Source organism: Sipha flava, unplaced genomic scaffold (genome assembly GCF_003268045.1).
Source record: "Sipha flava isolate LNK unplaced genomic scaffold, YSA_version1 39_pilon_pilon, whole genome shotgun sequence".
Lineage (NCBI taxonomy): Eukaryota > Metazoa > Arthropoda > Insecta > Hemiptera > Aphididae > Sipha > Sipha flava.
Window position 1 is genome coordinate 558,790 of NW_020273107.1, and position 66,451 is coordinate 625,240.

The following is a 66,451-nucleotide window of genomic DNA, read 5'->3' on the forward strand; positions in this document are numbered from 1 at the left end:
AAAATATTATAGTATACATTGATGAAACAATCAACAAATTTGCCAAAATGAAAAAAAGAAATATGGAATTTGTTATTTGACTACTTACCAACCTTATGTTTTCTACTTAGATATTTGTTAAATTAAGTTACCTATCTTAATTGTTTTTTTAAGTTTTTAAAAAATAATTAAAAGGTACTATTGCAACTATGATTATTTGTTGTTGTTTTTAAACAGGATTCAGACTGAAGGTACAATTTTAATATAGAAACTATTTGTGTTGTTATTATTAATACTTATTTTATATACAGTACGTTTTAAATATATTTATTAAATAAATACTTAATTCAATTTGGTACTTGTATTTTTATTTATTCACTCGAATGAGCAACAGGAAAATGAGCTGTAGGTAATGAACAGTAAATTATTTTTAAGTTTGTATTGAAGAAAAATTAGTTTCCCCCTACCCCATGACCTAAACTCAAATACGTGCTTGCTTAGAGGTTGAAATGCGTTTTTCGATGGCAGATAACGAAAATATTCATCTGCCCACGAGGAATATCACGAATAACGTACCCTCTCACAAAATCTCGTTCACCTATGACACAACGATAATGTTATTAGTAAGGAACGGATATGTAAATCCTTTTTTTTTTAATATTTATAAATTATCTTCCTTCTATTTTAGATAGCCCAGTAAATATTTTAATGTTTGCAGATGATGTTAAACTTTACTGTCAAATTAAATCCTCTGATGACCATAACTTTTTGCAATCTAACTTAAATTAACGGGTTCCATGGAGTGAACGTAACTATCTTTCTTTCAATTATGATTAATGTAAAATTATAACTTGCACACGTAGTAAAAGTGCTTTATTTCATAATTATTTCATTAATGAATATCCTCTGGAAAAATGTTTTTCAATTAAACATTTGGGTATTTATTTTGAATCTAATCTATCATTTAAATTAAATCATAATATGATAATCAATAAATCCTATAGAACGTTAGGATTTATAAATAGAAATACCAAAGACTTTAGAATCCATTATGTCTAAAAAACTTGTATTGCTCACTAGTAAGATCAAATCTTGAATATTGTTTTTTAATTTGGTCTAATCATTATTCTACTGATATTAATGATCTAAATAATATTCAATTTGATTTTTTAAAAAGATTGTTTACATAATTCCCTATAAAATTTCAAGAGATTCTTTTCACTTGGTTCAAGATTGTTCAAGATTATATAAATATTGATTCTCTTCAAATTAGGCGCGATTTAATGGATATAATATTAATTTATGATATTTTAAATGATTTCATAATCTGTGCAGATATTCTAAATTTAATTGGTTTCAGAATACCAAATAGAAACACAAGAAATTTAGATTTGTTCTATATACCCAAATTTAATACTAACAGTGGCAAAAATTAATTTTTTTCCAGAACTCTTTTAATTGCTAATAAAACCTATGCGGTTCAAGATTTTTTTGTTTTATCTCGCCAGATCTTTAAAGATAATACTCTGCTATTTTTGGAACATGAAGCTTAATTTTTATTCTCTATTTTTACTATTTTGTTATATTTGTTGTTGTTTGTGTTATCTTAAAAAAATTTGTATTATTATGTTATTTCATTGTTCATTACTCATAGATATTTTTAATTTTTATAATTCTTTTTACTTTGTGTCATTTTAACTTTGTTTTTTTTCACATACATTTTTTTGTTTTGTTAAAGGGTTTACACCTGTTGCATATTCAAATAAATAAATAAATGCACATTTTTATTAAAACAACATATTAAAGATTCGATAAGAAATGTTCATAATTTATCAAATAGAATATTCCTATTAAAATGATGCTACTTTTATTTTACATAATTTTACATATTTCACTAATTTGTAAATATTTTTAAACATATTTTACATTACATCATTCATACGTTTTCTTCATACGAAAATACAAGAAATTATTTCAAAACTAGATCCAGAAACTTCTATCGCTATTGAAAAACTCAAAATATTATGCAAAATGAAACATAAAAAAATAATTTAATTTTCATCTAAATCTATCTAAATGGAAATATTTTTCAGATGTAATTAATATAGCATTTTCATCTTCAATTTTTAAATTCATAGATTTAGGAAAAATTTCATTTAAATTTTCGAATGTATAATTATTTTTAGATATATAATATTTTTTATTTTCTTTAAATATTATACCTTCAACAAAGTTCAATGTTTTAAATATAATATTTGGATTTTTTTCAATGAAAAAAATTTGTAAATGGTTTATTACAATCCCATTCAATACCTAAATATTTTGATTATTCTTAATTAAACTGATTTTTTTTTTTTAATTTTGTTAACATTTATGTGTTATTTTATTTATCTGTAAAAACCATAATCTACGTATGGCACTTTTATAATGATTTCATAATTATCGCTCAAATGTAGGTTTTCTTCTTATTCGTCGCATTGGCCTGCAGAAGACTTATTTATATAAAACATATAACCAAAGTTTCTAATTTTAAATCATCTACATTAAGTATAATTCAAATTATTTTAAACTTGGATATGTATTTCAAAATAGTATGTATTTCGTTTGCAAAAATGTAATTTAATAACATTTTAAAATTATCCAACTCATATTTATAAACATCTACAAATTTAAATTAAATCAAATCATATTTTATCTGCAGTAAATTTATTAAATTAAAATAATTGAATAGCTGGTTGAAAAAAAGAAGTTTGTTTAATGTTTAAATATACTATTGAACATAAATATAGTAATAAAAAAATTGTTGATTTTATAGCAGCAAAGTCTGATTTTAAATAAAATTTGATTATAACACCACGTCCAAACACCAACCGTTTTGGATCCAAAGATTTGAACACAGCAAGGAAGGAGGACACGAATTGTACAGCTCAACTGAAAGCGAATCTTGTAAAGCAGTATCAAGCTCAAAAACAATGAACACTAAAATCGCTGACGGGCAAAATCTAAAAAACATTAAAATGGAGGAATGGAAAAAGAGGAGGGAAGAAGGGTGGAACAAGTGGATACAAGATTATGACCCAATATGGAAGAAGGGCATTGATGATATATTTCAACATAAAACAAATCTTTTAAAGCAGTATCCAAAAATAACAATGAACACTTTAATCGCCGACAACAAAAAATTACAAAACAGTAAAACAGAAAAATGGAAAAAGAGGAGGGAAGAAGGTTGGAGCAAGTGGTTAAAAGATTATGACCCGATAAAGAAAATGGACACGAATTGTATACCTCAAATGAAACCGATACAATTAAAGTGTCCAGATCCAAAACCAAAAAAACAAAAAAAAACAATGAACCTAAATGAGACAAAAACAATAAACACAAATAACGCTGACAGTCAAAAACCAGAAAAAAAGGTTCTGAAAAGTAAACGTGAATGCAAAAAGCATTATGAATCATATTGGCAAATGACAAGGAAGGAACACATGAATTGGTTGGCTCAACCGAAAGAGATTAGATTAAAGCCGTGGCCAGATCCAGAACTCGTACGAGAATTGCCAATAAAAATCGAACATCATACTTTGCACGGTAAAATTCCTCCGAGAATAGAATACTTGGCCAGACCAAAAGTTTATAAGCCGCGGCCGGAGCCGCCTGCAATAACTCCTACTATCAACGGTTATTCCAAGAAAAGAATGGAGGAACTAGCCAAACCGAAGTCATTAGTAGGGTACATACACGCGAGGTGCTTGGACACCGAAGAAAAAGAAATCAGATACTTCAATCCGAACCGGTACCACTCGAAAATTACTCCAAACGAAGCCATGAAGTTCCGAGAGGAATGGACCGAGAAAAACTCAAAACCAAAAGTACGAATTATTGAATTTCCAGAAAGAGACAAAAGAAGGTTGTCGTTCCAACAAGCGAATGAATTGACGGAAAGACTGACCAAAGTGTCAGATGAGAAAAAAGAAATGATGGCACAAAAACCGTATGTTCCTAAAAGAGAACCTCGGCCTCCGGGAAAGCATATAGTACCCTTAAATCTTCCGTGGATTGATCGGCTGTCCAAGCCTAGAAAACTGTTGTCGGTAACAATAATGGACATGGAATACGACCCATACAAGATAAGTAAACGCACTTTGAGGGCCAAAGCAACAAAACGGATAATCGAATTGGCCCGCCCAAAAGTGGTTAACACTAATTCCCAGATACAGTTCAAGGAAAATCCATATGCGGTGAATCCAAGAGCTTTGGTGTACAAAGCAACCAAACGTATAAAGCGGCTGGCACAGCCCCGCATACGGAATTAAATGATTAGTCGTAAACCTTTGGCTGTACAATATACTGTGTTTTATTAGGTATCTTATTATCAGACACGGACTGACTGGCATTTATTATGTTGTCTCACCGCCCAACAAACGGAAAACGTTTCAAATTTGCGATTAGCAATTAGTGATGTTTTAGCTTTAGTATTAGAATTAACTGGCCTATGATCAAACTTTAAGGGATAAACATTATCTGTGTTCTGTTAGCCGGTTATTTCGGAATTGGGTCCCGAATTTAATATTGGGTCACGAATTATTTTTGGTACTACACTAGTTGGGCCTTGAATTATTTAGGTATTCACTAGTTCCTTAATATTTTTTGATAAATACTACACTATACTAACATTTTTCTTCCCATTTTAATGATCTATTTATGATCTATTTAGACCACAGATATGGCTAAAAATATTTTTTATAGTTTTTTTTTTTTTTTTGACTTTTAGTTTCTTTTCCATTAATTTTTATTTATATTATAAAATGATTTTAACATTTTTAATATTTTTTCATTTACCTATACGGCTATAATTATATTATATAATATGTATATACAAAGACAGTCCTAAGTCTGTTAAAGTAGGAAGTAAAATGTTAGTATAATGTAGAACTTGCCAAAAAATATTCAGAAACTAGTTTCATACCTAAAATAATTCAGGATCCAACTAGTGTAATACCTATAAAAATCCGGGACCCAACTAGTACACTACCAGCGATTAGCCCCTAGTACTTGGGACCCAACTCGGATGCTCCGACGTACAACATAGCAAATATGCGTTCAGTGATTCAAATGTAGTGAAGTTAGCTTTAATATTAGAGTAAACTGACCTATAATCAAACTTTAAGGGAAGAACATATACTGTATTTTTTTGGTTTTTTAGGTTCTTCATATACTTTTGTATATTATAATTATTATACTACTCAACGTTGTGTTTCAGGTGCGCAATTACAAATACAAATGCTAAATATAATAAATATGACGAGTAGATTATACAATTTAATATTTTCTCGATTTCAATTGATGTATTTGCCATTACGATAAAACTGTTTAGTGAATCTTTAATTGAAAATTTAGTGAAATATTTTCTTCTATTTAAATCCGTGAAGTTCTTAAATCTTAAAGTTGGAAAAAAAGAGCATGAAGAACATACAATACCAAAGCGTTTTTATAATCTGAAAAAATAATTATTTTTTAACTAAAAACACTAAAAAGTCTAAAATGAGCTTATTTACATTCAAAGGAAAATCAAAAACATTTTTCAGGAAATAGTGATTGATGAAGAATAAATATTCTACCAATAATTAATAATTATATAGGTATTAGAATAGTATTGTTCAAGCATTTAAAGTTTAAGTAGAAGATGATGCAATATGAAATGGTTTAGTTAATTTCAGCATACATAGAATTCCACTATTCTATACATTAAATGCAAATACATAATAAATTCAAAATTTGTTTTCTATAGATCAAAATGTTCATAAAAATATTGTGTTTATGATTGTATAATAATGGAAACATGTCTACCTATATAGGTTGTTTTTAAAACAAAAAAAGATAGCAAGAAGATAGAAAATTATCTTTTCTGAGATGCAATAATTATCATATTTACTTTAAATTGAATGTGACAAAAGTATACATAAACATAGAAAATTAAGACAATATAATATAGTGGTTAACTATACATATAAAAAAAAAACAACTGTGTAAAATATAAAATAGCTCGTTATAATATTAAAGTCGAAACTAATTTTCTGGTGCATTATTCATATTCATCATGCTTTCTAATATTTTTCAACAGCTAGGGTCCTTTATATGCTCATCTTTTATTTGTACCAGCTTAACATATGATTTTTCATGACTACTTAATAAATCAGTATACTTCTCATGTATCCGTTTGAAATCAATATCAATCTTAAAAATATATTATTAAATTAAAATATGATTTAATTAGGTAGGTACAACATAGTACACTACAGCAAATTAGATTTTCAAAACTTTATCACTGTCACTACAAATTAAAACTTAACCATTTTCCTATTTTTAATTGATTATTATTATTTTTTTTTAAGATTTCGTATGTTCTATTAATTAGTATAATTTATACATTTTACTAATAATCATATACCAACCAAAGTTTAATATTAAAGCTATTTTTTGTATATAAAAAAAAAATTAAAGGATTCCTACAATATATTTTTAGTTAGGTAAGAAGGTAACTATTACATACTATATAATATCATTATTATGTTTGTAATCTTAATAAAAATATGTTTTTTTTTTTACTCTTTTAAAATATTAATATCAATTTACTTACAAGTTTATACCCTAATGGTTGCATATACTGAGGCCATGTCTTATGGATTTCTGAATATGAAAAATTAATTGTTTTAAGATGATTCAAACGATAACCAATAGTTTTTGCCCAAATCATTTCAATATCTGGCTAAGTTAACTCTTCATGTTTCAAATTGGCATTAAGAATTTCCGCATCTTCTTCAATTACTAATAAAACAGGAATTAAATAATTAAGTTAAATTAAATGCATATAAAACATAATATAGTTACTTATTTTCATATTTATGTTTCCAGAAATCCTAGAGGGCGGCTTACTATTTTCCTGCACATATGACACTTTTGAAGACATCAATCCATGACTTTTTAAGCTTCTTTATTTTTTAAAGTACTTTGCATAAAGTTTTACTTTTGGACACATTTTCAATTCACTTCTTTCAAAGTATATTTCCTATCAAAAAAAATGTTATAATATTTAATATATGCGATGTACTTTTATTTCTGTAGTAAAGGTTCTAAATATTATATCTGACATCTGATTAGCCAAGGCAGTAGACCTGGGAAGTTGTTTTTCAAACAAATTGACTATTATCAAATCAACCAAGAGATTTCTACATGCTTCATTTGTTTTTATTTGATTCATAGTAACTAATGAACTAACCTTCTTTTTAAAATTTCATCAAGAGAAAACTCTGGTAATGGTTCTGATAATCCTGCTAATAATGAACTTGATGGTGGGGGGGGTGTAAATGAAGTCGTAAGGGGATTTGAATTTGAATCATTCCACTTGGTGTCTTGCTACTGTTTTACATAATACTCAAATTGTATATGAATACCAAGAGGATACTTCTGCAGTAGTTTTTTAATTTGCCTACTATTTATATACAGAAAAGCTTCTTTGTCCATATATTCATCTTTATCTATTCATCTATTTATCTATTTAAATCACATCATTTATATTTTAGTTGAAGGTATAATTTTATTCTTAGAAAAAAGTATGAATAAATATTTAAATTGAGACATGTAGCACAAAATACAAAAAAAAAAAAATAATTCAAAATCAGTCAATATTCATGAATTTATTTTGTTTAATCACTGCATATGATTTAGGCTATTGATGTAATTAATTTATACTCACTAAGACAAGTTTGAAATAAATTTGCCAAATTCCAACTATTAAGCAAATTTCGGATACTGTTTTTGTCATCTTCTGACAATGGTGTTTGATTATTAGATGTGACTGCAGGTTGTAGGTCTATGAACTCATTGCTTAATCTACTATCATTTAAGACTAAATGGAACACTGACCTCAGAAAATGAGTTGCAATCACCAAGCAAACTATTGTTAAAATTCATTTTCAATCTTAAACAATTAATATATGTATGAATATGCATAGGCGTAAACTGGGGTACGAGGGGGGGGGGAATTGATCTCCCTAGAAAAAATTAGGAGGGGCAGTGCCCCTTCTGGTATTTAAAATACCTTGTTTTAAAATAAGTACAAAATAACTGGTTATAGCTATTACTATAACATTTTTTTTTTAAATCTTAAATTTTCGCTTATCTAACACAATGTTAGAAAATGAATAATTTTATATAATAATATGGTAAGTAGTAAAGCGGCATTTAACCTCGGACACCATTTTTGTTAGATATGTAATTATATTTTTGCCCCCCCCCCCCCTAATAAATTTCCAAGTTACGCCTATGTGAATATGAGTTAAAATAATAAATTTGTTTTATGTATACAGATACATAGGTATGAAATTAAACAAAATATAAATAATAACAAATGTGTTATGATAAAAAAATTATGCAAATAAAATATGACTTAAAATTATGCAATTTTGTACATACTACCGAGACATAAAATCAAAAAGTTTAGTTATATTAAGTGGCTTTATACATCTAAAGATTTGTTTTATTTTATTTTTTGAAGTAAATATAAAATAAAAGATTTCTTTAAAAATACCTACTGTTTTAGTCTAATTATGAGCCTTCCATTGGAGACTTGATTACAGGGCGGAGTGGGACTTCATTTCGGGTTTGGAAAATAAATTTTACCGTCTCATTAGTTCGTCAGCTGATAACTTCACTCAAATGAGCAACAGGAACATGAGCTGCTGTAGGTAATGAACCAGGGGCGTACCCAGGAATTTTTTAGGGGGGTCTAACATTTTTATTTTATCTTTTCTCTACTTATAATTATAGTTAAAAATAGATAAAATAAATAACTATAAAAAAAATTATAGTTTAATTCAATACCAACAAATTACTGTTAATAACTATAGTAATAGTCACAATAATTATACACACATCACAATCTGCACAAAGGTTTACTAAATTGGTAGGTACTATAATTTGAAATCAATTTTTATTTGGTAGTAAAATGTTATAAAAAAATACATTATTTAATTAACAATAATAAATAATATTAAAAAAAGCAGTATAAATTTAACATGTTTTATACATTATATTCTAAAATCTATAAATTTTGTATATTGAAAATAATGGTAAATTAAAATACACTATATACTATCTACTATTAAACCATAGAGTATATAGAAATTTCAATGAAGGAATTCAAACCCGAAACCTCTCTTGGGTAAGCTCCTGTAATGAACTGTAAATTATTTTTAACTTTGTATTGGAGAAAAATTAGTTTCATCCCCCCCCTCATGACCACAACACAAAAACGCCCTTGTACGAAACGCTTATGAAAATTAAATAAACGTCTCGTGGCACGCTCTAATCCCCATTAGACTACCGATAAAACGCGATGCAGTTTGCAGTGTAAAACTAAATCTTTTGATCCATTTGCTCAGTAACTACAGATCAGATTTGATTTCAGTACACGTTTGCGTGTACACTTTCGATCGTAAACCGTGGTACAGTTATTTCGATATCGTCGAGGTACGTCCAGTCGGCAGCAACGTGGGCATGAGTTACGACCAAGGATTAAAATAATAGCTTATTATTTTCACCAAGATCGCTCAACAAATTATCCGAAATGCGTCTGAACCGTAAAGAACGAGGTAACATGACGACTCCCGTTCGGCTGCCGCGATAATATTAAAATCGGTCGACATTGCAAAAGCCGGACATATCCGTACCGACAAGTTGAACGCCGACCGCGATGACCTTTCGTCCTCCATCGGCGGCGACCTGTATTGCAGCTGATCGTGGGCGTGGACGCGATCGCGCTGTCGGCGTTTAAATCGGAATCCCGACGGACGCGGGGCACGTAATAGAATTGAATCTTCGTTCTAAATCAGTAGTCTGTACCTTGTGCCGACCGGCAACCCGTGAACCCGCTGCCTCCGGTTACCACGGTACTCGTAATTACCGCGCCGTCGAGACCGCCGCGTAGGTTGTACAGACTGGTCGGCGACGCTTCAACTCGCCAACGACTGCTAACGCTTTGTTTCAACGCCGTACAGTGTAGCAACTACGACATCGACGTACGCGCATTGCTGAACGGTTCCCAGAGTCGCACAGTCATCGTCGCGTTTCCATTGTCTTTGGACGGTAGTAGCGTTCCTTTGCCACATAACCTCGAAATCGGTTCTGACATGGCGTCTACCACGTTTCGCTTGTTCACCTGCCGGCAATTCCAACACTGCTTCGCTTCTAAGCACTCGTTCGCCGGAGGATTCTCTTCCGTTCTATCGTATTCCACTAAATCGAAACCACCGACCGGCAAAATGAGCTTGCCAAGAGTTTTCTTCGACATGACCGCCGACGGCGAACAGTTGGGCCGCATCACGATCGAGGTGAGTAAATCTCGGCCCCTCCGTTTTGAAAATATGATCTCGTTTCCTCGACTCCCGTTATTTATTGTTTACGTCTGTATCCGGACTCATCATCCGTGGTCATGTCGTTGATCTGAAATTTCATTGAATTATTTTATGTTTTGTACTCGTTAAATGTCTAAATTATAATATTAATATTTTTCATTGTCCAAAAAATCTCGATAAACCATATGGGAATTAGATTTTTCATATCAGTTGTATTGTGGGTCGTTTTTTAAATATTTGTTGTTTACCACCTATGCGCCTCATATTACACCGAATTCGAACATCGTTTTCCATCTACATTAACCTTTTGTATTATAAATATTATTACCACTTGGCAATTGTTAATACACCTATCTATCTTTTTCCTTTTTCAAGTATTTTTTTCTAAACATTTTTCATCATTTTATGTTTTCTTGATTTTATTATGATGTCGTTTTCTACTTAATATAAAAAAAATATTTTTTTAAATAAAAATTAATTGCTGTTTTTGGATTTTTGTTTTTTAAATTTTTACGTGTTTTCTGTAGATAATATTATTAACTTCTTAAATAACTGAAAAAGTAAATTTGCTGTTGCAATAACAATTGCTATTTACAGAACTTCTATTCATAGGTTATTTTTAATTTTTCAATTTCATCTGTTGTGTTAAATGGCTTAAGACTCTTAGTTATCTTGAGTAGATTATTATAGCATGTGGTCAAAATTTTATTTTTTTTTACTAAAATTATTTAATTATTAGTCATTGTTGCAATAAGTTGGATCAAAAATTATATTATTTAATTAATTTATTAGATGATTTCGAAATATTAAAAATGCATTTACTTACTAGTACCTATTTAATTTTTATTAAGAATGTTAATGATTTAGATTTGGGTAAATATTTTATGAGACTTAAGTTATATTACCTTTACCGCCCACAATCTTTACAATGAAATTTATGTTATTATGCTGCAGTTGTAGGTGTTTATTAAAAATGCTCTTGAACCATCATGATATATTTCAATTAACCGCTTGTTTGTTACAGACAATTTATTATTATGTACATTATACTACTATGTATGTATAATATACATTGTATAATATGTATTATTAGTACTAGTTACTATTAAGCTCTAATGAAAAATAAAGTAGTCTTATCCGAATTGAAAACATGTCAGAGAGGTTTGGGCTATCAGTTAGGACCTATTAGTATCAAGCCACATTTTTGCTACAATGAAATCAACTATGTTCTGGTTTAAAATTGTTTTTATGAAAGTTATCTCTTATGTAAATTGTTTTACTTCATTTTCTTTGTTGTGACCTCTTTTTTTTTTTTTTTTTGTAAAATTAGTACATTAACAATTTCCCCTAACTTTTAATACTATCACATCGTTTGTCAATGTGTTTCAATAATTACATGTCAATTATTGGTGTACTGCATTAATGTTAGTAATATTGTTTTTCTTGTATATTACATTTACTTGCTAGTTAATAGTAGTTTAACATTCACAGCATAAGATCCAAAATCTATGTATCTTATTAATTATTCATAAATTAATTATATAAATTCATCCAAATTTAAAAAATAATCGTTCTTCAATTTCCTCCTAATAGAAAATTATGAATTATTCATATTTAACTAAAATATTGCATTTGTAAAGTAAATTGCATTTATTATTTTGACAAAACAACTTTATGTTCTACTAATTAAAACACTATACAAAGAACTAAGTATTATTTGTTCATTCATTTTTTTTTTTTTTTTGTCTGAAAATAAGAAAAATAAATTTAAGTTTTAAATCGATGTAAATCATTTTTGTCCATCAACTTAGCTAACAAGATTTTTAAATCTAAATATTCTTTATTGAGTTTTAACAAATTATATTTTGTATTACACTTGTAATTGTGCAGCAATGTAATTTAAAGATAATATATAATAAATAATATATTAATATATTATATACTTCCTTTTTAAATATTTATTATTAAATTAAAATTTATTGCTCTATAAATTGTGTATTTTAACTAATTATCTATTTTACATTTTAGATATTCCATAATAACTAATATTAACTAAGTTATAAATATATCAATTATAATTAAATTTTAAATTTTTAGCTGCGCAGTGACGTTGTACCAAAAACTGCTGAAAATTTCCGTGCTCTGTGTACTGGAGAAAAAGGTTTCGGTTACAAGGGAAGCATTTTTCACCGTGTTATTCCAAACTTTATGTGCCAAGGTGGTGATTTCACGAACCATAATGGCACTGGAGGAAAATCTATATACGGAAATAAATTCGAAGATGAAAACTTTATACTGAAGCATACTGGACCTGGTAAGTTGCTAATATATATTAATGTATAAACATGTAGGGATTTATTTAACAAATTTCTTAAAACAAAAAATTTATTTATATTAATATTTATAAATTTATCTTATATAATTGAGTTAATTTAATGTTCAAGGCCAATACTGTAAACACTTATGTTTTTTCCTCCTTTGGTTTAAATATCATATTTATCATGATTTTATAAGTTATAAATTGAAAGTTTACATCCATTTCATGATTATTGATTCAACTAACAACCCGTGTAATAATAATAAATAGTATATAAAAATAAACTACAATATTAATAACTATGATAAATAATGTTCAATTCTTAATGTTCTAGGTGTCCTTTCTATGGCCAATGCTGGTGCCAATACTAATGGAAGTCAATTTTTCATCACAACTGTAAAGACATCGTGGTTGGATACTAAACACGTAGTATTTGGCAATATTGTTGATGGCATGGACGTTGTCAAAAAGATTGAATCCTATGGTACTCAGAGTGGTAAGACAAACAAGAAGATTGCCATTGCCAATTGTGGACAACTGAGTTAATTTGCTTTTCCAGTTAAAAATCATACTTAAATTAAACATTTGGAACAATAATTAATATTAAATATGGTCTACTTAATTAATGTGATGCATTTTTATATGGTAATTCTGGATAAACAATTAATTTTATTTAATTGGTAATACATTAAAATAGTTAATATTCTTTATATATTTTTTTTAACCTTAAGTTTTTGTTCTTATTCCTATCCTATTTTTATCATTTTTTATTTTTTTTACCAGAAGCAATTATAATTGTGTTGATTTTGAATCAATTTGTAACTAGTTGGCAGTAAATATTTTCAAATCTAGGTATTTATCAATAAGCCAAGGTAAAACTGTATAACATAAATCACACTGATAATTTCACACAATCTATAAACTTGAATATACAATCAGGATATTTTAATATGAGTTCATTTATTGTAAGATATTTTTTTTTCTAAATTATACTTGTGATGAATTAATAATAAAAGTGGATTTTGCTTAATTTTATTACTTTTTAGTAATTTTTTGATTTGTGAGCATTTATTTGTATCATTTTTTTCTTTATTACAATATTTAATATTGATCCCTATTAACTAATTAATTTATTCATAATATGAATATATAATATACATTATCTATATAATTTAATAAGATTAGATAATAGCATGATTAGACAATGAAATTTATTTTATCGCTGCCTCGTATAGATGTTAATTTATCAGTGAATTACTTTTAAAAAAATAGATAAATATCTCAGTTGTTGAATGTTTTAAATTAAAATTAACAAATTACTATAAAAGTACTGAATAGTAAATATTCATGATTAGGCAATGTAATATGTTAAAATGAAAACTATATCTCTTAAGTTATAAAAATTTAGTTTCAATTGTGGTAAACAAATCTATCAAAACATGCAATACAAAATAGTCCTTTTCTTATTTGGTTAGTAGCTTCAACATATCAAATGATAAAATAATTTTTAAATAGTTTTCATTATACAATTTATATTTAGTACATCGCTGTTAGTCGTTAGTATAAAATGCAATAAGTCTGAACCGTCCCTAAGAGTGCTGTTCAAACATTTTGAATACTCTCCGTCGTGTTCACAGCACTTGTTTGTAAGTGTAATTCACTATCTTGAAAATATTTTAAACATCTGGTACTTTATTATGCGTAGTATTTAGTTCATAAATCACTGTACTCTAGGGTTGAACTGGGTCTTCGTCCTGAGCCCTGTGTCTCTTAACACAACCATATGCAATCTACATGTACCGAGATGAGGAACGGTACGATGATCAATGGTAAAACAATTTTTTCGTTCAACAATATAGGTATGGTATTTTAATTTACTAAGTACGTTTTTATAAAATTGGCCAATCAATTCTGTTAAACATAATTTATTTATGTATTGTGTGCTTTGGTTTTCGTGTTTGCTCGGCAAAAAACCAACATTTGTACGCACCTCAACAAAGAATAAAATATATTGTTTACAAAAAAGTATTATGTTCTTAATAGAGATATGTACAGATATATTAAATAAATTAAAAAGACATAAGAGCCGGTACACACGACCGATATTTCATGGTACGATTTATTTATCGTATTAAAATATTATCGTACGATATTATAAATAACATGGTTATAAATTAAGCTGTTCACACGATTACGATAAAATGTCGTACCTACGATAAGATCATTGCGGCACCACGGTTCATTCGTTGAGATAGTTGATTTACGCTTGGATATTATCCAATCGTTCAATCTTGTTCTGTTTTAATTCCGTTAATATTATTACACGATAAAATGTTTTAACGGATCTGCGATTTCACGAAATTTAATGTATATTATTTGAATGTTTTAAATTCGTATAAAATACTATTAATTTATTTATTGATGCAAACCGTACAGTGTATACTTTCTTGTCTAGTTTATGGTACATTAAGCGTATTATTTTACGGATTTCTTAATATCCTTCCCGATTTTTGACAAAATCAAATTTTAGTTTTCTTCGTAACTTAAAAAATAACTTTAGAGATCAGAATAAATTTTCATTGATTGCTTATACCACCGTTTGCTTTAATGGGTATACTTTTCAGAAGATTTCCAATTTTTTTGAACTATTTATATATATTTCATAATGTCAATGTTTTCTAAGATTATTTTTTTGAAAAAATTATTTAAAATTGTTGGTTTAAGTTTAAAATGGTCATTTTGTTAAAATTACTTCACTAATAATTAATTAATGATATTACTATTTTATCATGGAATATAATAAAAATGTAAGAAACTGTAGTACATTTTATTTATTGGCTGTATTATTTAGGAATGAATTGAGACTTTTATTACATGGTAGGCATATACACCCCAGGATACCTCTTTTTATTTTTTATTAACAATTGAAAGTATAATATAATGCACAGTATATCAACCAGTGGCAGATTTAGCATCATTTAAGGATTTTAAAGAAAAAGGTTAGAAAAGATTTAGGCTATACAACAAATAAGGTGAAGGAGAAAAGGTTCTATATAAATAGCAAATCAAATAATATTTTTCGGCAAATGTGACAATCATAGACGACAAGGAACTGGTTTGTGAATATGATACATAATGGGCTTTTTTTTAATTTTATAGTTCAAAAAAATAATAATAATTATATTACGTAAAATATATTATAAATTTAACCCGTCATCGGTATCGGTGTTTCGCTAACATTAAACTTATATTAGAAACGACTTATTCAAATAAAAATAGATTGTTTTGAAACTCCGTATACCTCTTATATAAATAATATTAAACTAAAATAAGGACAAAAACCCTTCAAAATCATATGTTTGTGGATATTATGATCGGTCAAATTCGGCATTATTGATTATATCAGTTAAATTGTTCGTTAGGTGGTGTGTGTATATATGTAAAGAACATACAATATCCTTCCTGTCCGATATACAATACCGAAGATGAAAACTAGTAAAATTAAAAAGACTAGTTATAATTTTTAAAACTGTTATTATTTTAACAGATCGGTTAAGAAACAAGGATTTGTTAAATTTTTATATAATATACTTTTTTTTCTAACAAAAATGATTTGTTTTTAATCTTTTATATCGAAAATTTGAGTGAAATTATCTATTAAATAATCTAATTATTATAGGATATAACTAGACAAACATTTTTATCTTTGTTTCACAATTCCAAGTTCATTAAATAATTTACAAAAGCTACAAAATCCAATCCAGCCGATCCAGAGTGAAAAGAACTTACGAGAAATAAACACATAAGAACCTAATTACTCCCACAAATACAGGTACGTCGTTTTTCTTTTAAATAACAACTGTATTTATATTTAAATAAAATATATTCATGTTTTTTATAGCTACTATTTTATTTTTTTATATTTAATCCATTAAATTTTAAAAACTTATAATAATTAAGTATTCTAGGTTGTGTAAATAATATTTTTCTATTACTTAAATACATTTTTTCCAATCAATATTCATTTAAATTATTAATACTCTAAATTTATAAATTGAATTACATCAGTGTTTATTTATTATTATTATAATAAATATTTTTTTTTTTACCTATTTGATATAATTCAAATATTAATACATTGTTATTTTTGTACGTAGTTATATTCAGGGTCGGTGGAAGACACGTGAGACCTGTACGACCCCACAGGGTAGCAAATTTTTTTAAATTTTAGGGTGGCATCTTTATAAATAAAAATATGTACTTTTCATCGTTACACATTATATTTACTCATTGTAAATTCAAAATAATGTATATTATATTATTTTGACTGGCACTGTGTCATATTATATTATGCAGTATTAAAAAATTATCCATTTGTAAACAATATAATTTGGAATACCCGCTAGCACTGTTGTCCGGCGCAATTCACGATTATCTTTAAGGCTTCCATATAAAATTCTCCAAATATGTATGTGCAATAATAATTATTGTACATTATAATGTTTATCAGCGATAAAAACAGTTTGCTAGTGACAAGTGACGACAATATGTAGTCTATTGACTGTATACAATTTAAAGGCCCGTTACTCTATTCAGAGTACCCCTGCGGATATATATATATAAATATACCTACATTTAATGTAGGTAACCTAAGCAAACTTATGTAAATATTTTTTCCTTCCTTTTTATAATTCTAATTGAAATTACTTATTACGACTAATGTAACTTTTAAATAGCTAGCAATTCATAGAATTAAAAGCTCTTAAGTGATTAAAGTAAAGAAACTAGCTAAATCCATTTCACTATTATTTGAAAAAAAGGTAAACGGTATGACAAAAAACACTTTAATTCCTAAATCAACCATTGTTAATACAAAACATCAAATTATTAATTATTTTAAATTAGCAAATATCTACGGGTCTTACTTGTATTTAAAATCGTTTGATTACAAGATAGTGAGTCTTTAAATTCCTACACAAGTTACATTATAAATTAATATATAGGTAGGTGCATTCATATTATTAAATTAAAACTTACAGTTATTTCCATTTGATTAATTTCGGCTTTCTTAAAAATGCTGAATAAATTATGACAAGAAGAATCGGCTACAAGTAATTAATTTTTTTTTGCTTTCTCGTAAACGAGCAGCGCTGCCATTTTCTTTTTTTTTTTTTTTTTGTCCATTTCTAAGATGTTATTGTAGTTATACAAAAAAAGTTTCGCACACGAAACGAAATACGAATACACACGTTACAAGTAACAACAGTTGAGAGATGAAATTGCAGTAATTCGCACAAATTAATTGATTCCACAACGCATCGTTAACGAAAGCATGGAAAATTGGAGGCACTTTAGTTCACGATAAATGGTTAATCTATCAAGGTGCCGACAAGTATAGAATACCTCACCAACACACGTAAATCAACTCCACGTGTCGTAAACATTTGATAAAAAAGCTGAAAAACCAAAAATTCAACAAAAATAACTTGGAAAAAATATATACTTATTATTAAATATATATTTTATTTAATATATAATATATGAAAACATAATGAATAAGTTTATTATAATGGCACATTGGAGTATTAATGACGAACCAATTGCCAACAATTTTTAAGTTAGAGGTGCCGTTGCACACTCTGCCCCATCCCAAATGATGGCCTGGTTCAGAGGGAGGGGAGGTTAAGAGATAAGACTCGATTGTCTTTTTTTTTTAAATGCATTCATAATACAACTATGATTTATCAACACTTTTATAAACAATAACTTTATGAGTTACAAGCAATTTGAATAGCCTAACCATTAAAGTCTCCTTGTAAAGTTTTTGGCTTCAAATCACAATCTCTTAATTTTATTATTATTACTTTTAACATCACTAACCTCTCACTGAAAATTCCTGGGCATTACATTGAGCAAATTACATATTTTATGTCAACATTTTGTACATATAACAAATTTTATTTATATACATATATAACCTACTTTGTATCAACATTATTATAAACACTTATATACGATTCTCATCAGAAGATTTAGTTAATGGTACATGACATTTTTGAAAAAATTGAAAAAAATTACATCATTCGCATAATAACTGTTATTGGCTACTAACAATAACGCGTTGCTATGACGTTTTAAATTAAATTGTTCAACTAACAATAGTTCGTACGAAATATTTGTCACATCAACAACGGAGTCGAAAGTGAACACATACAATTTCCTTCTAATATTTCCTGAAGTCATTAATACTTTAAAGTTTCAAGTGTAAGCAATTTTAATTTGTCACTTAACTATTATCCCCATATCCGCTGATCAGTGGTCGATTTGTTGACTTTTGAGATATTGGATTCGCCAGTCATTGGAGATAGTCTATGCAGACATCTGTCGAGCAGATATTTCTACCAGGTAAGGTCTTTTAATCATTTTCCGACCTTTTTAAGCCTAGATTATTAAATATTTAATAAAATAATAATTTTTAAGAAAATGTTAGTAAGTATTTAAGGGTCATTTTTTAAAAATTTAGGAAGATTGTGGGTCAAATGAAAATAAATAATTATTTTTATAATTTAAGTCTTATAAACCTTATTCTTAAATAAATTATTAACAATTGTCAGATACAATTTTTTTCCTATAACTTGTTTCATTCTAGTATCCTATATTCATAAGCGAGTGGATACCTGTATTTAAGGGAATGCCTACTATACTTTTTGGCTTTATAATAACAAAACATATTGGTATATTTAATAAATTATAATGTATATAGTTAAATACACATAAATATAATTTTTTAATTAATATTGTGGTTATTAGTCCTATTGATATGTTTTCCTTGAATCTAATATATTTCTCTCGGACAGCTATAATTATTTATGATTTGTCAATTTTAGATGATGTGTTATCATATTAAGTTTTTGCACGAAAATTTAGTTTTAGTTTTTATTATATGAAACATGATTTAATTTTTGGCGAGTATATTAGAATAAATTACATTTAATTTATGCAACATCAGTTAAAATAAGAAACCCTCATTTTTAGACTTATGTTTTAGGGGCCCCGTTTACTACATTTAGGGGTATGCCCGGGCACACATATGACTATACTCTGATAATGGATAATGTTGATTTTGCAAGTAGTAATTGGCTTATATTTGTTATTTAAAAGTAACAGATTATTTATTATATTATTACAGCATAAAATATTCTGTGATTATACATAAATAGTTAAAGATATAATATGATTTAATAAGATTTTTTTTTTTTTTTTGAATAGTTTATATGCAATAAAAATGTATGTTAAATTATTTATATTATTATTTATTATTATTTAATTTGATATTATATTTTTATTATTTATGTTAGTATTTAACGAGAGTTGAAGTATATTATAATTTATAAATCAAAGCTATTGAAGTTGACTGTGTACACCTGTGTACGTAATAAATTCCTTAATAAATTATCTTAATAGATTATAAATATATTCCGCAATAGTCACGAGACAATCTCTCATGATTACCCCTTAGTGAGGTGTAAAAAAATAATATATATATTGTCTTTCCCTGCCTCGTTTGTAGGGCTGGGTATGTTTCTCGTCAAGCATGACGTCTCGACTAACCCCCCCACGAGAACCCACCTTGACGTGGTTGGGGGGCTTGCGTCCCTCAACAGTTCCGAGAGCTATGCCAACGGTAGTTTACTACCAATAGGGTCTCCCATATTGGATAGGTCGACGAACTGAGGGCCGACAAAGCGGTTCTCAATAAAGGGTAGGGCGGGCTCTTCAGCCTCGGGTGGCAGCCGTCCTAGAAAAAGGAAAACCTTGATAAAAAACCCCTCGGCAGTAGGGTTAAAATGTAGTGAAGGAAATCACTTAAAAAACCACAATATGAGTTGTTATCAGTCGAGTATTGTTACCATCTCAGGGGCTTCGGAACCCCAGAGGTCGGCAGGAGTGGGTGGTTCCGGTGTCAAAACCGGTTCCAATGTAGCGGGCCCACTTCGGTCATCATCAAGCGACCGCGAGGGTACGAGGGTGGTCGACCAGGCCCCCGTTACTCTATCCATTACTGGTGCGAAGAATTGTGGGCCACGTCGACGGCAGACGGAGCATCAGTGGTCCAGGGACCGAGATATTGGTGTTTCGACGACCAAGAAAATGAGAGAGATAAAGTACGCGGACGTCGGTGTTCAGGTGGATGAGCTGCCGGTGACCGTGGAAGCGTTCACCGAGATGGAACACCTGACGCCGACCGCAGAACTTGGAACATTAAAGCACTGGCTGAGAACCGTAAGGGATCATATAAAGCGTACTAATGCAAAGACGGGCCCGAGGAGGACTCGGTTGTGACAACCGGAGGGGCTGTTGTGGAAGAGACCGCTTCCACCTTCAGTTTCCCCAATACGTTGCTGTCGGGCCCCTCCGATGGGTCCGCCGCATTGAAACCGCCGAAACTGCCGACCACCGCCCAAGAACATCGAGACCCATATCCCCCCGACGCCGAGGCAAAACCGGCCGCTTGGCGGTTCCAGCGACGACCTGTTGCCGACAAGTTGCACTTCTCGGTGTCCGCGTACCAGGGGACGTGTTGGCCGCGCACGTGGCCCGAAGGTGCGCTTTCGGCACGGTCGTCGACCCGTTTTGCGGCGTCGGCTGGCACGAACGTGCCGAAAGTTGATCGCCGTGGACATTGACCCGGCCAAAATACGGTTGGCCCGCCAGAAGACCGTGGAACTGGGACTCGTTCACCGGATCGAGTTTCGAGTTGGCGATAGCTTCGCGACGCTGTCCGGAGTGACGTCCGACGCGGTGATCACTTCTCCGTCGTGGGCGGCCCCGGCGTAGGATCGAAACCGGCGGTTCAGTGCCGAGGATTTGTGCAACCGCCAGAAGAGTGGATTAGCCGGCATTCTCGATTTGGCGCGTGAGATCGCCCCCGTTGTCGTTCTCCACGTGCCCAAAACCATCCACATGTCTCAAACTGTAGATGTGTCGAGAAACTATGGTTTTGGACGCGTGGACATCGAACACGTCAGCGTTGAGGGGTGGAAGAACTCCTCAAACGCTGTTCTTTACCTGGAGAGGTTGATCGAGGGCGGAGGAGCGATCGAACCAACCTTCTCCGAAGTGATGTTAAATCCGAAGTCGAAGCAGTGGATGGAAAACATCGTGATCCAGAACATTTTCATTTTATAAATTTCATATATTTTATACATTTTTTAGATTTTTTTTATACAATTTTTCATACCTTTTTTTGTATGGTACTACTTTTTTCAACTAACTAATTTAACTCGTCAATTTTTTTGGTTTTTTCCCTTCACAGGGCTTTTCTTTTTTTTTACCATTTTTATAATATATTGATTTTTTTTATATTGCCACTTTTTCTCTTATTTTATAAAAATTTTCACTTTTTTTTATAATTACATAATTTTTACTACATTACCTTTTTTCTGTGTAGACATTTTATATTTTTATGATGTTGAAATTAGTGTTTTATTAAATTAATTATTATTTAATATATATATATATATATATTTTATATGATTTGTATTGATTTGGTTTTTTATTTCTTCACAGGATTTTAACACGGCGTGTATTCATCTTTTTTTTATTCTAAATTAACAATTTTCACTTTTGATCATAATGTGGATTTTTTTTTTAATATTTTCATTAATTCTACTACCCTATGGTTTTTCTGTAATTATTGGTAATTATAATTTTTTCGTGATATTTTTAAAAATATGGCATGGATGTTGTAGTAGTAAGATAGTAGTAAAATTGATTACAGTATTGCACTAAGATATAACGAAAATTGCATTTTAAAGAATCTAAAATTGCACTAAAAAAAATAATGTTTTGTTATTATTCATAAAATTACGTTTATTTTATCTGCCATTAATTTATCATAATTTATATATTATATATAAAATAGACTCATTAGCATAAGCGCAACTAGGGGGTTGCTTAGGAGTGCTTCAGCACCCCTAAGATAAAAAATTAATAGTTGAAAAATTATACAAAAATATTGTTTTTCTTATTTTATGTCTTATGACTTTGGGAGCACAGAGTTTGTAACAGATCCAGTGATGAGTTATTGGAATTGTGATCCACTCCTTCTCAAAAATAGAGCTTCAGTCACTATTTCTTTGTCTTATGAAGCAAATTAACCAATAACTGAATAATAATCGTTTTACCATTGCTAGCCAAGAAACTTTTCACTACATGATTATTGAGTCCAATTAAATAAAATAGAAAATAAATTCACTTATACGTATTTATATTATATATATACATTAATTTAATAGAAAACACATTATAGATAAATCATACCACAGTAGAAATATTACACAGCACAACTATAATAAATAATCAATGATAAAATTCTACTAATTCTAATACAAAAAACTATAACTTGAAAATTAACAAGTTTATCAATAAAAAAAACAATGTATATAAGTAAAATTAATTTGTCATTTGTTTAAGCCTAACATTACAATCCAAGCTGTTTTTAACTAAATAATTAGCAACAATTACAGTCCAAGCATGTCCATCAACTTTTTTACAATATTTGACATATGATTCCATATCTGATTTACGATTCACCATAAAAATAGTATTGTGCTGAGGTTTACATGCAAATTTCTAGAAAATTATAAATAAGTAATAAAATAATTCAATTTTATTAATTCAAATTGTATTATAATGTATTTTACCGCAGCCAGTGTATTTCTATCTTCGAAAACGTAATGAACATCATCCTTTACGTTTTCAGACATGCTACCAAAACAACGGCTAAAAAATAAATAGACGCTCAACACACTTAAACAGTGTAACCCATCGTTTCCGCCAGATACCATATAGTGTCCTCCATGCCATCTTTGCACTTCAATTGAAACTACAAATATAAAAATTAACATTAATAACTAAAATCAAGTTTTATTTTTATAACTGAATATTTTGCTTACCACCACTAAAATCCAAACCGGTACAGTCTTTAAAAAATTTAAACATGTGATCAGTCTTCAAAAAATTAACAATAAACATAAGTCTAAATGGTATTTTATCCAATTCAACATACTTGTAATGCCTAAAATAAATTAAAAAAAAAATATATATGTATATACATAGGCAGTACTAAGAGAGGGGTAAGGTAAGCGGCTGCCCCCTCTGCGAGTTCTTACTCTCCTTATACATTTCAAATATTGGTTGGTAACCTCTCATATTACATGGTTATTTAGAGTCTGCATGGTTGTAAGTAACAATATTATTACCTACAACCGTGGGAGCCATTCATGTAAATATGCTGATAAGATTTATTGCGTTAACATTTTCAATATTATTATAATTTATATTTATCATTGACAAATCATAAACCAATATTAGATATTACTTATTATCTGTATCACAAGCGTTTTGTATGATTTTATACTTTGATTCGAAGTGTGTATTTTATTTAGTATTCTTGAGTTTTTTTGGATAATATTAATTATAATAAAAATTATCAACACAAACTAAAGTAAAAAAATAAAAACTTTCTACAATTTTTTCATAAAAGAAAACTATCATAGGCAGCTCTACGAGGTGTGCCGCGTGTGCCTTGGCACACCCTAATGTGATTAATTCGAATAAAAAAATTGAGAATATATGTGCATACACATTAATTAAATTTTAGTTTTTGTAAGTAATATTGCAAGTGTTCAGAATAAGTCTGAATTCATAATTACGTGTATATTTTACCAATCGTTATTTTACATCATTAGCGAAGCCTTTTAGATTTTAAATTATAACATGGTCTACACGTACATGTTTATAGCCTTCCTTTTATATTTTGAAAAAATAACAAAAAAATGACAGGGTACACTCAAATGTATCAACCTAGGTCCGCCTATGAGAACCATCACAGGTAAATTGTGTTAAGTTATTATTTTAAAATTTTATAAGATAAAATAGTGTAAATGTAGGTATTTGTAATTGTATTCATTTTACAAAATAATCTTATTTGAAATAAGTTAAAAGTTATCAATAAAATATTTTTTTTTATAGTATTGCTAGTCTAAAGATTTAGACAAAATAGTGTTAATATTTTACTTAAAGTATTTTCTGCCCCCCCCCCACCAAGAGGGTCTAGTACCGTCTATGTGTATATATATTAAAATGAGATTTGATAAGCAAGCAATGAGTTATCAATACCTTTTATTTAAAGGTCCTTTTTCTTTCCACTCTAATTCATTTGAAAATATTTCATTAGACACCATATCTATCATATTTGATGTGAAAAAATCTTCACACATGATGTATCCATCTTCAATGAATTTTTCCTGAATTGCTTCTTTATATAAAGGATCGTCAAATATTGGTTGAATAGAAATTCCCGTGAAACCTTTACTCTAAAACATTTATTTTGATTTTAACATTATAAATAGGGAATGGATTCAAATGCAAATTGCATTTTTTTCTGAATGTCCAAAAACATTTCTTTCATACATCAGGGAATTAAAAAATATAAATTTTATTTTGTTTTTTTTTTGCTTTTTAGAGAATTTTTTAACATTTTTTATGTTTTCATGTCATTTTTATAAAGGAATGGATAAAATTTGATAACAATTTAGTTAAAATTAATTCTAAAAGAATAAAATCAAATATTATTTATTGTATATGTCATGCCTACTTTTATTTTTATTATGTTTTTATCGATCAGATAAATGTGAATAGTTATTGACACATGTAGACACAGGTATATACGTAAAAGCATAATACATGCAATTAGATAAAGATAAAATAAGCTATATATCATCTAAATCCTAATTTTGTATTGCATTGTTGAGTTTAATATCACATATAGTTTTATCGTTAACGTTTTCAAGTGAATTTTGTAGTTTTGTTCCACAAAATTTTTGAAAATGCGTTTTCAAAAAAGCCAAAACTCCAGATGTTTGTCATTTACATTATATGTTCAACAATATGAGGAATCAATTAATTAATTTTAATTAAAATAAAGAAAAATATTTTTAAAAGCATTGTTTAAAAAAAAAATGTTATAAGTGCATTAAATCATATTTTTTTAAGGCATTTTTCTTGTTTTTTAGAGCATTTAAATCCGTTCCCTAATTATAAACAAAATAAACCAATATGAAAATTGAGTACATTAATCTATATAATATAAGATAGTATTTAAATTTTTGCTATATACACAAGATAATTTTACAAAATGTTCGAAATTATGATTTAATTTATTATTTTAAAAAATGTAATAAATAGATAATTTTGAATATTAATTTTTATCATCCAGAAAATTTGAACATAGTTAGATAAAACCTTTTTTTAAGATATTAATTTTTAAATAAATCAAATAGTATTTTTAATCATGTGATTTATGTAATTAGAGCACTTTTACCTTTGCAGAAGACAAAAATAAAATTGGTAAATATATTGGAGATGGTAACTCTATCTTTTGTTTATTACATCCCCAATTCTTGTCTACACTATGAAACCAGCCATTAATAGAAAGGCGAGGAAAGTTTGATACATTCTCTGCAACCTGTAACCAAATAGATTAATCATAAAAAATGATAATTGAAATAAAATCATGTAAAAGACTCATTACCTGATGATAAGTATTTTTACCAACTGGAAAAAATATCATAGTATTGAATTCAGGGTTTATACTATGGACCTTTTTTTTAGCATTAAAATTGTTGTCAACTGAATAAACATCTAATGTTCCACCCCATTCACTTAGCCAATCGTAATTTAAATAGTAGATAAACGCTACAGACCTATCATCAACACAATCGTCGTGACATAGTAAATAATCTAAAATAATAGATAAAATTAATAATTAATATTTATTCTTTCTATAGATAGAAGATATGACAATACATTCATACTAGATAAATTTAAAGTCTAGAAATAAGATACATAAAATACTAAAATAAATGGGAATATAATGTAGATATTTGTAACACACATAAATGAAATCATATTTCCTTGTTTTTGGGATTGACAAATAGCTATTAATGTTTTTTTAGAATATTTGATATAAATTACCTCCATTATCATATTTAGAGCAGGATACACTGATTGTTTTGTTAAATTTTTTTTCAAGGTAAATAGAAATTTTCTCTTTTATTTTTTGTAGTAGTTCTAAAAACTGCAGTACTTCCTTTGGTTTTTGATTACGAGGTAAAAGGTTAAAATCAGGCGATTGACCAAAAGAATAGAGATCACAAGATTTCTTTTTGAACTTCATTGTTAACAAAGCATTACGTAACTTGAAAGCATCAGTGTTGGAAATCATGTCCTTACAATCAAGTTTATATATTTCGAATGGTTCAGTTATTTTTAAAACATTATCTAGAAGAAAAACGCATATTAAAAAATGTGAAGTTTAATATTTGGGTAAAATTTTACTTACCTCCAAATTTAGAAGATCGAGCCTTCTTCGAACCATCCATTGTCAGTATAGTATGAAAAGCACTAATGTACGTTTGAACTAGACGTTACTTTACGTTACGTATTATAAATATTAGAAAAAAATCAAACATAAAGAAACAAATTTTTCATTCATAGTGGAAAATGTTTAAACTCAACTGACATAGCAATCGTTGTTTTGAACTCCATTGCTTGTCTCGACGGTCAATGATGAAAATTTAAAATACATGCCTACGGAGTATGAACGCGCCAAAATTTGAGGTTAGCTGTGATTTGTGTACAAACCCTGATAACAGTGCATGTGAAGGCGTACAAAGTTTGGAAATGAGTGGTGGTGGTAAACGCAGTCGAAACAATAATTGTTTCTAATTATCAATGAATTTCTATTTAGCAATTATTGCTAATCGGTCAACGATACCGCAGAACAATAACAATGATGGTCCAAAACTTTTGATTCCATTAGAATTGAGAAACGAAAAGTTCGAATTTCGAATTTAATTTCACGCAATGGCGTGGCAAACTCAACAATTTTCAGAGGCAAGTATATTTTGTTGAAATCCACCCATATAGCCGTATCTGGTGGGGTCCAGGGTGTCTGGATTCCCCACCAAAATGTCTTCAATATTTTACGAATGTTTAAAATACTTATTTATTTCAACACCAACTTAAATATTTTCAGTCAAAAATGACTTAAGCTTCAATTAATCATTGACTGTTTTAAATTGTATATCATAATATATGAAAATATGATATTAATTTTAATAAATGAAGATTAAATCTTATTCTGTCTTATTTTTAACTAAATATCAAAAGTTAAAATCTTAATTCAATAAAATTACAATATACATATTTTGGACCCCTCCCAAAAAAATTTTTTAGATACGGCCTTGCCCATCCACCCTTCAAAAAACTGTGAGGCGGCCGCCTCTCGATTACCCATATCGCCTCGCCATTGATTTCACGTACATGGAAAATAGACAAGATTTAAATGAAAATAACTTCTGGTTACGTATTTGATTTTAGTGTGTCGATGTTTCCCGAAAATATTCTACTAAAGAACACGATCTATTAAAGTCTGTCGAACAAGAGAAACAAACACGAGAAATATATTAACAAATTTTTTATGAGAAAAATGTAATATGTTGAACAATTCTCAAAAGACAACCGTTGATTTTCCGAGGAAATAAATGTACAACGCAACTGCAACGGGTTACACCCAATGTTGAGACTTATTTAGATAATTATTTAATTATCTTTTATTTTATCTAGATAAATAATTTCACCATCAGATAATGAGATAAGATAATAAGATAATAATAAGATTTAGATAATTTCATTATCTTAAAAATTATCTAATATAAAAAATCCATCCACCTAGAAAAATATGTTTCAGTTAAAGGACGTATCGCCCCCGCCTTTTCATCCTCGTCAAAAAAACAAGTCCATGGACTTTTCGTCCCATCTATTATTAGAATAGGACATTTGGCCCCCGGGAGTTAGATAGATTTATTTATGCCTAACCATAGGACGTTTGGCCCCTGGAATTTTAAATCACTAAATTTAAATCGTTTTTTTTTTAACTTAAATTTAAATTATTATAAAACGCACAACTGTATAACAAATTTAAATCCAAAATAACCGTATATTGCTTAAACCGTACACGCCGCAATCGGCGAATTGTTACGAGCACGTACCTACCAATAAAAAAAAACAATTATAATGATAATAATAATAATTTAGTTACAATTATATTAAATAAACATAAATTATAAATAATATATGATTAATTTTTCCTGTCACATTTGTACAAATATTATAATTAAAATAAATCTATATAACTCCAGGGGCCAAATGTCCTATCTTCAGTGGCGCCAACTCGTATTTCATTTGGTGGGGCGAAGTATAACAATTTGCTAATACCACCACCCAAAAAGTTAGAGCGAAATAATGAGAAGTTAAATAATTGAATAATTATATTATAAATTTAACCATCATAAAGTCGTTCGCTTCGCTCACGATTTATCACTCCAATTTCACCTATTAAGTAGGTAATAATCAGTAGTAGCGTATCAAGGAGGGGTAAGGGGGTTATAAACCACCCGAAAAATTTTAATTTATGTATATTATCTATTGATTATAATAAAACATAAAATTCAAAAAAATTTAATGTTAAATTTTTTCTAACCCCCCCAAAAAAAAAATTCCACTGCTAATCAGTCATTATTTCTTACAGATGCCTATCAGTATATTTTTACCCATTCATAAGTAACTGTCTCATTCTCTCTTATAATTATAAATTTATAATTTATCATTTTACCATACATTGATACCTTAACTCTAATTACTGATACATATGAAATACCCATAGACCGTATACTAATAGACAGAGTAAGGGTGTAGTTCGGCGGTCTTGCAAGGCTGCGCTACTCAACAGGACCCGGTGAACTACACACATGCGCAGTAGAATTTCAGGTTGTGTGTGTTTATGGGTGTTTTTTAAAAATGTATTGTATGATAATAACTGTCGACTGATAACAATTATTTAAAACATCAATAGTCAATACGCTAATATTACTAATAGGCATGCATTGAACTTAGTGCAATAATTATTTACAATACGTTCACTTGTAAGTTGTAAAATAAATTTGTATAACTTTGTATATATTTAAAAATAAAATATCAAAGAATTTATCATCGTTAACTTATTTTACTTTGATTAGGTATAATATATTTATAATGGTTTTTTTCTTTAAATTTTTTAGTTTAAATGCTGTTCTTAAAACCAAATACTTGTATAGAAAATTGAATTTCATAAATGTATTAATAATGTTTATTTATTATTTGTATACAAATAAAAGTTTAATTTATTATGTAAATAATTAAAAAAATTTTCTATTTAAAATATGCAATAAAAATTTAAAAAATATGCATTTATAGAAAAAAAGTTGGAAATAAGTTTGCATACCACAAAACAAATTTATAACGAATCAGATTTATTCTATTTGCTTTCCGAAGAAATGTTTTGCAAATTTGAAATTTGCAAGTGCATAGCCCCGAGCTCTATTATGTTATAACATTATTATAATAAAATAAATAAATAAACATATTTTATGTCGTCAGAAATGACAACACTGCTAAGAGGATTGCTGTGACCGCATCACCCAACCCTGCCAACTAAGGATGCTCCGTCTATGAGTATAATGTCTATGGAAATACCAGTGTACAAGCTGCAAGTATTATCAGTAAACCTATACATTTTTAATAATTTTAACACTTCATTTTCTCTATTTTTGTCAAATACTATTTTTCACAAAATGTTGTATAAAAAATAAAAGAGTATACGGACATAAAATTGTCATTAGTATTTAATAGTGTCTAAAAGAAACAACAAACAAAGAATTAGACAAAAATAATTATTATCACATATATATTATTTACAAATTATGCTTTATTATTACTTTACGATATTTAAATTATAGTTTAATAAATAATAAATTAATATAATAAAAATGTAAAACACATCAATAACTATGTCATAATCAATGCTATATCAAATTTACAAGACATTCTCATAAGTCATTCCAGTTGATCAGTTCCCATAGTTGAACTTAGTAAGGTTAGCTTAACTTATTAAGATCTTAATTAATTTCATTTTTGAAAAAGAGCGTTCAGTTGTTATACTACTAACAGGCAACGTCACAGCAATTTTAGAGCCATATACAGGTTAGAGAAAACTGATTTTAACTTTGCTTTACAAAACAATTAAAACAATGATACCATACTTGCAGTGTTATATGGTTGTTTTAGATCTTCATATATTTTATCACTGTCACTATCTGAATCATTGGAAATATTATTGGTAAATTGACTGCTTTTATAGATACGGTTGGGCAAATAATTAGATTTCAACAGCTCTTCATAATAATTCACGAAATGACAATATTCACTGACCAATGCATCTTTATCGATACACTTTTTATAAATATCCGCGAACAAATTAAATATTTCTATTGGTAAATCATTTGCCTTATGTCTAATTTCAAGAATTCTACGATGAGTTAAAAGTGATAAATCTTTGAATAAATGTTGATTTAGTTCATTAAATCTACAATCTATCTGTCTATAAGTATTGTCAATTACTTTATAATAAGTTTCAATCTTAAAATATGCAAGGGGATCTGATTCTACTTGATAATTTGCAAGTTCACCAGTCATCTTTTTTTTACATGAACGAATAATGGGTAATGGAATAAACTCAATATCTTTGTTAATGTCTAGGTCATTCTTAAGGTTATTTACAAATTCTTTTGTTTGAGTATTTCTTGAAAATTATCATAATTTCTTATGGCAAAAATTTGATTTTTTGTTCTATTTACCATTTCTGCAGCAGCAAATAAGTTCAAATCATGATTTTGGAGTATTTTAGAAAGTGGCTGACGGGAAGAAAATAATTTTTGAAAAATAAATGTTGTAAAAATGAACCTTTCAGTTGTCATGTATGACCTTAGATTGCCTGCTTCAAATTCAGCTTTACGACCTGTAGTTTCTTCACTATGTCTTATTGAATCTGATATATCTAGAATAGCTAAAAAAGTGTCATTTACAGTAGTCAATGCTGACGATTGGGAGTTCTGCCTGGTAGTATCAACTTTTTTCAAAGGTTTTATTTGACTTTTAGGATATCTTTGCTTTTGAAATTTTTCAAACACCCAAACTCTATTTTTACTCGAGCTTACTAAATCATACAGTTTTTCTAATGTTCCAAAAAGATCCATTGCATTAAGACAACAGCTGACTGAATCAGTAACAATTAAATTCAATCTATGTGCTCAGCACCACACAAATTTAGCATGTGGGTTAATGTTTTAAATAAATGCCTGTAGACCATTAAAATGATCTCTCATGTTGAATGCCCCATCATAAGACTGACCTATTAAATTTTCTTTCCACAATAAGTTATTCATTTGGCAAATGTCTTTAAATACAGACATCAAACTTTTTCCAGTTATCGAATAAGTACTTTTCATGGCAAGAAATCTTTCTTGTACACAACCTGTAGCTTCAGTCACATATCATACCACAAATGAGAGTTGATTTTTAAGTAAAATATTAAAGAAGTATCCAAAGAAATACTAAATACTACAGACTTCGAGATAACAGTTGAAATTTTTTTAGAAATATGAGATAAAATAACATCAATCATTTAATTTTGGCGTTACCAAGAAATGAATGATAATGTACTTTTTTCATTTGTTTAAAGTTTAGTTAAATATGAAGCAATTACTAGCAAGTGAGAAGACAAAAGTAAGAGAAGTTACTTATAATTTCCTTGAAGACTGTATGAAAATTTTTCGTTGTGGCCATGTAAAGCCAAATTGTGACGAGCAAGATACAAAATTACATCAATTACGATTATGGCTACTTTTAACTTTTTTTCTTCCTCTAATGAGGGCATCAAAGATAAAGAATTTTTACGAATTTTAAATTTAAGAGAGTATCAATATGTGAGGAAGATGTTTCGTGAATAATAAAATTTTGAACAGCGTCTTTTCATTTGAAGAAGCCAATTTTTGTCCACGTTTTGGAAGAATTGTTTGAAAATAAAATATAATATCAACAAAATACTTTATCAAGATATGGTGAATAAGAAAGCCAATCTCTTATTCATAATGTGCCATCATGAAGAGGTTTCTTATATCATTGTGGAAGACATTTTCATTTTATTTTATCCTTAGGAAATATACCTGTTCGAAGATCATCTTTTTGTGGCTGACATGGTCCCCATTTTAAAATAGTATCCATTAGTTGAGGTGAAATGTTTTTTAAATGCATGAATCGGACAGGATCATTTTGACAAAAATGTATTGAAGAAATATCTGGAAAATTGATTTTTTGAAACTCTTAGCTGTTCTCAATATCTATTTACTTTCAACAGTTAAAGATAGCATTAAATCAACCATTGATGTGTTTTCATTAAAATTTATACTTTCAACAGTTTCCACGATTTTTCCTGTGAACAAATTTTGTTAATTATTTTTATGTAACAAATATACTAACAAATTTGAAATTAATAATGATTTAATTAATATACCAGTAACAATTAATGTTAATAAACCGTCATCAGTCTCTGATTGTTATGGTAGATATCTTTATTAAAAATATCTAGAACCTCGAGGCCAATATTAGGTATTTTTTCAGATTGTTGGATCTAGATATGCCACAGTTTTAATTCAATTAAAGAATCATTAGATACCATGGGAAAATAAAATTTAATCAATTCAGTAAATTCATTTTCATCTTTTTCAGTAACCTCATGTTTAGAAAATAAGCATTCAAATCCTATAGAATGATAAAAATAAAATATTCAAATAATTAAAATATTAAGAAATTTTCAAATGAAAATGCAAAGAAGTTCTAAACCAGTGCTTCACAACGGGGGTGATATCGCCCCCCAGTGGGCGGTGAAAGAGTACTGAGGGACGGTGAGCTTGTTTTGGGCGATTATGGGGCGGTGAACTTTTTTTCCGTTCAATGCAACGTACTAAGATTTATCTGTAATTATTTTCTCTTTAATACAATTTTAATTTTTAATTAAATGAGGAGGCAATATCACGTAAGTATTCCTCAAACAGTCCGTTTTACTGAGATCGATTGAAATTCGAAATAAGTTTCGGTTCGATTCTCGGTCAGGTTTTTTGTAATTTTTTTAAATTTTTTTTTTTTATTACGCCAATCTATTTATTTTTATTATATTATTTTTTATAGATCGGACTAATTACATTAATTAAAACTTACATTAAAACTTAAAACCGACCAATACTTACATGTGATTATGTTGTTGATGGCGGATTTCATCCCGTGCACCAGGGATGTGAGCAATACAATAAATTTAATACTATAAAGGCACAGCCCCTGCGTGCATGCAACCACTGAACCACAGTCACGAACAAAGATATAAGTTTGCAGCGTAGGATGAAAACCACATTAAATCACAATTGATGCTGGTAAGTGAACACCCTAAAACATGGAAACGAATAAATGTAAGGCAATGAAGTTCTATAGAACAACACTCGTTAAACATCAAAATATAGAAGAACGTGGTTTAAACAAAAAATGGCTGTAATAATAATAATACACGTGAACGAATTCGAGGTGCACACAACGAAAAAAGACAAGATACGAAAGATTAATTGTGTATCATACGACGGCCGAAATCAACACGCCGCGTTTGTGGCCCGCGGCGGAAAATTCGTATTTTGTTCTGGTTCTTCATACATTCCGTTACCCGCATTTATAGAAAATAAAAAAAGCAACTATTAATATTTGTAATACTGATGACAAATGTTTTAAGCATAGCGTGTTGATGAAGCATATTAATTCTGCTCATCCTGAAAGATTAACTCATTACACAAAAATACAGGACAGATATGATTTTTCTAATTTAAATTTCCCTGCCACATTAAATGATATTCAAAAATTTGAAAAAAAAAATGAAGTATCAGTCAATGTTTATAGTATAAAACAAGGAGAAACCAACATATAAAAATAATGTAAAAAAATTTCGAAAAAAAGTTTTGTCGAATCAAAATTCAATAAATATACCACAGCCATTTTATGTTTGAATCACGTTTTTCTTTATTTTGATATTCGATGAGTGTTGTTCTACAGAACTTTATTGTCTTACATTTATTCGTTACCATGTTTTAGGGTATTCACTTACTAGATTCACTTAATCAATTGTGATTTAATGTGGTTTACGTCTTACCTTGCAAACTTGTATCTTCGTTCGTGACTGTGGTTCAGTGGTTGCATGCAGGGGCTGTGCCTTAATTGTATTAAATTCATTGTATTGCTCACAATCCTGGTGCACGGGATGAAATCCGCCATAAACAACATGTAAGTATTGGTTGTTTTTAAGTTTTAATTTAAGTTTCAACTAATGTAATTGGTTCGATCTATAAATAATAATAATAATAATAATAATAATAATAATAATAATAATAATATTATAATAAAAATAAATAAATGGGCGTGACAAAAAAAAAAATTAAAAAAATAACAAAAAACTTGACCATCATCGAAATCATTAATATTTCGATGCATGTGCAACGTGCGATAGCACCACAACCCAATACGCGCTTTTTCTAACTGTTGTCTCAGATTTCAGAACAAGAGTACAAAAAGTGAAAAAAGTACGAATTACGAACAGGAACTTACAGGAGCCCGCTCAAATGTTTGATCACACTTAAGCAAACTTAAGTTTGAAGACTCCTGGGTTTGGTGACGATGGTGGACGTTGCAAAAGCCCCCAAACATTCCCAATTATTTTAAATGAATTCTCATTAATCATGGATATGTTAAGAAATATAAATACTTTGGTCAGGTATTAGTAGTAGTAAGTCAAATAAATAACGATATCTTCGATACCCGCGCTAACAACACGGGTCGAACAATAAATATTATTGACATCCCTACAGTCAAAGGACTGCCCAAGATCCATGCCGCCGCGTGTCCCTATATAACAGGGACACACATCACCCTTCCCTGGCCTCTTGATCTTAGGTCGTCAGTGCATGCGCACCAATCGTAAGATCAACGAAGAGTTTATATCTGCGATTTATTCTGACTTATAATTTTAATCCGTTCGACTTGTGTTTTTCGTACGAGTGTTGAAGAGTATCCGGATCCAGTGCAATTAAATTCTGCATTTGTCCTTTTTTTTCAACCTCGCATCGATATCTGAAGGTCTACGGAAAAACAAGTGCTGCTTTATTTGGCTTGGCAGACTGCGTAATTGCACTGATCGGCTCTTGAACCTTCACAACCCTGAGAGCCCTCCCTTAAACAAAGAGGAAGGTAACAACCCTTTAATACATTAATACCTCACCGCCATTAACATATATATATATATATATATATATATATACCATCTCCGCCCTCCTACGCCTTTATTTTATTTTTTGTATTTTTGGGTTATTACAATGCAAGATCAATAAATTTACAAATTAATAATATCTATATTACATATATTTTAAATAGCACATTATTACTTATATTTAAATTCTATAATTATTAATTATACCTCATATATAAATTTAAAAAATTACCAAATGTGACAAAATATAATCAGCTAATACAAGTTCATAATTCTTATCGCCTTGTAACATGTAGCGTTAGTAGACGGCGGATTTTTCGTGGTATTTATAAACAAAATAATATTTATTATACTCGTAGTTATAGAGTCATAAAAGAAAAATTATAATTACATATTTTTTATTTTATGTTGATCCTCAATAATTTGCCACCCCATCAAACATCATAAAAATAGCCGCCCCGGGGCAATTCCCCCTCCCTCTTTGTCATCTGTTAAACGCGGCTTTGTCTAAAGTGTGTCGTGCCGTTTTGAACGCGTGAATGCGTGGCGCGTGGAATGTATAAATGGAATAACTAATGTAATTAATTAACTAGGCCGATTTGGACAAATTCGACCCACCGAGTTTTCTGTATATTACTGGCCCACTTACTAACTGGCGGCCCTTGTCCAAATTTTTTTAATCGCATATTTCAATAGGTGCACTAATCTTCAACTTTAAACTATAAATATTTTCTGTTAGTGGCCTTTCACAACTTAAAAGGCCAAAAATTATCGCGGCCCACCGAGTTTTGCTCGGTAACTCGCCGGGCCAATCCGGCCCTGTTAGTTAATAATAATAATAACTAATGGAATAAATAAATTTTAATTTATATTTAATTTTGTTTTTATAACCCGTCTGTCAACTGTATTTAGTATTTAAATACTATTATTAAGAATAATAAATTTTTTTTAAAATATCGATTATTATAATAGTTGTAATCGCTTATCAGTAGTTATTGATCGCCGCGTCGACACGAAATACAAATAAAAACGATAAAACGAATAACCACGCACAAGAACGCGCATGAACATTTCAAGTTTTGAACACGTTCAAACGTGCAAGACTTCGGCGAATCGTTTAGACGAAAATTCTTTCCCGCGTGAAAACCCTCACGCCATTCAATCGCGCGGTTAAAACTGAACGTGTGAAGGGTGCTTTAGTTTTGTATATATATTCGTACTTATCTGTTGAGGAGAGATATTTTTAATTTAAATGATAATGACACTATTTCCTTTAAAGTCTGCATTGTGGATTTCCAGGAAGTTTATGTAACTCAGTGAAGGTATGTAATTCTTATATTAGTAGGTTAGAATGACTTCTTAGCAATAAAATATAACTTTTAAATCATTTAATAAATAATAAATGTTTTCGAGCAGTTAATGGAATAATAAAATTATTATTTTCCAATTGCATAGACCGTCTTGAAATACCAACATTTCAAATTATTAACTATTTCATACCACGGTAGATAACCTATACTATACCTTATACCGATTATGTACCGCCATTTATAATTTACTACAATATTAAATTATTACGTTATTACTACGGTGTAGAGAAAGATCTTTTAAGTCTTCATTACAAATTGTAATATTCAGCATTCAGATTTCCTATTTTGTAAATCTTTCATAACTCGTCCCAATTAACTTACAATTACAATTGTAATTTTTTACTTAGTTATAAATTGTTTAAGGCAATCCGTAATTACTAGCTAGTGCACATACATTATGGAAAAAAATACGACAAAAAAACCATCATTATTCAGTAGCTTTCTACATGAAATTGATAATGAAAAATTAGGATGCGATATTCCATGTTATGAGACATCGATTCGTGAAACCTGTAATTCAGATGAAGAAAACGCAACAATTAACCTCGACAATAATTTGAATGATTCCAATGATAAATGTGAAGTGATGGTAAAATATACGTATACATACTATGAGTCGCACAAAGGGAGTTACATTTTGTTTTGTCTATCAGCTTAAAGCATTTAATGATGCGTTTGAAACTATTTATGGTGATAATGAGGTTAGTTGTATTCAAGTTCAACAATTATCGGAAGAATTTCAATCTAATTGTGTGCACTTTAAAAATATGTTTGAAATCAAAAAAAGTAAGATTATTATAATAAATTACAGTTATATTTTACCATTAAATTCAAACTGATGATTTAAATTAAATTTATTAAAAATAAAAAAATCTAAATTATTTAATCGTGTTAGTACATAATAGATTGAATAATTATATATGTTTATGTATACAAATTATTTATTTAAATATAAATTGTAATACTTAATATATAAAAATGGGCGTATATCGATTCCAACAGCTATTCATTCCGCTACTGTTCGTAAAAATCATATATTGACTCTGGCAGTTATTGATTCTGCTAGCTATTGTTTATAAAAATCAAGTAGGTATCGATTCTGGTGGCTCTTATTTTCATATGACTATATTTATAAAGAGAAATTAATAAATAAAATTTTTTAGAAAATCGATATAAGTTCCTAATTTTATAAAAATATAAGCTATGAATATATTATATATAATATATATAGTAAATATAATATATATATATATATATACTTTTAATAAATAAATATAAATGTACTCAAATGTCAAAAAAAATTAATAAGCTGTTTAACATAATAATAAAATTGAAAATATATTATAATTTAATAATAATAAATCACTTATTTTTTTTAGTTTTTAAAAGCTCTAGTTTTACTATTTTTCGAAACTTTTATTTTATTTATAAATATAATAATTTATTATTATTAATAAGTATCTGTTAGTATCTTCATATTTAAAACTTAAGTAAATATTAATATACTGAGATGAGATATTGTGAATTAAGAATTTAATTTAGAGTGAAAAGATTTACAATTATTACTGGTGGGTTCTGATGTAACTTCGAGAAACTCACAAATGAGGATTAAATTTTGCTCCATCACCAACATAATTTGTAACGAAATAATCGCAGAACTTACTCATCATTAGGAGAAACTGACATAATATCAGGTGTAAGACAATCACTTACTCTTTCTGAATTCAATAATGGTAAACGAAATACCCGTTTTAGAGACTTACAAATTTTACTTGATTTATCTTAATATACTTTAGACAAACTCAACGAAATAAAGTATAATTTAACATATGTATTTAAAAATATTATTCAGAACGATAGTAGCACGTTTATATAATTTACATAATATTAATTATTAATGTATTTTATTTATTTAATATAATCATTTGAATTTAACAATTTGACCATAATACGAGTATACAATTAAAATATTATTTATAAGACTTTGAATACATCTCTTTCAATTTTGGGTCAAGTGAAACCTACATATTATGATCTGTATATCTGGCCATATACATATTTTTTTTTTTGTATCATTATATACCTTCTTCGAAGTTATAAATTATTTTTGATAGAGTGAATAGTAAATTTATTTTTGAACATTTTGCAACCAAATAAGTAAATTAACGTGTATAATTACATTTGTCTAACAGTAAAAAATATACTAGTGGAATACGTATACGTTTGATTGACTTGATACGACATGGACTTATCTGGTTTTTACTCCATCAAAATTACTTTTTTTTTTTTTTGTATGAAAAATAAATTTAAAATTATGACCATTATTACCAAAAAGTTTTTATATATTTCATACATAGTTAGAAAATTTATTTAAAAATTAGAAGAAAAATGTACATGGAAATATATTCTTATTTGGTTTAATATTATTTATTTTATTTTTTAATAAGTTCGTTTGTATTATATTATAATACTGTAAAAAATAAGTAAACATGATTATCCTATTATCCTTGAATTCTCCATTACATTTTCATCCCTTGAAAATAATTCTTGTTTTCATGCTTGTTGCCTTTTTCCCATTTGTGTTACCTAAACCTACTTTGTGTTGCTGACCTAAAATAAATTTGCATTTTGAGTTTCATACATCATTTTTTTTCCAAGCTGAAATAGAACAATTAAAATCCAAGTATACTCTGATGGAGAATGAATCACTTGCTACTATAAATAAATTACAATTTCAAATCGCAGAATTAAAAATGCAATTAAAACAGCAATCAACTTTTTGTTCCAATATTGGGTCTACATTTGGTTACTACTTGTGGAAAGCAACTCAAATGCCTGCTATAGTTGATATGGTTTTGCAAAAGGTTACCTATACATCAGTTTAAATGTTAATGATTTATGAATGAAATCTAATTAATCATTTTTAATACTTTAGGATAAAATTACAAAAATGGCCAAACTATTTACTGGTATTCTTAGTTCCTTTGTAGAAACGTATAATAATCAGATGCCTCCTATAAACACATGTGAAACTAAATTTATATTAAATATTCTGGGTATAGTAGCTAATCTAACGACCTCTAAATCTGGCTGTCATTTTTTTACACAAATAAATGATGGGATTAATTTAGTTAATCATATTGTGACTTTGGTGCTGTGTACACCTTATTCACTTAAACATAATTTAAAGAAGTAAATATTTTAACTTAATTTTTTCTACTATTAACTTTTATTTAACAACCTAGATAAAATATAGATATTTTATTTTTAGGATTGCTTATGCAGTACTGTATAATGTGAGTATTCAGTGCAATGGACATGTGCTTATGGAAAATAATAAGTTAATTAAAACATTAGATAATGATTTAAAAGTAACTACTTACAAGGATATTGATGATACGTTATTATTTTCTTTAAAACTGTTACATTCATTGACTAAAAATATGAATAAATCAATGTGCACCATTGTTAGGAATGAAGTAAGTAATATCTTATTTCAGATATATGTATTTTAAATTATATTTATTACCTCCTTAGTTGGATTTTCCAGAACATACAAAATATATATTTTAAACATTTTAATTAAAAAATAATTTTCTATACATTTATTTATTTCCTAGGTTGTAAATTATGTAAATGCATAGTTTAATTTTTAATAATATGAAAATATGTAAAAGCTTTTATTAATTAATGATTACTAAATCCTCTAAAATACCATTATTTAATTTAAATGTATAAAAGGTGTTTTAATATAATATATAATTCGTATTTATATACATTTGTATTATTCATAGATAAACTTACAAGAAATACTAAAATTGACAAGATATACTGAAACAGAATTAACAGCAAGAAAAATATATGAAAACGTTAATTTTTCAATTGAAAAATATTACAGTAAGTTTGATTAATTATCTAATATACTAAAAAAATAATAATGTTAATATTAATTAATTTCACATTTTAAATAAATGCATCATTTATATTCAATAACTCCCATAATTAACTATTTCAATTTAATAAATACATATACATTATAGTATCTACTTGTAAGTTAATTGTTAATTCTAAAAACTATCACATTGCCCAACTCTAAACAAAATGAAAATTTGTGAAATGTATAGAAAAAATGGAAGTTAATTGAAAATTTGATCAAGTTTTAGATTAATTATCTTCAATAGCGTCCATTTTCATAAAAAAAAAAATGAGGAATCGATTGAGATTTCCAATTTGACTATGTATGTTTTACTATATGTATTTGTATTTAAGTTTTTTAATTATTTTATATTATTATATTCAATTATTTGTTTTTTTGTATTATGGTTCATTGACGTTTTATTTATTTTTATTTATTCATTCTTTTATAATTGAATTATAAAAGTATAATGTTATAATGTTAAATTTTTAAATTCCAAGCTGCAATACCAAATAGCTCTTAAAATAAATAATAAAATAAAAAGTGATGAGTTAGTTACAAGCATAATCAATGAACTAGTTATTTGTTGCTAACTATACGAAACTTAAATTAATTTATAACAGGTTTTTTTTTAAATAATAATTTATAATAAATATAACGTAAACTTACTTATTAACTGTTAATTTTTTGAGACACTTGAAAAGCTTACTTATAATTATTTTGAAAGCTTGTACAATTCAATTATTGGTACATCATCAAACATCAACAACTCTCGTTCTTAAAAACTTAGAAGTAATCTGAACTTTCGATTTTCACCCTCCGCAATTTTGTTTCCCAAAAGATTATTTTCTGGTATCAAAATGAATAAACTTATTTTTTAATCCATTCGAAATCTGGGTTTAACGCGCGTGCCTTTAACAACTAACCACCACCACCTATACAGGGTGACAAAACCAATGTTTTGACAAACGCCAGCACGTGTGTGGCACGCGTCTAAAACGTCTGTTCAACGTACCCGGAATATTTATTCAATAATTCACAAGTGTTTTTATTAGGGCGCGAATCAATACGTTACTGCATCATGCAAGTACTTATTGCTAGTTAAGTATAACCAATTGAGTGAATTATTTTTTTAAATAATAATATTAAATCAACGGATGTGACCGTGGGAGAACCGTTGTAGTATTTCTATTCTCTACTACTTGAGTAGTGTTTTTATGATACTGTATGTATTATTCGAAGGTATTTTTTGTTAACTAAATATTTTTATAAGCTTTAATTTCAGAATTGTTGATAAGAGTTATGAGTTATATATTGTAATGTATTACGGAACTAAATAGTATATGTTTTAAGTTACATGGTTATTATTTAAAATATATTAATCAACATTCTGTTAAGTATTTACATTTATAACAATAGATTTATTACTATATAATTAATATATTACGTATAATTTATCCATTAATTTAATATTTATAATTTAAAACATGTGAACTAAACACAACAGATTTTGGATTTGCTACGAAGTTTCATTGTTTACCTCCTATTTGTATGTTTATATTAACCATTACGTAATTACTTATACATCTATACCTGATGTATTGTATACAATGAACAGGTACGAATTATAAACTAGTATTAAGATACAAAAAAGCCGCGATTAGTCAACAGTGTTTTGAACGAGAAGTTATATTCTTTTTTTTTATTCAAGTTAATATTTAACTGCACTATTTTCTTTTCATGGATGGGTAATAGACGTGGGAATATCACTATTGATGTACGTTGTTTGACCACAGCTTTCCTGAAAAACGTTCAACACAAAAAAGATTTGAAAAGACCAACAGTCGTAAATCGGCTTAAATAAAAGCCATCTCGTCTTACATATTTCTTAAATCCTGTCCGCGACTTTCGAATGAACAACTTTAATACATTACCAACGTTCCCCAGAGTATTAGTAACCCTAAACTATAAAAGAACACAAATGCTAAACGAAAAAATAATTTTACCTTATTGAAGATAAATTTGTAATACGTTTTTGAAACAATTTAACGAAAATAAAATATGAATGAAAATTTTATACATTTTAGATAAACCGAAAAACTAGCCCACTAAAGTCATCAAAATAAAATATCTTTTTAACTATGAAAATCATAATTCAAAATTTAAAAGAAAATTAATTATTGTCATAAGCTTAATTAATTATTTTTATTTGCCTAGCACATTATAGAATTTTAAACATAAAATTGAATTGTATCTTCTATATCAAATTACTTTGAATAAAATTTGAACACAAATATTGCATTATCGTATTTAAAATGTCAAAATATTTGACAATACAGAATATTCCTCGCATGAAACGTTTTTTTTATCCAACAGCTTCCCATAATTCAATTAATGATTCATACCAATTATGTTCAATGTATGCCTATTAGAAAAACTACAAAAAATTATGCTTACCCTATGCTTCCTGGTTCCCAACTGACCATTTCTATACAACAAACTGGAATAGGTTTTTCTACCCTCTTCTAGCACTCTGTGCTCCCCAATTTTTCGTAAAAAATGATCTCTAGACACGCTATGGTTCTCACCTGCTCATATAAACCGTAGTTCCCGAGTTTTATTAATTGTCTCATATTATCGTGAGGATGACTACACTTTGGGAGAGAGAGAGATAGAGAAAGAGATAGGTAGAGGAAAAACCGCTTTGTCAGCTTCAACTCCCCCCCTACCGTAGTGTTGGTAGTGTTGTGTGCATTGTATATATACACCATCGTTCCTACGTTAAAAATAAGTAATAGAAGCCGTTATTCATCTTCGACGGCCAATGGCCGGCAGTCCCTCATAATAATGAGTGCCGACGACTATGGACGTCTTATTTAAGCGAAATCTGGTCAGAAAATGATGATGTCATGAAGGGTGTAGAAAATATGTTTTCCAGTAGATATCCGAAGTTTTATCTATTAATTTCGTGTTTTCATTAAATATTACCTTTCTGCACGTGATGAAGCATAAAACATGTTTCCATTTGTATGATCTATATGGATCGCCGTTTTGCATATAAATATGTACCTACATTGATTAACTATGTATTATTAAGTATCATTATAAGTTTTTTAAAATTATTCTAATTTGAACTTCTATATTTTAAAATGTGAATTTTTTTTTTTTGCCTGTTGTATAATAGTTTATTATAATATTACAAATTAAATGCACTTATAAGTATAATATTGTTCACATCGTTAAAATCAATTTAGATATCTTTACAAAATAATAATTAGTATTTTTAAGTTTTAAATTTATATTTTGTATACTATTATATACCAGATAAATATTAAATTGAATTTTTAATTTTTGTAGTAATCTTGATGTACCTAAAGTGAAATTTGCCACCTCTCAAATGGAAATTTTAACCTTTTTAACTAATAATGAGAATGAGGCAAGAGTATCTATCACAAAGTTCGATCTAAACCCTTTTGTTAACTAAACCGTTGTAATCGGTTTATTCCATTGATACCTTTACATTCACTAACCCCCTTCTCCGATGATGATGACCCTTTGACATGTTATAGTTAAGCTACTTTAGAAAGTCTACGTCTATGCTATCCTTGTCTTACTATGTATTTGTAAGATAATAATAATTAATTGTGAGTACAAATTGAAAATAATAATTTAATGTATCCATTTGAATACAATCTCCTTCAAAATAACTCCCAAAGAAATGATATGATTATTTTTTAACGTTATTATCTTATTGAGTTTTTATGTATAAATATTAGTTATTGAGTTATTACTTTTTATCAATAATAGGATAGCATTTTTAAAATAAATGTTCGTGTCGTAATATTATCTAAATATCTACAAACTGTTGCCGGGCGGAAGCATTGTGTAAGTAGGTATCACCAGGTCATCTATCGAACGCAAAAAAAAAAAAAAAAAATAAACAAACTATATCTCTTTAAACTAATATTTACTTTTATACACTAATTAGTTAGTTTTGGATAGCAGAACCGTCAGAACATATATCTAATATGTATTATCAACACTTATATAATATAATAAAGCAATATACACCAAACCACATTTTATTTAAATATCTTTAAACGTATGTGTGTTGTGTGCATATTTATAGATAATCTACAAGGGCCGTATTTAGGAATTTGCCAAGGGGCAACAATAAAAAACGCTTCATTATACCAAATACAAATTTCTGCGAGTTGAAAAAGATCTTTCTGAAGAACAATTTGTTCCTGGCGTACATAAAAACATTCTAAGTGCAATGTCAATATAAGGATAGATTGTAATATTTGGATCTATCGACAGTACTCGACCGTTACCGAGTATGTGTGTGTATGTGTGTGTGTGTGTGTGTGTCATAACGCGATCGCCATTGGCGATACATATTTTTTTTTTGAGATACACTTTTTATTTTGTAAAGAAGTTTCACTTCAAAAATATTAGATCATTAAATATTGAAAATATAACAATTTAGCCGCCCTATCATATTCAGCCGCCAGGGGCAACAGCACCCTGTAGCTCCTCCTAAATACGTCCCTGTAATCTACCCATAAGTCTATGGACGATATGTGATTAAACATGAAAATTGTTCACACATCCAGATCAATGGATTTTAATCACCATCCTGTATCCGGTTTATGTTTACGTATCGCCCACGTCCACCATGTATTTTATCCACATACTACGAATTGAACAACTTAATAAAGTTCAATAACAAAACGAATCATAATATGTCGATTTTGGTACCGATTTTTATCTCAGCGTTACACTATGAGATACCTATTACTGTTTTGCATACATAAATATAATATTAAAATATGTGCATAAGCAATGGGTTTTATATTTGAATAATTTAAATAGAATAATTTTAAACTGTTGACTGCTGAGGAAGGAATATTTTCGTGAATATTTACAATAACACATATTTTCGCGTTCCTGGGTCACCATTTGGTATACTTATTATGATAGTTATACAATAACGCGAATTACGGAACATTCCTCGGTTTCTGGTCGCACGATTGAGTGCTAATATATTGTATCTAGTACCAAAAAATTTACAAAGGTATTCTAATGAATTTCGAATACCACCTTATCGATGTAAAACTATCAAAAATTACACGCAAAAATTAAAGACACATTGTACGCATGATTAAGATACGTTTGGAGGCGTGTGACCGTATTGTTATAAGGGATGAGATCGACAGCCGTAGAGAAACGTATAATAAATAAAAAGGACTCAACAGAATCCTCAACAAACAATTAATCTAAAATTTAAATATGTGCCCGTCCGTGTATATATCTATTTGTAAAAACAAAACGCTGGTCACCGTCGTGTTTACCTACCCACGCGGACGGTCGGCCACATCTTCTTTGTACACCCGCAGCCGGAGAGGGTGCTGCGTACAAGCACCGAGGGGACTGTTGCGCACGTGTTAATACAAATCGTATAGCACGTATACAAACGTATACATATATACGGATGTATATGCAACAATACGTAATGTAATGTTCGTAATCGATGGGCTCGTTCGGGAGGACGAGGGGAGTCGAGGGCACAAGAGTGTATGATGTATATAAACAGCGGAAGGGTCGAGCGCGCGAGTGAATATTATACCGATTTCAATTGCCACTTTGTCCGTTCCACTCCATCGTCGTCGCCGCCGCCCTCTTCGGTCGTGGCTGATCCATCCCTTCGCGCCACCGTACACGCGGAAACCACTACTATTCGCACCCGCGTGACATATTGTTTTAATACACAGACGCAGTACCGCCGCCGCTCGTAAAGCCCAAAAGTAACGACGGCGACCCTCGGTGAGGTGCACAGGGGACGTGCGATAGCTGCGTTTTTTCCCACTGCAACAAAAAACAATAATAAAAATAAATAATGATAATCATAACAATAATGAGTGCTGACATTTTTTTTTTTTGGGGAGCCGAGAAAAACTACGTGCAAAGAGGTGAAGCGCTGGTCGTATAATAGTTTGGGAATCATAATTATTTATCGGCCCAGACGTCCATTAATAATAGACGTACAAAACCTGAAACAGTGTCACCCTTTACACACCAGCACGTCGTTGTAAACTGAACTCTAAAAAATGTCGATTTTCTTAAAAAATATACAAGAAAAGTGTGAACGATTCATAACGTAAGTGCAGTAGTGGTTTTTAGAATTTTTTCTGAGGGGGGATTCTTTAGATATTATCTTATAATATATTAAGACACAAAAATGTTTAACCTAATTTATTACTTAATATTTAATTCTTATAAACGAATAAATATAAGCATTTTAAACTCGAATGCCCGAGCAAATAATATGGTATCAAAGTCTAAACTCAGGAACTGGGAAAAGATTTTAGGTCCTTTGGTACTCCCTCCACCCATAAAACTACCATTACATTAGTATATGAATGCAGTTTAAAAGTAGAGGAAGATCAGATGCGTATTTATAAGAGGGGTGTTGGGGGTTTCCACCCCTCTCCCAAGAGAATTTAGAGACCTAACATTTTTAAATTTCAATCAATTTGAAGTTTATTTATTTTTGAAAATTCGAATAAAGGGAAAATTTATTCTATAAATAGACTATTGCTGTAGCCTGTAGTTCGCAGAAAATTGTTGTCTATTGATTGTAGATGAAGATGAAGATCACATTTTGTTTCAGAAAAACCTAATGGTCTCGCCATGTTATCAATTCATCCAGATTTAAATATTATCACCGATAAAGTTATTGACGAATTGGCAAATAAAAGGAGGCTAAAGTTTATCATATAGTTTATAATTCATGAAATTTACATTTTTCAATAAAAAGATAATAAAACAGATAAAAATTTAATATGGCTATTTTATACTGATTTATAAAAAATTATAATGACGATCCCTCCCCCCACCTAAAAAAATTGTTTGTAAATACGCCACTGAGGAAGATAGACACCCAATCGGGATACACTGGATCTCAAAGTTTTTTTTTAATATCTTCCATATCAAGGGGGAGGGAGAGGGCGCAAAAATGAAAAATGTTATGTTGAAAATAACAATGGTCAATGTTGTACATTTTATTTACAAAAAATTTAACGTCCTTTTTATTAATTGAAGCAGTTGTTGAAAATTATAATAAATAATTATTTATTTAATTGTATAATTGTTTAAGCTTAATTTGTGATGAATATCCCCATTAATAGAAGGGAGAGGTGTATTCATACATGTAATCACATTTATGTTTTATACTATATAAATTAAAAAGCATTTGAAGAAAGAAAAAGTCATGGGGGGTAACAGTTCCATTCACCCCTCCCCTGCCCTAAGGGTGCTCCTGCACGAAGTATTTTTATTATTTGTTTCAATATATACATTTTTACTGGATGGCTTTCATTTGGGCGAATTTATGTATATTATTAGGGTGAAATTTATATGGTCCTCCAATATGTCTAATAAATCGTTTGGGCGATCTTTTATGTACCTATTTATGACATTTATAAAGACTAATACTTTTTCCTTCCCGTTTTTAGAGACTTAAGGCTTTCAGCCAACTCTATTTAGTATGATTAAAAGTGTATTATACTGTTATATAATTTACTATATTATATTTATTCACTACATTTTTTTTACTACTAAGGTATTTCATACCCATTTATTTAATTTAATTGATTATTGTTAATTTTTCGATTTGATATTCTTCCCATCATTTCAATGTATATTCTTGTTATTTTTTAGTATTATTACGTAATATATTGATTTTTTGTTGTTGTAATTCATTTTCAATAAGGTTTCTATTAGAATATCTTTTAAAATATTATTTACTTAATAAATATTAAGATGTGGATGATAAAACTGTGAGTTATAATTACTGTGAAATTATTCAGCCTTATTAATAGTACGATATTGTTGAATAGATTTATTAATTGCCTATTATTCGATACTTTATAAATTTGTCTAAACGATCAGTTAATTTTTCGTCCAAGTTATATGCGCTTTGCTCAGGTAAATTTCGGGTCATTCGTCCAAATGAATGACGCCCGTTTTACTTCCAGATTCAGAAAAATCCAAATTTAATTTCTGGAAAAAGTCATTTTTATACTTATTGAATTTAATCAGCTTTGTATACATAAATATTACGGGTGCAGCATTTCAGTTTTAATATTGCGTATCGATTATTATGACTCTAGAAAAACAAATGGAGAACTCATAATTTTGGTCGACTAATTGATGGCCATTGTCTATATTGAACGAGAACGATTAAATTGTACGCGTCGCGTTCGAAAACAGTAAAGGAAATGAATGTTGAACACGTGTGGAGGGGATGTGAGGCGCTGATGACCTATTCGGTTTCGATTAGTCGTAGTCGTGGACGCGCCGCGTCGATCTGGAATCCGACCGAGGGATTACCGGCGCGCAGGGACGGGTGTAGGGCGTTTAGAGCGCAGTTGAGTGCAGCAGGGGTAAGCCGTTGAAACGCGCGGTCGTGTGAGAACGTGACCAAAGGCCAGATCGCGCGCGCCGAACAACACGTGTTTGCCGGCGGATTACACGGTTACAACGACGGTAAACCTTTAACACGTAGCCGCCCGTCCCGGCGCGTCACGAAACGGACAACCGGCCGAGCACGGATGACAATGACCCGGACGACGGAATTCGGTCGCGTTAACGTTACGTGAGATACTCCGAATGCACGCAGGCAGATACATCGAAAAAATTATAATAATTAAAATAATGGTTTTGAGGACGCGGAGTCGGTTTTTCGGGCTCTAAACGTCGTTACGGGTAAAACGCGATTGCGTACGTTTGTCCCTTTTGGCAACACGATTGCGTACGAAATCGTATGAAACGTTGTCAAATTTACTGATTTTACCTAAGTATAGACTACATATACTAACAGTTCTACAATAATTCATAAAAAAAAATTAATAAATAAATAAAATCGACAGTGTTTATTTGAATCAAATTATTGTTCATAAATTATTTGAAAACGCTGAAATTTGGATTCTTCGACATCTATAACTAGGGTTACCATAATATTTTTAGACCAAATCCGGACATCAGTTTCGTTTCACGGGGGAGGGGGAGGGGTAAAAATTGAAAATAAACAATATTGTTATTTCATTAATACAATTTTACTTAGATCTATGAATAAAATGTCTACATTAGAGTTATTAGATTAAATATGTTAAAACAATACAAATATGATATATAAAAAATAAATAAATTACATATTGTGCATTTATACAGAATGAACACGAAAATCTGTCACCTGATATAACATTTTGTATGAATATAACCATGTTAAACGATTATCTTTGTAAAATCCGAACATTTTTCAAATCCGGACGCCAATCCGGACAGATTTTTGAAATCCGGACTGTCCGGACGAAATCTGGACGTATAGTAACCCTATCTATAACCAACCACTTTTACTGAAACTCGGAAAATACCGCATAACATAACGGAAATAACGAAATTTCGTTATATCTGATACATTTGATATCATTATCAATAAACATTGGTAATAAAAACGATAAAACACAAAGTATTTATTAACTTTTTCAAGTTCACTCGTATAAGTATTTGGTATGCACCGATGCACTAAAAAATCATCAAATATTCATTTAAAAATATGCAGTTAAATATGCTCTAAAAAAAATTAAAACACTACAATATATAGTTCTAAAAAATTATATTTTCTCTTTAAAAATCTAATTTTAATAATTTTATTATTATTCTATAAAAGTTTTAACTAGATTAATTTTTTTATATTAAATTGATTTGAATCTTTTTTGAATGTTGGATTTTTCTTAATTATTATTCTACACCTAATAAAACAAAAAAGGTATTTTAAAATAATTGTTGAATTTTTCTTAAATATTTACCTTACCTAAATTAGAATTACACTGAACTATTAAAATTTCTTCTTTTTTTAAAAACTTTTCGTGTGCTTCGTATATGTTAAGAATCATAGACTGTTGCATCTAACCACGTCCCCCCCCCCAACGATTAATCACAGATTCAGGTGGTAGTATTACTTCAGGAGCTTCGTATCTAATTGTTCTAATAGACACAATAAATACTGACCATTAAGATAACAATTTATCTCTATCTTTCTTATAAGCTTATAACAAATTGTTGACCTTGATTCATGAAAAATATTCACTAAAACCCTTGATTTTAGATAAACCATCAAATTATGATATATTTTTCAGTTCTATACAACCAAAAGATAAACCAGTTTCAGTAATTGTTATTATGAAAATGTTAGTTAAAATTGTAGTGTTTTGGTTTCATAAGAAGGGACAAGCGTAACAGTGTCACGTAGCTCAACACACATTTTTTAATAATTATTAGAAAATAAAATACAATTAATAGTAATAATAATAATAATAATAATAATAATAATAAAAGTCTATATTGTTATAGCGAAAATATAATAATAATATTATTATAAACAAACTAAAATTAGCATTGAAATAGAATTAAAAATATATATATATATATATAATATATTATACAGTGTGATGGAGAAGTCGCGCACATCAAAATGAATGTGTTTATTAATAGTATTTTTATTGCATTACTTTTACTTTTATTTATAAACACAAATACAAAAATATTCAAAATTAATTTGCAAATATACATTTAACGTGTTTTATAACTCAAAATGGCTACCTTGTTCACTAATGCATGGATGAACCCGTTTTACCACGTATGTGACCACTTTGTGCAATATGCTTACATCGATTAAGTTTACTTCCATTGTTATGTTACTCTTCAGTTCATCTAATGTTTGTGGTCTATTTTTATAAACTCTTCCTTTAAGATAACCCCATAGGAAGGAATCTGGAGGTATTCAATATAATGGGGGGAGGGGGAGAATAATCCTTTGTATATGATACGTTCGTCAAAAAAATCGCATAAAAAATTCATTTTTTCATTGGATGTATGATTATCTTGTTGCAACGAATAATCTCCTTCATCGATTTCAAGCAACGAAATAAACTGTTATAATTTAATACTGCCTAATATATAAATTAGATAGGCAACAGAATTAGCATTTTAATATTGATTATCTTATAACCGATGCATTTAATCAGTGGCGATTAGTGCTATGGGGCCATGGGCACATGCCCCACCTACAAAATTGAAAGAAAGAAGAAGAATTTAAAATTGAATGACTATTGGTATTTCTTCTAAACATCATAATATAGTTGGTAAAATGGTATATTATTTGTAAATATTGTCGAAAAAAAAAAATTGTATCAAATACGGGTGCTCCTACGTACAATACGTACATAGTATGTACTACATACCGATACTATATTATACGGTAATTAGGCGGCGACCACAAATTCGTCGTGCCCCGATGGCCCGATCAACAGTGATAGATTTCCCCCATTTTTTGATAAGAATTAGTACGGCGTTGACGGGCATAATCGTATTTTGCTCGAATTCTATTTTTATAACGATTTACTAGATTTTTTCGGTCTTATGCTAGGGACACACTATTCACACGCCACGTCTTAACATGTATTTATACGTCACGCGTTAACACGCCGATAATTTTAAATCGCTATACTTCTTAAGCAGTTATACATAATACATCATACGAAAAATAAATGTCTATTAGGTATGTTTTTATTTAGTGTACCTATACATGAAGTATAAAGAACAATTTTTAATTTAAAAATGGTATTGACTGACAAAAATTAGTGTGTAACCTAAATATTTTTAGCATACTATGCTATCACACGCGTTGTATTAATGTGTACAGCGTCGCCTCACACGTCTTACCACGGCGTGGTATATAAAGCCATGTTAAGACGTGGCGTGTAAATAGTGTGTCCCGGCCATTATCGTATTCGTATTGTTATCATCGACCGTCTTCCGTGGTACAGAACAAACACTAATTATTTATCATAGATTAAAGCAACATGATAATTATTAATCATTTTTTGTTCATTATTTTATTTAATTAAGTGTTATGTATTTTCATTTGATGATACTCTTTTTTATACATTACAAATTTACAATACCTAATTTATTAAATATTTTTTAATTTAATTTAATAAAGACATCAATGTATTTATGAAGAAAAAAAGACAACCGAATCAATTTGGAATTCAAAAATATTACTGATAAACCGTATTATATTTTATATTATATTATATTATATTTATATTATATTATATATTATATTTATTATTTATTTTTAAATCATAATTTTTTTATTTTTAAATTTTTTTATTATTTTTTGTACAATATAAATCATAAGCGTATATTAAAAGGTTTTTATACACAACACAAACAATTTTATTATATTTAAAAAATCAACAGGAATTGTTCGTAAATTCAGAGTTGAAATGGAGAAAAAGGAGGAAAATGTTTGTGTCCTACCTTCAATGAACCCTACGAACCGTGACTGCATTTAATTAACCGCGCTTTCTTTCTGTGTGTTATTTATTTGCATATCTATACGGTTGCAGTGTCCCATTATCATACGAATAAACGTTTATGTTGAACACTTAATTATCAAATCAATTCTAATTTATAACAATATTCAATATAATTACCAGGTGCACTTTATCTTATATTTATTTCAATAGTGAAATCGATAATTCGATTTTCAATTGCGATACATTGAAATGTTCATAGTTACTTATGCCTCAACTCCTAAACCTTGTAACTTTATAGAAATTAAAAATGCAAAAGTTATATTCCCAGGTCTCTTAGGGGATAATAAGCCTACGCATTTGACTATATTTGTATTAAACTGTTCTGTAACAAAACTGTTTAATTCTAATTCATAATGTACATAAATATTTCCACATTGAGATATCATGGTGGACCACTCTGTAGATAATTACTGTAAATTTTTACTCCGAATGATTTGGTCCCGACTTTGATCGTGAAATTCAATCGATTTGCATAAAAAAAAAACCTGGACGTAAACGATGGAAACGGCGCGAGGAAAACCGCGAGGACGAAAAGACCTGAAAAGAAAAGACAACTGGAAGGAAACGGCGGGATCGAACGGAACGGATGAAACGCGGGCACGGACCATTTGCTTGTTGGTTTCTCGGCGACGACAAATCGGTCCTCGTTACCGCGGCAAGACGGTGCAACGACGACGATCATCCGTTACCGCGCGGATCGCGGTCGTCCGGGCGACCAGGCGGGGACGCCCGTTGACAGCAGGTAACTTATTGTTGGATCAAACAGTCTATATTAATCATGCCGTGGGAATCGCGCGGTGTCGGTTGCGCGCGTACGGCGATGTCGTCGCGCGTACAGTTCGGGGCGGGCGGCGAGACGTAACAGCTGCGCCGGGGCAACGCGGCGGCCCACCCGCGCGCCCATTCGTCCCTACGACCCCGCAGGAGGGACGCGCGCGCGCGCACGTACGCTCTTACGTACTCTTACTCCTCCGGCGCGCACCAGTGCACGAGTGCCGTCACGTGACGACGTGTACAATAATAATAATAATAATATCGTTGTAAACGCGCGGGCAACTATATCGCGCGCGCGTAAATGGGATTATGACGCCTTGGCGATGGATAGATTCATTAGCGACAACGACCGCGCGCGCGGGTGTGTCACCTGACGCGCTCGGCGGCAATCAATCAAGCTTTCGCGATGACAAATACGTGCGCGCGGCCGCCGCCGACAACGTTTCCAAATCAAAAGACCGCGTACCCGTCGCCGTCATAATAAATAATCGTGTCACCACGACGTTTCTCGTTCACTTATTTATTTTCCACCTCAGCCGCACTTACTTTTCCTCCACCCGTGACGTTTTCCGTTCGACGCGTAAATAATTATTTAACGTACATGTTCGCGTGCATACTCACGCGTCGTCATCGGAGTCGCCTGCTTAGCGTTTTTAGCCACTCCGATTCGGATTTTTTTTTACCGCCGCGGCGCAATAATAACATTCAAGTCTCGGTGTTCCCAATGCTTTAGCCGTAGGTCCCCGTTGTAAGATATCCATTAGAAATCCACCGGGGTTTGCGATGTTTAAAACATTTTTTTATTATAGAAAAGAAATACTCGACCGGGAAAAGTAGATGCAAAACGGATTGGTATTTCATTATATGGATTTTATTTTACTTTAAACAATTGCATTTCTATGTGTAACTCGGTCGCACAAATGTATTTCACAAAGTCAATATCGAACTACATGAATTTTCTTAAGTTATTTGAGTAATTTCAATCGGTATTTAAAATTGACGGTCCGAACCACAGATATATATATATTAAACTAGATAGCCGACTCTTTTCAATCATTGAAGTCTGGCAGCCATATACAGTTTGGGCAATGTTTACACTTTGTTATCATTATTGATCATAGTGATAAGTAACTGATTATAAAAAAATCGAATTTCAAATATTTAATTTTTATTATTCTATTGGTCAAAAATTAATATTTATTATTGTATAACACTCAAGTACTATAACTGAGTGCCCAATGCCAGTAGTGTATATTGCCTGTGAAAATTTAGCAATCGCATCACTAGAAAACTGTGAACAATTACATAGGTAGGCACCTACAATTTTCATTTTCAAATCTAAAAATGTACAATTACCTATTTGTATAATGTATATTGTGAGTAATATTTATTTAATGTTGCTCATACAAAGAAATCAGGTTAAATTAAATTAATTAATATAATATAATAATAAGAGATTCAATAAATTATCAAGTGTTAACATAACAATACATATATATTTACATAAATAATTAACACACCATTATGTGTTTGGATATAAAAACTATACAATTAATATAATTCAGTAAAGTTATAGCAAAACATAAGACGATTTTCGAGTCACAAAAGTTTACCGTTAAATAAAAAGCAATTTGAATGTTGATTAATTGATATTACGAGGATTGATAACATCCATATTTTGTAAACATTGCCCAACCTGTATATGGCGACCAGGTCTCATATTTGTATGCATAGTCTATACATAGTCGGCTATCTAGTTTTATATATATATCTGTGGTCAGAAAAACGCGTCTACTTATTATAATGATAACGATCTACAGAAATGTTGCTATCCCTCCGTTTGACCGCTCCTGCCAGTAAATTCATTCGGTGCTTGTATATGATTACGAACGGAAAGCGGATACAAAACAATAACGGTTATAATCTTGATTCGAGAGGGCGTTTGCTTATTTTACTTCCCACCCGCGACTTGTAAACGAAACGCTTAATCACGGCTAAACGAAACGATTTGATGTCTTTGACACGGCGAGCAAAAGCAACCAAGAATATCGTATCAAAACGAAAACGTTAACAACAACGAGTCAGGGGTCTTGTTCAGTTAAAACTTTCGAAAAACGAACACGCGTTTTACCAACAGCGGTCCCCCCCTCCCCCGAATAAAAATTATTTTTACCGATTACGACGACCGAACGGCGTCGTGTCGCGGAAAAACGGAGGATACCGTTCGCACAACTGCGGTTCGCTACGGTAAAAAAAAAAAAAAAAAGATCGAAAACGCACGAATGTGGACTCGACGTTCACGCCGCCCACCGAAATGCATATCGACCGGTCGCGCGCGAAACGTTACAATCGAACGAAACGGTACGTCCGTCGCGCATGTACGCGCGCGGGATTTGACGGGTTGATCCGCGTATCATGTCAAGCGGTCGGGCGGACGCGGTAGAAAACGGACAACGGTAATCCGGCACAACGGGTAGCGGCGTGCGGGCGGCGGAAGAACGTTTTCGTAGCCCCCCCCCCTGCTCGCGCGCCCGACGGGTTCTCGATAAAACCGTTTTTTTTTCTCCCTCCATTGTTGTCCGTATAGGATGTACAAAGTGTCGGCCAGCCGTTTAACATCTTGCCAGCGGCGGCGCACGTTTCCGGCAATTTCCGTTTTTCACTCTCTCTCTCATCCGTCTCGTGACAAAGTCTACGACGTCCAACCGTTGTGTGTCTACCGTGCACCGACACCGGATTTCCAATAACCGACGCGAACCGTACTGCACGCCGTAACTAGACCACTCGAGGCCCGTATCCGAAAACCATGAGAAAATCATCAAAAATGCTTGAGCATTTGACCTTTAGAGGCCCCATAATAAATAGTTTGAGGCCCGGGACCCGTGTGCATTGCACCCTCTGCACACCCGATTTTCGCGGCACTTTTACGGTACTGTTTACTACGCGCGTCGTTCGATTTACGTCTGGGGCAACGGTTCGCTCGATCAAGGGAGGATAAAAAATTTGCGATGCGTCGAACGGAGGGAGATCACGTTTGCTATTGTTACAGGCGTTGGACGACGGGATCAAATATGATTTACAAATTTCATCCTTTTAAACCGAAGTTAGTGTTGGTAACAGCGAAATATCGTCTCGGATTCAGTAACGTTCGCAACACCCTATATGTATATAGTATATAAAACATGTAGCGCGCGCGCGTGTACTGGTAGATAACGATTTAGCCGACCGTTCTGCGGGGGTCAGCCGACGGATACGTATGCGATTTACCCGAGGGGTGGCGGCAAGGTTGTCGAAACGAGGCCACGGTGGCTAAGTCGTTTCCGTGCCGACACGCCACAAAGTTCTACGGGCGTTAAGTTTTGGTCGTCGCCATCTTACCTCACGCCGCGTTGGAAAAGTTGGCAATTTGCTTCTACCGTGCGCTACGTTTATTTGTTACTATTATTATTGTAACAATTGCTGTACATACGTAATATTGTAGTATAAAGATTGAATCTGTTAATGAAAAATATAGAAAAACATTATCGAAAAATGAAGACACACTAAAATATTAAAAAATGTTTAAATGGCGAAAGTGAATCAATTCAAACCGGTGAAGATTTATCTCCAAATTAAATTACTTTTGTAGATGTGGAAAGATAATTTTCAAGATATAAAAATGTATTGACAGACAAATTTCAATCAATAGTTTTTGAAAATATAATTAAAATTATTGTCATTAGGAAAGAAAATTTCATTTAGGATATATTTTTGACATTCATTGATTTCTTTTTTTCTTATAAAACGACTTACACAATGATTTTGGATAGTAAATTAATTTAATATGAAGAATAAAAATAAGTATTTACAGTAGGGTTACATAATTTTAAATGTAATTTTTTTTATGTAATATTTTAACTAAGTGTTAAAAATTAAATATTTTTTTCTCTCTAAATTTCGAGTGCATATTTTTATTTTTTTTATTGCATATTTTAATACATCTTGTTAGGTAAAGGTTTAGACAATTAGGTTTTCTGTCGATCGTTACACTCTCATATTGTATACGGCTGAATCCTTCGTTCATCGCCATCTGCAGACACAGCAGTGCAAGGAAAAGTGAAACGAAAATAAAATGTATTAATAAATTAAATTTATTTATTTATTTTTGTGTAAGGAAACAGGTTTCTATAATATCACTTGCAGTAGGTACGTTACCTCAAAACGGCCACACGCGACGTCGTCACGAATGGCCATTCGAGTGCGGACGACTAAACTGATGGCGGTGACGGTGGCCGACACGTCGTCCGTCTACGTACCAGTGTCGGTTGTGGCTGCGGGGTGGTGAAGACAACCGGCACGGATCCGTCGGCCGAACGTAGTGCTCTGACGAGGCATCTAAGATGCGTGAACTCGCGATGAGCGAAAGCGATAGGCACGTGCGAAAACGCGAGTGGACCGTCTTATAGGGATCTCGCGCAAAACAAGATGTCCAACCGTACACATTTTAACCCCCTCCCCCAAATTTCGGGAGCAAAAAATAAATTATCTGACCTACAAATGTATTACTAATAAATAAATCAAAAAAATGATTAGTTATTTAAAAGTTTCCCGTGGTTTGTAAACTGATGTATACAATACAATTATATAATATTTATGAATATTTAAAATTTTTCAACCCCTCCCCCCCCGTCATATATAACGAATATAATATAAACCATAATAATTATAGTCTATTTCCGTGCAATGCAGTACAGTAAATTACTTACGGTACTCCATTGTACTATAGATTAGTTTTATTTTTTTTTTTTTACAAACAATGGTTTTACGTATCGGTTAATGGTATAAAAAAAGATAAATTTAGCCAAAAAATAAACGAATTTGTAGTGAACAAAACGTACACTCGAAAACGTCGGAATCCAAAAGAACATCGTATTATGTATCATATCAATCCTCGAGCACGTTACGCGTATGAATAATTTTGAGTACAAATATGTAACATGTACATTATGTACACTTAATCGTTGAAATACACTTATACGATGTATTAATAAAGGGAAACGAACAATCGAAAGTTTTGACGTGCATACGCCGAACCGTTAAGTAAACACATTACTGAACAGAAAACGTATACGTGTTATGTTCAGTCGATTCGAAGAGTCTGCGTTTATTGCAGCGACGGCTTATTGTTTTCCGCGCGAGAAAGAAAACCACTCGCGTAAGCCGCTGAAAAGCTTCGCCGTAATAAATGGCCCGTGCGATAATATCGGTTGACACGGGAAACGTTTAAAAACGCGATGAAAGAATTTCTTATTTGCGCACACACACATACACACATCCGAGTGATGTGGTCGCCTTAGCGACCGAGCACCTTGCTGCAGGGACTTTGTATGAGGTAGTCTCGTACTGTCCTTTTTTCTCCCTTTTCCCACACACACACACCCGGGACGACACTGTTTCTGACCCACCAACTACTATGCGTTCTTCTTCACACGAACCGATCGCGTACCTGTGGACCAGTGGTGTATATTGGGGGGGGGGGGGGCTAGTGGGCTACAACCCCACCGAAATGTTTTAGAAAATTTAAAAATTATTTTAAATGTATGTTATATATATTTTAATGGTGCTTTATGTTTATTTAGAATTCGTGTCCAACGTCAAATCGTTTTGGGACATTCTGCAAATGAAATCTAGATAAAAGTACTTACTGTGTCTTGTTAGTAATTCTTAGATAGCAGTGGTAATTTAAATTTGTTCACAGTAGCCCCTCTTGAAAATATTTTCTGTATACGCCACTGCTCGATAAGGTCGAAATCTGCATCGCGACCGTCATATTTCGCTAGATTTAATTGTACAACGAATGAGTGAAATCGGCGGTCGCAGCGGAAGTTGCGCAACCGATATGATTCGTAACGTAAGAAAAAATCGTTTATTGAGATTGACTCGTGTCGCCCAGTGCTGGCCGAAAAACGCTCACGGGCGGGTTTAAGGGATCAGCAAGGGGGGAATTAGCCCTCCCCCCCTTGGGAACAAGCTATCCATTTTTCAAAGCAAAGTATTATTAAATATTAATAATTATAATAAAATGTCGTCAATGGATATTGATGAATATGGTACCTATTTTATATATTTTTACCTATATTTTAAAATGATTTCAGATTAAAATTGATACCAATAATGTAACTATTTAAACTTTGTCATTATTGTGAAAAAAATGACTTACTTATAAAGGACTCAAAAACATATTCTGTAATTTAAAATGTTATATAGATTTAAAAAACCAACTAACTAAATTCTTAAACCTCCATTAGACCCTCCTTTGGTTAGTGATTCAACCCGCCCCTGAAAACGTTCGAAACAAATACGACGCACTGCAACGGGGTACCGTGGACACGGATGTTTCTAGTGGAAACGAAATATCTGGATAACGCATTTGTCGACTTGTTAGCGAGCTGTGTGCAGCACGATTCCCGAGAACAACAATAACAACACAACCGGAAAAGCGCATTCGATTCGAATCCGTTCAATCCGGTGCCCGCTGTTGTTGCGAACCTCTCGAAAACCGTTACGGACGCAATTTTGACGTCACGTTGCGTACGTACAGTCGTGTCGCACGCCAACCCTGTCCCATGACCCGAGGGCGCGGTTAGGCAGTCGGTTCTGGGCGTCGCGCGAACGACGAAGAGATCGGATCGAGACGGACGCGAGCGCCGAGGCAGCCGTGCTGTTCCGCCGCAACCGTGTCCGCGAACATGTCCCCAACCGCACCCGATCAAAATATTGTATTTTATTCAGGCCAAAATTTAGCAGTCAATTAGTAACGATTTGCAAGACCATTTCACAATTCGCAAGACTTTAGTTAATTAGTTAGTAAGTTAGCATCGTTTGTTAACCGGCCATACGCCGTATATGTGTGGGTAGAACACTATTCATTTAGATGAGTCTCAGCAATGTATTTCATAATAGAAAGTTCAACTATATCTGTCTCTGAAGGTATTGGTAATAGTTTATCACCAAGACTGTGAATTTAATGCACTAAAATCTAACAAAATATATTCTAAAAATTATTAAAATATGATCTAATTTTTTAAAAATATGCAAATAAAATAACTAAATTATAACTTTTATTTTTATTTTTTGTCATTAGAATTTTTATTAATTTTATGAGATGCATCAGTATGACATTTTTGCACACGATTAGGCATCTCTAACGAGTTGATATCTGTAAAATAATTCAATCTCTATTTCAAGAGTAGAATAGAATACGTGTTAAATACTCGACTAAAAATAGAATAGTTTCTATGAAACGAGTCAGAGTTTATACAAATACATTAAATATCAATTTAAAACAGATTGATCAAAAAAATGTAAATATTACGAAAAAAAAAATGTATACAAAAAAGTCATTAAAACATGCACTTTATGCCCTAACCTATGAAATGTGTAAAAATCTGCAAAATAAGATTTAGTATTTGAACTATAAATAAGTTAAAACAAATTTTGGCCAAATCTATTTTATTATACGGTGTAGCAAAAAAAAAACAGGCATTTGCATTAAATGTACTTAATTAAATAAGCCTTGCTTATTACTATACCTATTACTAAAAAATTGTAAATAACCTATTTAAAAATGACGTAATGAAATTATAATTTCGTCACATTTGCTTAAATATGCTCGTTTACAACTTGATTTTCGTGCGGTTCCATGGTGTAATGGTTATGGTAATGTTACACAGGGACGTGGTATCGAAAGAAAAGTATCAATACTTTTACTTGGTATCGAATCAAATGAAAATAACGATATGAGTAAAATATCGAAACGAAAGGACCGATATGAGTAAGTATCGAAAGAAATGTATTAATCCTTTTACTTCGTCGTATCGAATCGAATTAAAATAATAAGAGTAAAATATAAAAACGACCGATATGAATAATCGTTCCGATTAAGAGGAAACCTATTGACGCTATTGAATAAGTGGCGTATATAGGGGGGCCCGAATGGGCTACAGCCCCCCCCCCCCCGAAATGTTTTAAAAAACTTATAAATTATTTTAAACGTATATTATATTTTAATGGTGGTTTATGCTTATTTAGAATTTGCGTCTAACGTCAAATCGTTTCGGGACATTCTGTAAATTAAATGTAGATAAGTAACTACTGTATCTTGTTAGTAATTCTTAGATAGCAGTGGTAATTTAACTAATTTAATTATTTCCATAGTAGCCCCTCTCGAAAATATTTTCTGTTTACGCCATTGCTGTGGACATCGCCTTTTTTTGAACACTTGTGTATATACGTGTATATAAATAATACGTAGGCTACCCAACGGTGAAAAGAACAACAGCCCTGCAAGCAAAAGCGTACATCTGACTCGTAATTATTGGAGAGGATGAAACGGTTTTTTTTTTTTTCAACTTTGACTTAAAACATAAAGTTCTATCTAGATAACCTGTTTAATGTTTCTGTAACGAAATGAAAATATATTAAATCATAACAAATATATTTGTATACAATACAGGCTGTATAGGGGGAGCGATCACCCCTTTTCCTTCCACCCTGTATATGCGTCAGCTCGCAAGTCAATCGTATTCAGAGATCGTTGCGTTTTCGGTCGGCGATGTTTTAATGTAAAACAACAATACGTTCTCGTCGCGAATAACATCATATCACGAATATGTATATACGATGTATACACCTACTTTATACGTTTGCTGTGGTATACTACATGTATTTATGTTTTGTTCACGTAATGTCATTTAGTATATTATGTATTATGTTTTCTTAAAATCAACGGTGAATTCTAAAAATAATACGTATACGCATACATCATTTGGATTGTAATAATTGCAAAAAATAACAGTTTATACCCAAATTGACGAATAAAAATAACATGTGTTTTTGCATCACCGATGAGCTTATAAAGGATGATGGGAATGAGGTAAAACCATCATTAACCTCTTCAATAATTTTCTATTGCAAGTAATTATTTTTAAAAAAAAAAAAGTCAGTTTAACAATGTGCGTTTAAATTGAGTTGTCCAAGACTATATTATGTTCCTTTAGAAATAAAAGTTTTCTATGGAGAATATAAACAAACAAAAAATATTCACGGCACACATATTTTAGATCATAAATACTGTTTAAAATAGATTTACAGGTTATTGTATCGTTTGGCATAGAGATGATCAATTCACATAGAAGTATATCACGAAAATAACTAAGCTTTATATTATACTATATATATATATATATATATATATATATATATATATATATATATATTTTAAAATCGAAAAATTATATCATACTATTAATTTATGATTTCTATAATGTTCTATAAAAGTTTATCTACGCTTTGTTCTATTTTGGGTTTAGGCAGACTGCAAAAACCTATAAGATATATTGCGTAAAATAACAGTGCGACTATCTTTAATTAATGTTATTAAATAATTCATAAATTTAATTTAAAATATAATGTTTTATCTGATTTAATATCCTATTTAAATATTTATTAGATTTCTTCAAATATATTTCAACTGTTGTCATACGATCAGGCTGTAATAGCGAACAATTGAGTTTAAGTTAAGGATTCAAAAAGTATTCACTTACATGACCTAACTTGCTATTGATCGTGTTACTATTACGTATCGTAATACTATTACAGTATTTATACGGCAAACAGTATTTTGTTTGACGGTATTTAGTGTGATTCGGAGAACACTAATAAATTACGGTAGTTGGCGATCGTTGTTTGCAGAATAATATGGTGTTCTATACATACATATGGTTTGCTAAACTTGTTTGTTTTTATGTACACGTTGTAAGGCGTCGAGAGCGGAAAGAAACAGAAAATGAGGGCAAGGAAGAAAAGTAAAGGAAAAAGTACAAGGAAAAAAATAAAGGAGAGAATCGGCAAACACACACACACACACATACACACTGACGGAAACACGCACTCGCACTCGCACGGCGTCTAGGCTACAAGCTATTACACAAACGGTTGGGATTGTGGCGCGTGGGAAACCGGACAGCCGGCGGTTCGCTTTTCGTTTTCGTCATCGCCTCTCGGAGTGGGAAGAAAAATCAAAAAGAAAACACGTCCGCCCTGTGTACAACTGCACCGAGTGTACGTGTGTGTGCGCTCGTAGATAACGTATAACTTAATTACCCCTTCGGCGTGAATACCGGGCCAGATTATCTTCTCGAGGGATTACGAAACCGACGCTCATTAACTGTCACGCCGTTTTGGCGCGAACAACCGTCGAAATTGAGAGGATTACGTTATCGCGCGTCATCGTTCTGTACGCGTGACGAGAACAGTACATCGGCGAGAAGGGATTTCTTTCGCGCAGGATTTATTCCTCGCAGTGTAGATAGGAACGATAAACAGTTCATATTAGAAAAATATAATTTTGGTTTTCTTATGATTAGACCGAACGTAGTCACTACGCAGAACGAAAGTCCTATTAACTACGTTTTACCAGACCAATTGCGTGTTTTTTTTCGGGGGCTGTGTCGGAGAGGGATTTTTTTTACAGTTGTGTAATTTATAGCGGTTTTAAAGGAACTAAGTGTCTTTAAAACTGCCATTGATTCCTTCTAGTGGTTAGTGAATGTAACCATATCTAAGTATAAAAAAAAAAAAAAAAATTAAGTTCCTTCTGAAAACAATTTTTTTATTATTTTCACGTACTGTAGTATAAACAATTCTTACAGAATTAAAACATTCTAAACATAGGTGACATTAGAAGTTTCAATTAGACCAGGCTAAACATTTTGACTTCATCGTATCAAATAGAATGTCTAGAACTGCGGTGGGTATGGAAATTAAAGACCATCATATGACATAAAATAAAAATCATATAATAGATACCTAATTTTCTAATGAAAAATTAAAATATAAAAATATAAATATAAAATTTAAGTTTCAAATATTTATTTCGAAATAATAGTTAAAATTGAATATTGATTTTTTGTTCAGCATGTGTGACGCATATTTTGAATTTTTCAAATTCGTGTTATTTTGCTTTTTTGAATGAAAATTTAAACTTTAAAAAAAGTTATGTATCACGCATATATGATGTATATTACAATAGCATATGTAACATGCTCTTTTCAAAAACCCAGTACAAAAAAAGAAATAATTTAAATAATATTTTGTGTGCGTACAACTAACGACAAAGTATATGAACGTTATTGAACGTAAACATTAAGGTCTGAAAAAAATTGTAAAAAAAAAAACAAATAACCCATCATTGAGCAGATGATGGAAAGAAAGATCACCCGCAGCCATTCCATTTGCATATATTCAACATTTCAACATATGTACGTTGTAATATAAGGTGCACCAGTATATGGAGGGCAATTTGTTATGAAAAGTAAACGCTCCTTTAATGCGTTTTCGACCCTACTACACCTCAACCACTCACTTGTTTATTCAGCAAACCCTTTTACATATTGTTTTTCGACACATGCATTTTTTACTTCGAAAATAAAAAAAAGTTGTCACAAGCTAAAAGCACTCATTCTTAAAATGTCTTGCCTACCTGAAGTACATAGGCTGTAGTTTTGTAAAATAAAATAAATATTATAATGTTCTGTCTTCAAAAAATGACTCTTCTTTTATTTTTAATGTAAACAAACCCGAAATTTTATCTATATATGAGAATAAATGAGAGTATATTTACAGTTACAGAAATTATAATTTAACTGGATTTTGCAAAAAAAAAAAAAATAGTGTTTGTTAAATTGTAATTAATAAATAATGTTTATCGTTTGATTCAAGATAATGGCTAAGTAATGGACGATGAAGGTTAAATTAACATTTTATTTTTACTAATAAGTATTAAGTTTAAGTAAATTAAATCTACTTAAAATATTTTTAAGAAAAAAAAAAATATAAATAAATAAAAAAATAAATTTATTTTTATAAATTAATTAAAATCGATATCTCTGATTCG

The 66,451-nt window shown here is 30.4% G+C and overlaps 3 protein-coding genes and 1 pseudogene across 3 annotated transcripts; 2 read left to right on the plus strand and 2 right to left on the minus strand.

Moving 5' to 3' along the window:
- Positions 1 to 6,045: 6,045 nt before the first annotated feature.
- LOC112688599 lies at positions 6,046 to 10,168 on the minus strand (annotated as a pseudogene).
- Positions 10,063 to 13,375, plus strand: LOC112688578 (peptidyl-prolyl cis-trans isomerase-like). The gene is made up of 3 exons (XM_025561845.1): positions 10,063 to 10,367; positions 12,489 to 12,705; positions 13,043 to 13,375. The coding sequence occupies exons 1-3, from the start codon at positions 10,167 to 10,169 to the stop codon at positions 13,252 to 13,254; spliced, it is 630 nt and encodes a 209-aa protein (XP_025417630.1). The 5' UTR covers positions 10,063 to 10,166; the 3' UTR covers positions 13,255 to 13,375.
- A 9,667-nt stretch (positions 13,376 to 23,042) lies between these two features.
- Positions 23,043 to 27,383, minus strand: LOC112688585 (prolyl 3-hydroxylase OGFOD1). The gene is made up of 8 exons (XM_025561855.1): positions 27,116 to 27,383; positions 26,749 to 27,054; positions 26,306 to 26,514; positions 26,096 to 26,239; positions 24,892 to 25,088; positions 23,667 to 23,788; positions 23,415 to 23,596; positions 23,043 to 23,343 (listed from the first exon to the last, which is right to left on the minus strand). The coding sequence occupies exons 1-8, from the start codon at positions 27,153 to 27,155 to the stop codon at positions 23,164 to 23,166; spliced, it is 1,380 nt and encodes a 459-aa protein (XP_025417640.1). The 5' UTR covers positions 27,156 to 27,383; the 3' UTR covers positions 23,043 to 23,163.
- A 9,621-nt stretch (positions 27,384 to 37,004) lies between these two features.
- On the plus strand, positions 37,005 to 41,273 carry LOC112688529 (the record flags this gene model as incomplete). Its single annotated transcript, XM_025561782.1, has 7 exons — positions 37,005 to 37,329; positions 37,741 to 37,966; positions 38,031 to 38,163; positions 40,036 to 40,241; positions 40,313 to 40,569; positions 40,649 to 40,856; positions 41,172 to 41,273. Coding segments are annotated over exons 2-7 (1,098 nt in total), but the record flags the coding sequence as incomplete, so codon positions are not given.
- Positions 41,274 to 66,451: the final 25,178 nt, after the last annotated feature.

Bases quoted from the DNA above. Each gene is read 5' to 3' on its own strand.
- LOC112688585 (XM_025561855.1), bottom strand. From the start codon at position 27,155: ATGGATGGTTCGAAGAAGGCTCGATCTTCTAAATTTGGAG. The intron at 23,789-24,891 runs GTATTGATAACT...AATTTATTTTAG, and splicing joins AAAGGACCTTTAAATAAAAG to GCATTACAAGTATGTTGAAT. The intron at 23,344-23,414 runs GTAAAATACATT...ATAATTTTCTAG, and splicing joins ATAGAAATACACTGGCTGCG to AAATTTGCATGTAAACCTCA.
- LOC112688578 (XM_025561845.1), top strand. From the start codon at position 10,167: ATGGCGTCTACCACGTTTCGCTTGTTCACCTGCCGGCAATTCCAACAC. The intron at 10,368-12,488 runs GTGAGTAAATCT...TTAAATTTTTAG, and splicing joins TGGGCCGCATCACGATCGAG to CTGCGCAGTGACGTTGTACC. The intron at 12,706-13,042 runs GTAAGTTGCTAA...TTAATGTTCTAG, and splicing joins ACTGAAGCATACTGGACCTG to GTGTCCTTTCTATGGCCAAT.